This window comes from Triticum urartu, chromosome 5A (assembly GCF_056163025.1).
Source record: "Triticum urartu cultivar PI428250 chromosome 5A, HENAU_Tu73, whole genome shotgun sequence".
NCBI classification, from domain to species: domain Eukaryota; kingdom Viridiplantae; phylum Streptophyta; class Magnoliopsida; order Poales; family Poaceae; genus Triticum; species Triticum urartu.
The window spans coordinates 660900013-660972101 of NC_141877.1; the positions used below are offsets into that span (position 1 = coordinate 660900013).

General features: G+C 43.0%; 1 protein-coding gene across 1 annotated transcript; it reads right to left on the minus strand.

Annotated features, from left to right (window-relative positions):
• Positions 1 to 32950: 32950 nt before the first annotated feature.
• On the minus strand, positions 32951 to 33790 carry LOC147973862 (uncharacterized). Its single transcript, XM_087524812.1, has one exon. It carries the CDS (start codon positions 33788 to 33790, stop codon positions 32951 to 32953), a length of 840 nt encoding a protein of 279 aa, XP_087380938.1.
• Between the last annotated feature and the right edge of the window lie 38299 nt (positions 33791 to 72089).

Here is a 72089-nt window from a genome sequence, read left to right on the forward strand (position 1 = left end):
TGAGCTCAGCATAGCAAACAGCAAAATTTAGACAGAAACATGGTATTCTGCATTTTATGTTCTTTCTATCCCTTATGGAACAACATGTACGGATTTGATCAGTTTCTTCGCCGCTGCGCATGGAAGATAATATGTATCATTCCTTTTGACTTTTTATGACATGGTTTATCCAATTTCCGCTGCTGTAGAATTTTTTCGTCCATGAATCATGCGACTCAAGGTTATTTGAGGTCAGACTTTCTTCTGATTTCAGAAATGTACTGAACTCCGAACAGTGAAATTAGATCTGGCAAGTAGATTTCTCACACTAAGTTGAGTTGTTTGTTCATGTAAAGTGTGGACTCATTTGTTGCTTGTTCACTGTACCGTATAGGACAGTCCACCTTATCAGTTTTGCATCTTTGAGCTTTGTGTCTGTGTATGCCTCATATAATGGGCTGTTGTACTGTGTTACTTATCTGGAAGAGCTATTTAGTGCTTCCATTTTATTTGATGAAAAGGTGACACAACAGAATTATATAGATGATAAACTACTAAGCATTTTTTTAAATCGAGAACCCATGATTAGTAAAGCTCAGGGGTTCTCAAGGGTGCTTCAACGATGGTACTCCCTCCGCTACATATTAATTGTACTAAAGTAGCATCAATTAATATGGATCGGGAGTATCGTCGGTGCAAATTATAATTTTTCAGAGTGATGCAAGCCATCTTTTGATGCCTTCAATTTTTGTGTAGACTTTGCATCATTTCTTTTAAAACTAACTCTTTCCTAGATCACAAGTTTTTGTTTCTGGCCTGGTGTGTTGAATCATGTCTCATTTGTTTTATGCCCCAGCCATACGTATCACTCCTTCAATCTGCCTCCTAGGAAGATTGGTGGACCTTAATGCTCAGTTGTGATTCTATGGTAGAAATGCTTGTGTTTTTAGATTAGAAAAACAAAAGGATTATGTGTCAAGAGATCCTCTATTAAACATTTACTTTCCAGATTAGTTTTGTCCATCCTTTAAGTTATTTTGACGGCCCAGTGCGAATCCCAAAAATTGCTCCCAAATTCAAATAATGCCAGAAGATTTGAAAGTTAGGCCCTTTGAAAACGGATGGAGGAAGTACTCAATCTGGTTCTTCTGCATATTGATTTATTCATGAATGATAGGATCATTACTGACCTATGAAAATCATACAAAAAGGGCATCATGTGTGCAGCATGGTTCTTAATGTATGACTGATATGCATTTCTACTAGACCTTGGTGTGTTCTGACATCGAGTGGAGCGTTTGTATGTTATTGTGCCACACTGGTGGATACTTTGATGAACATGTTTATTTTCTCTCCCGTTGCAACGCACGTGCATTTGTGCTAGTAACACTATATCATCAACGAACGTTAAGCGTGTGGACCCTACGAGTTCGAGAGCTATGTAGACATGACCGAGGCACCTCTCCGGTCAATAACCAATAGCGGAACCTGGATGCCCATATTGGCTCCTACATATTCTAGGAAGATCTTTATGGGTTAAACTGTTATGACAACATACTTAATTCCCTTTGTCTATCGGTATGTTACTTGCCCGAGATTCGATCGTCGGTATCTCCATACCTGGTTCAATCTCGTAACTAGCAAGTCTCTTTACTCGTTCAATAATACATCACCTTGTGACTAACTCCTTTAGTCATTTGATTGCAAGATTATGATGTGTACTACTGAGAGGACCTAGAATACCTCTCCGATACTCGGAGTGACAAATACTAATCTCGATCTAGGCCAACTCAACAAACACCTCCAGAGATACCTGTAGAGCATCTTTATGATCACCCAGTTACGTTATGACATTTGATAGCACACAAGGTATTCCTCCGGTATCCGGGAGTTGCATAATCTCATAGTTGAAGGAATATGTATTTACATTAAGAAAGCAATAGCAATAAAAGTGAATGCTCATTATGTTAAGCTAACGGATTGGTCTTGTCCATCACATCCGAATGATGTGATCCCGTTATCAAATGATAACACATGTCTATGGTTAGGAAATCGTAACCATCTTTGATCAATGAGCTAGTCTAGTAGAGGCTTACACTACAGGAATCAGCTTATTTGCCGTCCGCCATGGCGGACGGCAAAGCCACCAAAAGCGGATGGTAAAGCTCTTTGCCGTCCGCCATAGACGGCAAACCTGCCCGACAAAGAGAGCAACGGTAAACATGTTCTTTGTTGGCTGTTTCCTCAAAGCATATGACAAAGGCCCTTTGCCGTCGGCGGCGGACGACGAAGAACATGGACGACAAAAACATGCGTTATTCATGTTGGGTGGCTAATGGCAGCCTTTGTCGTCCACTAGCAGACGGCAAAACTGCCTAGCCCTAACGTCAGCAGATGCGTCAGCAGACCCAGCTCTTTGTCGGCAGCCACCGACGGCAAATTGACCAAATGGGTCTGCTCCCAGGTTGCACATGTTGCCGCCACGTGGCCTCTTTGCCGTCGGCGGCGGACGGCAAAGTGCCTTTGTTGCTGTTTTTTCTATTTTCTATTATATCCCTACATTTTCAAAAGATATATATGATATATATAGTTTCAACATTAAACTAGCATATGCATCAAACATCTAGCAGTCCATCAATGCAACAGAACACATATGGTATTAAAAGATCCAATACATACATAGTTTCACATTGTTCATCAATACAAATGAAAACAAGAACTAAACACTAGTGGTCCATCAATGCCGCTTCCATGAAGTGAATCAAACATGCAAAAATGGGAGTAAGGAAGTTAGAAGAAGAAGAAGACTAGTTTTTCCTCTTCTTCTTCTTCTTCTTCTTCTTCCTTTCTCTTTTTTCTTCTTCTCTTCTACCTTTTTATCCCTTTCCTCCTCCTTCTCATTCCTCTTCTTTTATTCTTTATTTTTCTTCTCTTTCTTCTTCTATTCTTTCTTTTTCTTTTCATTCTTGTTTTTCTTCTTGTTATTCCTAATTTGTTTCATTTTAGAGCTAACATAGGTAATTATGCCATTTTTGGCCACCTAAGCTTATTATGTCATTTTGTGGAAAAATAAGGTAAGTATAGGTCATTTTTGTGCTAACCTAGGTGATGATGCCATTTTTAGCCAACTTACGTAAGTATAGCTCATTTTTTATCTAACTTAGGTAATTATGCCATTTAGGAGGAAAATAAGCCAAATATGCATTTGTTAAGCAAAACACTAGAGAAAAATTACCCTCATCACAACAAATGCGATGAAGATCGCAACTAATGTAACAATTGATCCAACGGCATAATGATATACCAAGCCTCATTATCAATGGCATATTTTCCAATCTTCTTAATCTTCAAGCACATTGCATCCATCTTCAAGCGCATTGCATTCATCTTCATCTTGTGATCATCGATGACATCGACAAGATACAACTCCAATTTCATCTTCTCTTCTTCAATTCTTTTAATTTTTTCTCTCAAATACTCATTTTATTTTTCAACTAAATTTAACTTCTCGACAAGAGGGTTGGTTGCAATTTTCGATTCACATACCTCCTAGATAAAAATATCTCTATGTCAACTTGATGGCCATAATTGTCATAAATGCAAAATGCAACAAATAGTTATAAAAGGGAATTTACCACATCTGAATCATAAAGTGGGCGAGGGCCGACGGTGATGGATATCAAGACCATGGCACTATGTATAAGAAACAATCATACAAACTAAGAAATTATACAAGTAACTATATAAATCATACAATCATACAAGTAACTATATAAATCAAGTACAAAAAAATGAATACCTAATAATAATCGGGATCTTCAGGTTCAATAAATGTTCCGGGATCAATAAATGCATCATCATCATCAGTATCATGAATGAAATGCTCATCGGGTTCAACGGCATCAACATGTGGAAGGCCACCTTTACGTAATCGGTCAAGCATTGACAAGTCATTCGCAGCCGTAACCTCTTCTTGTTCAAGCTCTTCTTGTTCCGGCTAAGGGTTGAAGTCGGGTTCACTGTCGCTGTCTACTTCAATGTTTTGGTGTGAAGTAGATCATTTCTTGAAGCATTTTTTGGAAAGACGTGTTTCTTGGAAGAATTCACCTTCATATGTGTTTGGGTTAATGTGAGGTTCAGAATCCTCTTCATTGGAGGGAGGTGGTCTAACACGTGGCAGCACTTAATAAACGACATCCCAACCATTCAGATTTGGATTAGTTTGGCAGGCCCACGCCAGATAGAAGACTTGGGTCACCTGTTGAGCCGTAATATAGACATCGGGAACATCTAAATGGGTGCTTTGTTTGATTTCGACTAGCCCTATATGTTCATGAGTCCTTCCAGTCTCCTTCGGCTGGAACTAGTAACATTTGAAGACTACGATGTTCGGTGCATTTTGACCATAGAATAGAAGTTCATAAATTGCTTCAACTCTCCCATAATACTCGATCACCGGACACATGCTCCCATGGAAACTGACGATGGGGGCCGTGCTCAATTCGGCCCCCATATGAGCACGGATCCGGAGACCCATATGGCCCCGGAGTCCGACAACCAGCTTCCTTCGAGAGAAGGAGGCGTGCCCGTCCCGCCGGCGACCTTTGTCTAGCCAGAGGCGCCGGACAATCTACTGGAAGCGCTACGAGGCGCTTCCATTGTGGAAGACAACCGTATCCTTATGGGTACGGTGATTGAGAAGGTTCAGTCCGTTAAAAGCGTACTGACTGAAGCCTGCAACAGCATGCTGACGGGTTTTGAGGTAAGCGGCATTTAACCGAGAAAATCCCCACATAGATAGTAGCCCCTGAGACACTGTCCGGTGTTCGGAAAGAAAAGACGGACAGAGGATTAATTAAATTTAGCAGGAAACTAACCAAACTGTGTCCGATGTGAATATGTAGGCGTCCCTTCTGGCCGCGACTTCTCATACTGCCGAAGTCTCCAGACTAAAGCAGAGACTGGAGCGGGCCGAAGAAGAGCTCGGCCAGGCGAGGAAGCAGCTGGAAGACCAGCAAGGTATGCTATGGCTCGCTATGTATTCGGAAAGAGTAAATGATGTATACTAATGGTAGTGTCAATATATGTGTAGCGGCGACGACCGAGGTCGAGGCCCTAATAAAGGCCGTGGCCGAAGCCGAGGAGAGAGTTGTCAAGGAGCAGGCCGCTAGCAAGAAGCTGAAGGCCCGGCTCAACGAGGTCCCGCAAGACCTCGAGGATGCGGTGAGGAAGTATGAGACCCTGGAGGGTGATGTTTCGGCTCGAGATACCGAACTATCCAAGGCTCGTCAAAGCGCGGAAGCGGCCCGGGTTGAAGCCCAGGCTGCCCTCTAGGAGATCCAAGAGGCCAGGAAAATCGCGCCGGGTAAGGCGTTTAGTATGCAAAGCAAATATATGAAGAAGAAGTATTTCTTACTAACCCAGATTCGGAGTTCTCCAGGAGCCTTCATAGATCTACAGCGCAGTGTGTCCGACGCCGCGGAGTTCTTCTGAGCCGAAGAAGGGAGCTCCATGGAGAAATTGTTCTGTTCACAGTATCTTGCGCCAGAGCATCCCGTGCCCTTCACCGACCAGCTGTAACAGCTGGTGGAGCTGCATAGGGTGGCCAAACTGGCCATGAAGGATTTGATAATCCGGCTATGGCCAGCCGAATCTATGCGCGGCAGCTACTTCAGACTCATGAAGCAGCTAGTGAACGCCTGTCCTCGGCTGGATGTCGTCAAGCGATCGGCTTGTATTGAGGCTGCGCGCATGGCCTTCGCCCGCTGCAAGATGTGGTGGGCGAAGATGGACGCCGTCGAGCTGACCAAGGGGCCGCCAGAGGGCAAGGAGCACCGCACACCCGAGCGCTATTTTGCAGATGTCCTAGAGGGGTCTCGCATTGTAGCAACGGAGTGTGGGCAAGACATTGTTTTCGAATGAATACATTCATGTTGTATGTGCCTTGTATGATGAAACAAAGTCGGTTTGTAATATAATGCTTGTTTTGTTTTAATTTTTTCCTCCTGTGTGGCCGTGTTGTATGAAATCTGAGGGTTGGCCAGTCGTCGGCTTCTGCCCCCACGTAGGTAGTACGAAGGTGTTCGGGGTGGAATCTAAACAATCTTGATCCAATTATATGGTCCTTGAAGGAGTTGTTTAGCGCAACGAACCAGGCAATCAGACTATGCAGCTTTAACGCCCTCACTTAGCCATAGGAGTTTGACAATAAAACATAGGCGCAGCCCCTAGTATCCGAACCAGAGTGCTATGAGCGTCTGATCGGGAAGTACCGATCCTTCGCACAATGCGGTAGAAATCTCCAATGATTTGCAGCCTCCGAACAGCTGACCGGCTCTCGCCGCATCATGACAGTCAGTTTTCGGCTTTCTCTATTGAGGTGCTCCTTTGGATAAACCAAGGCACAATCGCAGTAGTTCTCCCTTTACTACCTTAGCCGATATAGCGGAACGTAAGGTAGCAAGCACAGGAGCCGGGCAACCCAACTATTGACCAAAGACATGATTCGGAGCCAATGCATATAGTGCTAAATTCGGGGTGCCGAACTATATTGTAAAAGTGTTCAGACTTTTGTTGCCGTATTGTGGGGCACTTATGAAGCCCCTGGAAAATTGAAACGCACCCGAATGTACAGGTGTTTATCTGATGGAATTACCAGAAAGGAAAAGAAAAAGGAAGAGCCAGTGGTAAGCTAGAGCCGTGAAAATTTGGGCCGCAAACTGCTTCTATTATAATTTCCTTGGTGCGTTAAAGCGCATTTGTACAAGTAATGCAAGAAGAGGAAAGGCTATTTACTATGCCTTCACCAAGAGATAGTTGTGTGTGATCCTGAAGATAGGTAAAGGGATCGTTAAAGAGGCCACCTAAGAGTTTCCCAGTACGTCCATGCTTCTTGTTGTCTTGATGTTCTTATCCTTCGAAAAGAATCGATGGTCAAGCCGCCAGGAAAGGCCTGTAAAAAGGAAAAACAAAAGAAAAAAGGGGAATAGTGAAAGTATGAGTGTCCGGGGCGGTCGAGCCGTATTGCGGATCACAAGCTGATTATGCCTCCATCTGGGTCCATGGTATTTTTAGTGCGTAATTATGTACGTGCGGTACGATGGCCGCCACTTGGTCAAGACGAGGATGGAGGCCAAATTTCTAGTCGAGCTCCTGACGAGCCGAGTTGTCCTTCTGCGGAATGGTTCGGACTCTCTTACAGTGTCTGGGGGATCGGCCACCGAATTGAGGTTCTGCTTTGCAAGGCTGCCCTGTACCTCTGCCGCTAAGGCAGCAGTGTGCTCCTCGGTGTGGAGGGAGCGTTCCGTATTTCCATTGACTATTATGACGCCGCGCGGTCCGGGCATCTTAAGCTTGAGATAAGCGTAGTGTGGCATCGCATTGAATCGAGCAAATGAGGTTCGTCCGAGCATTGTGTGGTAGCCGCTGCCAAAGGGGACAATATCGAAGATTAACTCTTCACTTCGGAAGTTGTCCGGAGACCCGAAGACAACCTCCAGAGTGATTGAGCCCGTGCAGCGGGCCTCTATGCCCGGTATGACTCCTTTAAAGGTAGTCTTTGTGGGCTTGATCCGTGATGGGTTAATGCCCATAATGCGCATTGTATCCTGATAAAACAAGTTGAGGCTACTGCTGTCGTCCATCAGGACTCGCGTCTGGTGGACCCATCAAGTATTGGGTCCAGGACCAGTGTGGCTGAACCGCCATGACGGATACTGGTCGGATGATCTCGGCGGTCGAAAGTGATCGGGCATGACGACCATGGGTTAAATTTTGAGGCGACTAGCTCTATCGCATAGACGTCCGTGAGCGCGCGCTTGCGCTCCCTCTTGGGGATATGGGTAGCGTATATCATGTTTACCGTTTTAACCTGAGGAGGGAACTTCTTCTGTCCCCCTGTGTTCGGCGACCGGCCCTCGTCGTCGTCGTCTTCGCTGTGTGATCCCTTATCCTTGTTTTCAGCATTTAACTTGGCGGCCTATTTGAAAACCCAACAATCTCTATTGGTATGATTGGGTGGTTTATCTGGGGTGCCATGAATCTGGCACGGACGATCGAGTATGCGGCCCAAGCTAGATGGGCCTGAATTGTTCTTTTTGAACGGCTTCTTCCGCTGACCAGGCTTAGAGCCACTGAATCCGACATTGACCGCCGTACCCTCGATGTTGTCATTGTTATTTCGACGTTTGTACCTGTTGCGTCGAGAATTGTCATTGCTATGTCGTCGCTTGCATTGTTTTTGCTACGGGTCAGCCAACAATCCTCACCCGCGCAAAAGCGGGTCATGAGTGTCGTGAGGGCCGCCATGGACTTTGGCTTCTCTTGGCCGAGGTGGCGGGCGAGCCATTCGTCACGGACGCTGTGTTTAAAGGCCGCTAGGGCTTCGGCTTCCGTATAGTCGACTATCTGGTTCCTTTTAGTTAGGAACCTGGTCCGGAATTTCCTGGCGGACTCTCCGTGCTATTGAACTGTATGGCTTAAGTCATCGGCGTCCGGAGGTCGAACCTATGTACCTTGGAAGTTATCCAGGAAGGCTTCTTCCAAGTCCTCCCAGCTGCCGATGGAGTTTTCAGGCAGGCTGTTCAACCAGTGCCGTGCTGGTCCTTTGAGTTTCAGGGGGAGGTACTTAATGGCATGAAGGTCATCGCCGCGGGCCATATGAATGTGGAGAATGAAGTCTTCGATCCATACCACGGGGTCTGTGGTGCCATCATATGATTCTATATTCACGGGTTTGAACCCTTTTGGGAATTCATGTTCCATGACTTCGTTGGTGAAGCAATGAGGGTGTGCGGCGCCTCTATATCGGGTTGTATCGCGCCGTAGCTCTGATGGGGTCCGTCTGCCGCTTTCAGCCCACGCATGACTAAGTTTTTCACGTCCGAAAAGGTGGCCATCGTCGCGTGTTGGGGCACGTCCTCGCGATCCGTAGATTGATCTAGTATGTCCTACTTTATAGTTCAGGTCATGTCGGAGGTCGTATGTATGACCGTGAGCTGATTTACCTCTGCCTTTGCGATGAGGCGGGGCAGGCTGGTGTTCGGCTTGAGTTGCCGCTTTGTCCTAGCCACATGGTGGTCGGTCAGCCGCATTGCGCGATGGTGGTATGTGTTCCCACGCCTTGTCGTCGAACTGAGGTAGTAATTTGCGCTCCGGGTAGCTTTTGGCCGGGCGCTTGAGGCCGTATTCTTTGGCTACTAGGACGTCGGTCCATTTATCGTTGACCAGATCTTGGTCAGCTTGCAGCTGCTGCTGCTTCTTTTTCAAGATCCTTGCAGTGGCCATTTAGCTGGCGCTTGAAGCGCTCCTGCTCAAGAGGTTCCTCAGGCATGATGAAATCCTCGGTGCCGAGGCTCGCCTCATCCTCGGAGAGCGTAAGATAATTACTGTCCTCCGAGTCCTCGTGTGTGGCCTGTTTACAAGGGCTAACCTGCCCATCTTCCCGTTCATCCTGTTTGGTAGCTACGTCAACGGGGTATTCGTTGTCTTCGGCACCTTCCGGAGTGTTATCTTCTCCTGTGTCGGTGTTGATATCTTTACTGCGGCGTGACTTAGAGTGGCACCGCTGATGCCGGTGTTTCGATTGTATCTCTGGAGGTTTATCCTCAACTGGATCTTCTGTGTCATCGCCATTGTTCTCCTTTGGTGCATCCACCATGTATACATCGTATGATGAAGTGGTCGTCCAGCATCCGGTGAACGGCGGGTCCTGGGCCTCTTCTTCTCCGGCATCCTCGTCCATACCGTCGATGTCATCGGAGCCGTAATCGAGCATGTCAGTTAAGTCTTCGACAGTGGCTATAAAGTGGGTGGCAGGTGGGGAGCGAAATTCCCTGTCATCAGCTTCTAGTTCGAACCGGATATAGTTCGACTGTGAATCCCCCGCTAGGGATAGATTTTTTAATGAATTTAGCTCGTCGCCCCAAGGCGAGTGCTGGAAGATGTCTGCGGCGCTGAATTCAAAGATCGATAAATGATCAAGTTTGGCGTCCGCGAACTCACCCGGTTCGGAACTTATTGCCGGAGACGAGTCCGGAGTTTCGGTAACACAGATACCGTGCGAGGTTAAGTCCATGTGCGGCTCCAACGCTGGGGAATCTTTGGCCTCCATGGTGGGGTTGAGCGTCCGGTCCTTGGATGACGCAGTATGCTCCGGATCTAAGTCCGGAGCGGTTACGGGAGCTATCTCCTGCATGCGGTCCGATGACAGATATAGGTCATGTCCATTGGGGTGATTAGGAGTGGTTGCCACGGTCTCGAATCCGGTAAAGATCAAGTCTCCACGGATGTCCGCAACGTAGTTCAAGCTCCCAAATCAGACCTGGTGGCCAGGGGCGTAGCTATCGATCTGCTCCAGATGGCCAAACGAGTTGGCCCGTAGTGCGAAGCCGCCGAACACAAAGATCTGTCTAGGGAGGAAGGTCTCGCCTTGGACAGCATCATTGTTGACGATTGAAGGAGCCATCAAACCTTTTGAGGACAGAACAGTGGAACTCTTAATGAAAGCAACAATGTCGGTGTCAAAATCGGTGGATCTCGGGTAGGGGGTCCCGAACTGTGCGTCTAGGATCGATGGTAACAGGAGACAGGGGACACAATGTTTTACCCAGGTTTGGGCCCTCTCTATGGAGGTAATACCCTATGTCCTGCTTGATTGATCTTGATGAATATGAGTGTTACAAGAGTTGATCTACCACGAGATCGTAATGACTAAACCCTAAAAGTCTAGTCAGGCTATGATTATGAGGATTCGGTCTATCTACAGACCTAGCCTTCTGGTTCATAAAGACACGGGAGGGATCTAGGGTTACACAAGGTCAGTTACAGAGAAAGGAATCTTCATAGTTGCTCGCCAAGCTTGCCTTCCACACCGAGAGTCATATCCGGACACGGGTAGAGTCTTCGGTCTTTTTATCCTTACGACCCATCAGTCCGGCCCAAATCCAATAGATCGGACGCCCGAGGACCCCTTATTCTAGGACTCCCTCAGTCCCCTCCTCAGGACTCCCCCAGGTGATACCAGGGCCCAATATCTTCCTTCTGGTCCATAAAAAATCTCTGTAAAGTTTCGTGGCATTTGGACTCCGTTTGATATTGATTTACTACGATGTAAAAAACATGGAAAAACAGCAACTGGCACTTGGCACTATGTCAATAGGTTAGTGCCAAAAATGATATAAAATGACTATACAATGATTATAAAACATCCAAGATTGATAATAAAACAACATGGAACAATCAAAAATTGTAGATACGTTGGAGACGTATCAGCATCCCCAAGCTTAACTCCTACTCATCCTCGAGTAGGTAAGTGATAAAAATAGAATTTTTGATGTGGAGTGTTGTTCATCATGTCATGTCATATTCTTTTCTTTATAGCATGGACATTTGGAATTTTATGTGATTCAAAGCAATAGTCTACTTTTGACATAATAATTTAGATACTCAAGCATATCAACAAGCAACCATGTCTTTCAAAATATCAACGTTAAAATAAGCTATCCCTAGCCCACCATGCTCAAACATTGATCCATTCATGAAACACACTCGAATATTAACTACACCCAATACTTAAGCATGATCATATTGCCTCCTAGTTGGTGCTTTTATAAGAGAAGATGGAGACTCAAAATAAAGATTGCATAAAGTAAAATATATGCCCTTTGTAGAGGGAGGTAGGGATTTTGTAGAGGTGCCAGAGCTCAAAGAGAAAAATTTGAGATAAAAACATTTTGGGAGGTGTATCCATCCCACCAACGAAAATTACTTAGAGTGCCCAATACTTTCCATGCATAGATATATCATAGGCGGTTCCCAAACAGAAAATAAAGTTTATTCCTTTTTCCACCATAATTTTCACTTTCCATAGCTAGCTGTATCCACGGTTGCCCTCCATACCAACACTTTCCAAGGAATTTATTATTTGACAACATAAAGTAAATTCATTTGTTTTTGCATTTCGGTACTGGGCATCCCTAATACCTTTGCCTTATTCTCGTGCAATGACAAGTTAATAAGCACTCATCTTGAGAATAACACATCCAGCATGGATATTATTAGCCACCACTCACCGCTCTGCGAGCGAAACAAACACACAAAAGAGATGTTTATTTTGAAAATTAGAGATGGCACATGAAAATTTGCTTAGAACGGCAAAAGAATACCGCATATAGGTAGATATAGTGGACTTGTGTGGCAAAACTGGGTTAAAGGTTTTTGGATACACAAGTAGAGGTCATACTTAGTGCAAAATGAAGGCTAGCAAAAAGATTGGGAAGCGACCAACCAAGAAACGAATAATCTCATAAGCAAGCATTAAGCATAATTAACACCGAATAATTCACCACAAGTAGGATATAATTTCATTGCATGATTATTGAATTTCGTGCATGCATAGGGAATCACAAACCTTAACACCAATATTCTTACTAAAGCATAATTACTCATGAAGATGACTCACATATCACATCATCATATCTCAAAACTATTACTAAGAATCAAGCTTATTTTGTCCAATGATCTTCATGACATTTTTTCTTTATCCTTCTTCGATATCTATCACTTTGGGACTAATTTTCATGTGTTTCTTTTCATAAGCTCAAACAAATATAAGTGAAGATCATGAGCATAACAAATTTTCTTTCTCTCAAAATAATTTAAGTGAAGCAAGAGAGAATTTCTTCAAATATTTACTAACTCTCAAATAAATCTAAGTGAAGCAAGAGAGCACTTCTTCAAAAATAACAAAGCACGCCACGCTCAAAAAGATATAAGTGAAGCACTAGAGCAAGTCCATAGCTCATAAAAATTTAAGTGAAGCATAGAGAGCAATTCTAACAAGTCAAGATATAATTTTGGCTCTCTTAAATAGGTGTGTCCAGCAAGGATTGATGACTTTAAACACAAAGTAAAACAAGCAAATACACATATCATACAAGACGCTCCAAGCAAAACACATATCATGTGACGAATAAAAATATAGTCTTGTGTGAAATACCTATAGTTGTTGGAAGAAAGAGGGGATGCCACTTGGGGGCATCCCCAAGCATAGTTGGTTGCTCATTCTTGGATAATAGCTTGGGGTGTTGGGGCATCCCTGTAACACCCACAATGCGGCTATAACTCCCACGTGTCGGGGAACGACTTAGAGGCATAGCTGCATGGTAGGCATGTCGCAAGAGGGGTAATCTTTACACATCCCATGTATTGAATAAGAAAGGGATAAAGAGTCGGCTTACAATCACCACTTCACATAATAGATAAATAATCCATACATCATCCAAAGTACAATCAAAGGGTCCGACTACAGAACCAAAATAAAGAAAGACAACCCCAAATGCTAGATCACCGATCGTCCCAACTGGGCTCCTCTACTGATCATCCGGAAAAGAAACATAATAACGGCACGAATCCTTGTCGAACACCCACTTGAGTTCGGTAGCGTCCCCTGCACTGGCATCATCGGCACCTGCATCTGTTTGGAAGTATATGTTAGTCACGGGGACTCAGCAATCTCACACCCGCGAGATCAAGTCTATTTAAGCTTAAGGGTAGGAAAGGGTAGTGAGGTGGAGCTGCAGCAAGCACTACCTTATATGGTGGCTAACATACGCAAAAGAGAGCGAGAAGAGAAGCAACGCACGGTCGAGAAGCTATAAATGATCAAGAAGTGATCCTGAAACGACTTACGTTCAAGCATAACACAAGACCGTGTTCTCTTCCCGGACTCCGCCGAAAAGAGACCATCATGGCTACACACGCGGTTGATTCGTTTTAGTTAAGTTAAGTGTCAAGTTCTCTACAACCGGATATTAACAAATTCCCATCTGCCCATAACTGCAGGCACGGCTTTCGAAAGTTCAAACCCTGCAGGGGTGTCCCAACTTAGCCCATCACAAGCTCTCACAGTCAACGAAGAATATTCCTTCTCCCAGGAAGACCCGACCAGTCTCGGAATCCCGGTTACAAGACATTTCGACGATGGTAAAACAAGACCAGCAAAGCTTCCCGATGTGCTGACAAATCCCGATAGGAGTCACACGTACCTCGTTCTCAGGGCACACCGGATGAGACATACTACGAGTAAAACCAACCCTCAAGTTGGCCCGAGCTAGCCCCGCAGTCTACTCGATTCGGACCAACACTCAGAGGAGCATTGGCCCGTGGGGTTTTAAAATAAAGATGACCCTTGAGTCTGCAGAACCCAAGGTAAGGTATATGGTGGTAGGTAGGCAAATGGTAAAACCAAGGTTGGGCCTTGCTGGAGGAGTCTTATTCAAGGCGAACTGTCAAGGGGTTCCCATAACACCCAACCGCGTAAGGAACGCAAAATCAAGGAACGTAACACCGGTATGACGGAAACTAGGGCGGAAAGAGTGGAACAAAACACCAGGCATAAGGCCGGGCCTTCCACCCTTTACCAAGTATATAGATGCATTAAAGTAAACAAGATATAATAATGATATCCCAACAATATCCATGTTCCAACATGGAATAAACTTCATCTTCACCTACAACTAGCAATGCTATAAGAGGGGCTGAGAAAAAGCGATAACATAGCCGAACAACGGTTTGCTAGGAAAGGTGGGTTAGAGGCTTGACATGGCAATATGTGAGGCATGATATAGCAAGTGGTAGGTAGCGTAGCATAGCAATAGAGCGAACAACTAGCAAAGAAAAGATAGAAGTGATTTCGAGGGTATGGTCATCCTGCCTGCAAAGTTCTCAGAGTTGATGAAAGCTTAATCCTCGCTAGCATACTCAATAGGTTCCTCGATCACATAGTCATCTCCCGGCTCTACCCAAGGCAAGAACACAAGAAAAGTACCACCAATCAAATCACGGTGCAATGCACAAGCAATATGTTGCAATACATGGCATGATATGCAAGACATGATATTCAATGCATATGCATGCTCCAGAAGGGAAAGAATGATCAATGGATCAACTTGGAAAACCAAGCGTGCCACTGGAAAGATAAGATTATTTCGGGTGAAATCGATATAAAGATCACCAGAAACGGATGCACAGTTTGCAAATGGCAAGCAAAACAAGAATGGCACAATTCTGCGATTAACAGTACGATGCCATCTAGAATGCAACAAGGAACTAAGCTACTGCACTCCAACATAGAAACAAAGCATATGTTAGTGATGTACTCAAGATGCTTGACAAAACATGAACACTGATCTACGGCTAAATCACACAAGAGCAGGTTCAAACAAGTATAGAAAAAGTGCAAAAGATATCAGCTTCACAGACTTGGCATAATAGCAAACATGCTACAGGAACACATAATAGCAAACAAAGGCATGGCATGATTCTACTAAATGCATAGATCAAAAGTCCCTTACTGATCATGAGCCAAAAAGGCATAGAAGATATGATGGCACTCATGTATACATAGCAAGTTTTATTAACAGTATCAGACTTAGCAGAAAACAGAGCATGGCATAAACAGAATTATGAAGGCAACTTTGCGAGCTCAAATCACTCAACACAAAGCCTTGCATGACAAAACAAGCATGGAAACAGCAAGAAGACATGTTCATGAAGCTAACCATGGCAAGAGAAAGTTCATAGCATGCATGGATCACTAACAACAACCATGGCAAAATTGATTAACATGTAAACAATCTGCCAGGAACATTTTATAGCAAAAGTAGAGCAAGATTAAGACATGCTAGGTCACTCCATAAATTAAAACAGGGGCATCGACAGAGAGAGCATAACCATATGTTAAAAACATCCTTACTGAAGCAACTCAAAACAAGCATGGATCACACTGTAGCATCATGTTTACATGGCATCAAAATAACAGCAGGCACAAGACTTAGCAAAATCCTAAGTCCCTGAAAACAGCAATATCAAGAAGGCTACTTTGCATGCTTGTGCTAGTCACCATATATATCACAAAAATACATGGCAAGCACCCCTGTAAAGATGGCATGGCATAGTTTAAACACATGTAGATCTCATGCCCATATGAAGCACACATCAAATGTGACAAAATGACAAATCATCATAATCTGATAAGTAGCAGTAGTAAACATTTTATAGAACTCTTGCATCAGTGATTTGGGCATCACGATGAACTCAAACAAGCATGCCATAATGGAATGAAATGAAGAGCATCTCACAGTGGACATTTTGATATCTTATATGCATGAAACGGAGCTACGATCATGGAGATATGGGGTAATGGAGAGGACATAAAAATATTGGGGAAAAAGGACTTGGAGAAAATATACCCTCTGAAAAACTGGATGGGGTTGAACCGGGACGGAGGGGATCCGGGACGGAGGGACGTCATTTGGTTGGAGGGACCGGCGGATCTGGTCCCAGAGCGGGTCAACGGGAGCTGCCGGTGAGGTCGACGGCAGCGCGGCTCGGCCGGTCGCCGGCGAGCACTGAGGAGGCCGGGGAGGGCCGAAGGACGACGACGCGGGGCGGATCTGGCCCTGCCTGGCCGGATCCGGACGCGGCTGCGGACGGGGAGGCGGGGTGATGGCGGTCGATGGCGGGGCGAGCTCCGGCCGGCGAGGGGGGAGCTGGGCGGCGGGTGGCGGCGCCAGCGGAGGAGCGCAGCGGCGCGGGACGAGCTGGGCGGCAGAGGAGATCCTCGGGCGGCGGCGCGCGGATGGGCTGCGGGGGCCCAAACCGGGCCGAGCGGTCCAGCGGCGGCGGGCGGTGGCGGAGGCCACGTGTCACGCTGCGAGTGGTGCGGGTGCGGTGGCGGCTTCGTCGGGCGATGGCCGGACGTGTCCGGCGGCGCGGAGGGACTTTTGTTAGGGTTTCATCCGTGAAAAATCAGGGAGGGGCACATATTTATAGCTAGGAGGAGGTAGGAGTGTCCAAATGAGGTGTAGTTTTCACCCACACGATCGTGATCCGACGACGGAGGACATGGGAGTGGTTTGGAAGGGTTATTGGGATGGTTTGGAGGGGTGTTGGGCTGCAACACACAAGAGGCCTTTGCAGTTACCCGGTTAACCGTTGGAGTATGAAACGGACTCCAAATGGAACGAAATTTGACAGGCGGTCTACCGGTGGTGTACCAAGGCCACTTGGCAAATCTCGGTCCATTCCGAGAACATTCTACACCCGCTCATGAAAAGAGACAAGAGAGGCACGTCGGTGCACGTAGTAGTGTCGGATTGCGAAACAGACAACAGGGAAAATGCTCGGATGCATGAGATGAACATGTATGCAAATGCGATGCACATGATGACATGATATGAAATGCAAGACATGAACAAAAAGCAAAACGAAGACAAAACCCAACCACGAAGGGAATCTCATAACTTAAAGCCGAAAATGGCAAGAGTTGGAGTTACAAATATGGAAAGTTACATCCGGGGTGTTACAATCCCCAAGCTTAGGATCTTACATCCTTCCTTCATCCATCATAAGATAACCCAAAACTTGAAAACTTTAATCACACAAACCTCAACAAAGCCTTCGTGAGATCCGTTAGTATAAGAATAATAAATCACTACAATAAGTGTTGTATCAAGCCAATTAATATTTTGTTTTTGTATTATATCTACTGTATTCTAACTTTTCTGTGGCAAAAACGCATTAAAGAAAACTGTAGAGCCATCAAAATAAGCACACAACACAAAGAAAACAGAATCTGTCAAAACAGAACAGTCTGTAGAAATCTGACTATTTCGAATACTTATGTAACTCAAAAAACTCTGAGAAACTAGGACGACCTGAGAAATTTGTATATTGAGCTACTGCAATTTGAGTGGGTATTTTATATCTCTCTGGTAAAAAAATGAAAATTAATTTCATGACCGCAAAACTTTCTGTTTTTTCAGCAAGATCAAACAACTATTGCCCAAGAAGATCCTAAAGGCTTTACTTGGCACAAACACTAATTAAAACACAAAAAACACAATCATAATAGTAGCATAATTGTGCTAACACTCAAAAACAGGAAGCAAGAAGCAAAAATAAATTTTATTCATTGGGTTGCCTCCCAACAAGCGCTATAGTTTTACACCCTTAGCTAGGCATAAAGCAAGGATCTTAGTTTTGTTATCTTTCTTCTTAACTTTCTTAGAGGTATTTTCATAATGAGGCCTTGTAAACACAACATAAAACATGTTATCCACAGAGTCCTTAGCAATCCTAAGTTGGTTTTCATCATACCCCTTTTGATTTCCCGCAACAATCCAAGAGTAATGTTGATTAACATTATTGAAAACTTGTTGGATTGTATCTAGAACTGGAACTTCCTTTTTAAGATTCTCATCAAAGATTATATTGTCCCCAAGCAAATGCCTTAAAGCATAGTCACTATTGTAAAGAATTTCATCTATCACAGGTTTTTCACGATTCATACCATGGAAGTCAAATATTTCCCTAGCTTCCCATATTATGTAGTCAAACTCGTTCATAAGAATAAGAGTGGCCAACTTTTTATCTCTAGGATTCTTTATAACGGGGAGCTCAAAAAACAATCTTTGCAAGGTAGGATGGGTATGAATAAGTTTACTTTCAAGTTTTATAACTAGTGCTGAAATAGGATCGACATAAGATCTAGTAGTTTTAAGTATAGGAGCATCATCAATACTAAGCTTCCCAACACAATTGAAAAATTCTTGGATACGTTCTTTTCCCATAACATTCCCTTGCCCCAAGATAAAAGTTTTAGCGTCTAGATTGCCTGTACGTCCAATCTTAGGAGTCAGGCCATCATCTGTTGGTGCCACACAAAAATCACTCATGATTGCAGGCAAAGAATAGATCTGACGAGAAAACGGCGAAGGAAAAAGAGAGGCGAATAAAATGGCAATTTTTTGTGAAGTGGGAGAGAGGAAAACGAGAGGCAAATGGCAAATAATGTAAATTGCAAGGAGATGAGATTTGTAATTAGGAACCTGGTTATGATGAAGATCCTCCCCTAGCAAGGGTGCCAAAAATTCCTTTTGATGTCGCTTGAAGCTACGTCGGTATTTCCCCAAAGAGGAAGCGATGATACAGCACAGCGGCAGTAGGTATTTCCCTCAGATATGAAACCAAGGCTATCAAAATAGTGTGAGAACCAAGGAACACAACGTAAAAAACCCCTGCACACAAATAACAACTACTCGCAACCCGACGTGTTAAAGGGGTTGTCAATCCCTTTCGGGTAACGGCGCCAGAAATGGGATGTGGACGGGAGAAAGTTGTAAATATTGATAGATCGAACGCCAAATAAAATAAATTGCAGCAAGGTATTTTTGGGGTTTTGGTTTAATAGATCTGAAAATAAAATAAAATAAAAGGTAGATCGCAAAGGCAAATATATGAGAAAGAAGACCCGGGGGCATAGGTTTCACTAGTGGCTTCTCTCGAGAAAAATAGCAAACGGTGGGTAAACAAATTACTGTTGGGCAATTGATAGAACCTCAAATAATTATGATGATATCCAGGCAATGATCATTACATAGTCATCACCTCCAAGATTAGTAGACCAACTCCTGCCTGCATCTACTACTATTACTCCACACATCGACCAATATCCAGCATGCATCTAGTGTATTAAGTTCATGGAAAAACGGAGTAATGCAATAAGAACGACGACATGATGTACACGAGATCCATTTACCTATGGCGGTAGATATAGATCCCATCTTTTTATCCTTAGTAGCAACGATACATACATGTCTGTTCCCTTTATGTCACTGGGATCAAGCACCGTAAGATCGAACCCACTACCGGGCACCTCTTCCCATTGCAAGATAAATAGATCAAGTTGGCCAAACAAAACCCAAATATCGGAGAATAAATACGAGGCTATAAGAGATCATGCATAAAAGAGATCAAAGAAACTCAAATACTTTCATGGATATAAAAAGATAGATCTGATCATAAACTCAAAGTTCATCGATCCCAACAAACACACCGCAAAAGAGTTACATCATATGGATCTCCAAGAGACCATTGTATTGAGAATCAAGAAAGAGATATGAAGCCATCTAGCTAATAACTACGGACCCGAAGGTCTACAAAGAACTACTCATGCATCATCGGAGATGCGCCAATGGAAGTGGTGAACCCCTCCGTGATGGTGTCTAGATTGGATTTGGTGGTTCTGGACTCTGTGCCGGCTGGATGAATATTTCTTCGACTCCCCAAGGGTTTTGGGAATATTTGGGTATTTATAGAGAAAAGAGGCGGTCCGGGGGGCACAACTCACCAGGGCGCGCTTGGGCCTCCTGGCGCGCCCTGGTGGGTTGTCCCCTCCTCGAGACTCCCCCCAGGTGATACCAGGGGCCAATATCTTCCTTCTGGTCCATAAAGAATCTCCGTAAAGTTTCGTGGCATTTGGACTCCGTTTGATATTGATTTTCTGCAATGTAAAAAACATGGAAAAAACAGCAACTAGCACTTAGCACTATGTCAATAGGTTAGTACCAAGAAATGATATAAAATGATTATAAAGCATCCAAGATTGATAATAAAATAGCATGTAACAGTCAAAAATTATAGATACGTTGGATACGTATCACATACCCCCCGATACTAGCCACATATTCATCAAAATAAGCAAACAACACATAGGAAACAGAATCTATCAAAAATAGAACAATATGTAGTAATCTGGATATTTTGAATACTTATGTAACTCCAAAAATTCTGAAAAATTGGGACAACCTAAGAAATTTGTTTATTAATCTTCTTCAAAAAGAATGAGTATTTTATCACGCTTCTGCTAAAAATTATAATTAATCTCCTAAGCGCAAAAGTTTCTGTTTTTCAGCAAGATCAAATCAACTATCACCGTAAGCTATCCCAAAGGTCTTACTTGGCACAAACACTATTTAAAACACAAAACCACATCTAACCAGAGGCTAGATGAATTATTTAATGCAAGACAGGACCTAAAAAGCAAAAACAAAAATAAAATTGGGTTGCCTCCCAACAAGCGCTATTATTTAATGCCCCTAGCTAGGCATAAAACACGAATGATGTAGGTATTATCGTCCCCCCCCTTTGGGAAACAAAGAGAGAATTTCTTATCCATGTCATTTATCCTTCTATTTTGTGAAAGCACATGGACATTAATAGTAGAATAAAGATTAAGCACATGACGAAAAATTTCATCTAAACTAGCCTTCATCTCTTTGATTATTTCATTTTGATAAAAGAACATAAGGGCAGCTGATTCAACATTTTCTCCTTTGGGATGCCCAAATATGGTCTTCATCTTCTCATAAGTGTCGATGCATCCCCTCCAAGAATATCATTTTCAAATATAGAATCCAAAACTTGCTTAAAAGAAGGAGGTAAGCCAATATAAAAGCTTTTCAAATATATCTCAAACTGATATTGGGGCACATAGCTAGCTCGTATCCTCAGCAGCCTATCCCAAACATCTTTCAAAGTTTCATGAAGCAAATAACGAAAAATCCCGGGACCATCTTCATCAAAATTATTGCAATCTTCCTTAACAACCCCGGTAAGTCTTTCCATAGCGTCATTATTTATGAGCTTAGAAAGGACAGTGGGGCTATCCAAAACATTAAAACCTGGGAGAAAACCCTTAGCCCTTCTAGAGTCGGCCATAGCGATAGAAAGACGAACGGAAGAGGGACGAAGAAAAGGAAAATCTTTTTGAAAATCGTTTTAGAAGTGGGGGAGAGGAAAACGAGAGATGAATTACGAATAATGTAATGCAAGAGAAGAGAGTTTATGATGGGTACTTGGTATGGCTTGACTTGGTGTAGATCTCTCGGGCAACGGCGCCAGAAATTGCAAGTTGACGGGAGGCAAATCTTGACTTGACCTGGCGTAAATCTCCCCAGCAAGGGCGCCAGAAATTCTTCCTACTACTTCTTGAGCTTGCGTTGGTTTTTCCTTTGAAGATGAAAGGGTGATGCAGCAAACAGAGTAAGTATTTCCCTCAGTCTTGAGAACCAAGGTATCATGAATATAGGCATCACGTCCATGTCAAGTAGACCGAAACGATTCTAGATCTACTACTATTACTCTTGACCGCTACCCAGCATGCATCTAGAGTATTAAGTTCATAAAGAACGGAGTAATGCATTATGCAAGATGACACGATGTAGAGGAATTAACTCAAGCAATATGATGAAAACTCCATCTTTTTATCCTCGATGGCAACAATACAGTACGTGCCCTACTGTCCCTATTGTCACTGGGAAAGGACACCACAAGATTGAACCCAAAGCTAAGCACTTCTCCCGTTGCAAGAAAAACCAATCTAGTTGGCCGAACCAAATCGATAGTTTGAAGAGACTTGCAAAGATATCAAATCATGCATATAAGAATTCAGAGAAGATTCAAATAATATTCAGAGATAAGCTGATCATAAATCCACAATTCATTGGATCTCGACAAACACATCGCAAAAAAGTATTATATCGAATAGATCTCCAAGAACATCAAGGAGAACATGGTATTGAGAATCAAAGAGAGAGAAGAAGCCATCTAGCTACTAGCTATGGACCCGTAGTTCTGAGGTAAACTACGCATGCTTCATCGGAAGGGCAATGGTGTTGACGTAGAAGCCCTCTGTGATCAGATCCCCCTCCGGTAGGATGCGAAAAAGGCCCCTAGATGGGATCTCACAGGTACAGAAGGTTATGGCGGTGGGAAAGTGTTTTTGTGGCTCCCCTGGTTGTTTTTGGGATATATGAGAATATATAGGCAGAAGAAATAGGTCGGTGGAGTCACGAGGGGCCCACAAGGGTGGGGGCACTCCCTACCCCCTGGGTGCGCCCTCCGTCCTTGTGGCTGCCTCGTGGCTTCCCTGACGTGCACTCCAAGTCCTCTGGATGTCTTCTGGTCCAAGAAAAATCATCGTGAAAATTTTATTCCGTTTGGACTCCGTTTGGTATTCCTTTTCCACGAAACTCTAAAACAAGGAAAAAACAAGAACTGGCACTGGGCTCTAGGTTAATAGGTTAGTCCCAAAAATCATATAAAATAGCATATAAATACATATAAAACATCCAAAATAGATAATATAATAGCATGGAACAATAAAAAATTATAGATATGTTGGAGACATATGTTGGGCTTTTGTTATTGATCTGTAATCCAGTGGTGTGGTCAAACTACCAACTCCAAGACAATGTCATATCCTGCTATGTCTTAACTATGAACAATGCATATTATGTTCATGTTTTTAAAATCGTGTCTCTTTATTTACCAATCTGAAATTTGATAAATTGACAGTACACTCACCATCGATGCTTATACATTCTTCGGCATTGCATGTATGATTGTGTTCTTCATCTGTAATCCAGTGGTGTGGTGAAGCTAGTCACTTATGCACAATGCCATTTCCTGCCATGTCTTAACTGTGAACAATTTTTATTCTATTTTAATCCAAGTCTCTTTATTTGCCACTAAGAAATGGGATGCATCGACAGCACTGTTGCTTATATGTGCGAAGCATGTTATCTGTGTACTTTTTCCTCTTTCAGGGTGATATCACTGATGCCAAGAACTGCCATTGATGCTATGCATCTAAAGTTGGATATAACCGTCAAACAAGTGTAGTCATCAGCTTGCTCAGCTTCTTGCGCTGCAGCTCCCAGGCAGGGCTAACCTTTTTTGAACTGTGTTGAAGTGTTGTTGGTTCTGTATATTATTTTAGGCGGCGTGTTTATTTGCACTGGTGGCGACCTTTGATGCCCAGTGTATGTAATCTGCTGTCTGGTTGCGCTTTATTATCACTCGCGGCGAACTTTTATGTCCAGTGCATGTAATATGCAATAATTTCTTTGTTGTATAGTCTAGGTATATTCTTTGTCATGATGATGTAATTTAATTTGTGTATATGATGTCGTCGCTTCTTGAAAAGGCTGCAAGCTTTGACGGAGCGCAAGCATAAATGTTTAGTTTATTATATAAAAAAATATTGTACTAAAACTGGTCGGTCCACCAATCATTGTAAATGGGCTGAAACGTGGGCCTACAATCATGTCCGGCCAATAGCAGGCCTAAACGTAAACTCACCAACTATTAGTTTCGGCCTTTAACGACCAAGTAATCCAGTTTCCTAAGTTGGGCTAGAAAATAGAATGGGCTTTTAACAGTCTAAAAATTAGATTGGACCTTAACAGTGTCTGAGGCCCATAATTGGCCCAACCGCAGAACGGGCCGTTAACAGGCCAAAATATATGTCGGGCCAAAGTTCGCCTTGTAAGCAGGCCGGTTGCAAAGCGGGCCATCATTAGGCCCAATTATCTCATAGGCCTTTAACGGGCCAATAGTCAGGATGGGATAAAATGTATCCACGAAGACTACGGGCCTTTAAGAGGCCAAAAGTCACTTCGGCCCAGAAATAGGCCCACATGCAAGACAGGCCGTTAAATGGCCGAAAGTGAAAGTGGGCCAACAACGGCCCATATCTACCAATGGCCACTAACAGGCCGAAAGTAATATCGGGTCGAACTATTACTGAAGGAAATATGCCCTAGAGGCAATAATAAAGTTATTATTTATATTTCCTTATATCATGATAAATGTTTATTATTCATGCTAGAATTGTATTAACCGGAAACTTAGTACATGTGTGAATACATAGACAAACAGAATGTCCCTAGTATGCCTCTACTTGACAAGCTTGTTAATCAAAAGATGGTTAGGTTTCCTGACCAAAGACATGTGTTGTCATTTGATGAACGGGATCACATCATTAGAGAATGATGTGATGGACGAGACCCATCCGTTAGCTTAGCATTATGATCGTTTAGTTTTATTGCTATTGCTTTCTTCGTGACTTATACATATTCCTCTTACTATGAGATTATCCAACTCCTAAATACCGGAGGAACACCTTGTGTGCTATCAAACGTCACAACGTAACTGGGTGATTATAAAGATGCTCTACAGGTGTCTCCGAAGGTGTTTGTTGAGTTGGCATAGATCGAGATTATGATTTGTCACTCCGTGTATCGAAGAGGTATCTCTAGGCCCTCTCGGTAATGCACATCACTATAAGCCTTGCAAGCAATGTAACTAATGAGTTAGTTGCAGGATGATGCATTACGGAACGAGTAAAGAGACTTGTCGGCAACAAGATTGAACTAGGTATGATGACACCGACTATCGAATCTCGGGCAAGTAACATACCGATGACAAAGGGAACAAAGTGTGTTGTTATGCGGTTTGACCGATAAAGATCTTCCTAGAATATGTAGGAGCCAATATGAGCATCCAGGTTCCGCTATTGGTTATTGACCGGAGATGTGTCTCGGTCATGTCTACATAGTTCTCGAACCCATAGGGTCCGCACGTTTAACATTCGATGACGATTTGTATTATGAGTTATGTGTACTAGTCGTCAACCCGTGCATTCGCACGGGCTGGGATATTAAGAATGGCCGGTAACTCTTTCGTTTTTCGTGTGGCTTCATTTTTGGCTGCTCTAATGATGTAGCAACCCATTCCTATCTGCCCTCGTGTATTTGCCAATTTGGATTTTTTTTTATCGCCTCCTTTTTTATGCATTATATTTTTGTTATCTTTAAATAATACAGGTGGATTGACGGGGCATTTTAGTGTTCAAAATAGATGACCTTTTTCTTTCTACCTTGTGTCAGTACTCCTTTCGTTGTTCTTTGAATACTTCTTAGTTCCTTCATTTTCTGAATGTCCAACATAAATATTGTATTCTGGAATTTTATCAATGCAGACACATCTATGAGTAAATTTATGTTTTCTCCTAATTAGATGGTTCTCTGAATATGAATTCATCTTTGTCTTCACTACTCTAAGTTTCTAATTCTTCAATTGTACAATACAACATATATTCCTGGCCCTAGTCATTTTGGCGTCCTTCCCAATTAATATATCATCGGCAACATTTGGAATATGTGTTAGTCACCACAAAATTATATATTACTGACAGATTTTTTCACAATCTATGAAAAAGATTATATGCATAGTGTAATCGTAACCAAACTTGAGGTTATAGCATCCAGTTGATACTGAAATGCCAATCTCAATCCACATATATTTTGGATTTCTTTTGCATTCTCATTGGTGCCACAATCCATATATATCAAGAATCTTGGAAATTTCTTAATTTTTTGCTTCTGTCTCAAACATGGTGCAAGTTGTTGCACTCAGCATATCTTTAAATTAAGTTTGTACGTACAAATAATGTGGCATATAATATGTGGGCCAGTACAGTATAAGTTACTTCCTATTTAATAATATATTACCAAATTACCCTTGGATCTGCTCAGATTACTTTTCACACTTGGCACCATAGAAGTGATTGCCTTGTTTTTGTTTTTGTTTTTTTGCTGCTTTTGTCGTTATGTAGTACCACTGCCCTGATGTGTTAATTGATTTAATTGATGCGTCATAGTATAGTTCTTTCCATATCCATTATAGATTAAATTAGCACACAATAAAATAAACAATAGGAAAAATCGTGAAGTTGTTAACCATATGCTTCATTGCCTTGCCATGTATCACATTGCCCTGAAAGAATCACAGTGTATTATGGAGAAGACTAAAAATGTTGGATTAACTTATATAATCATAGTAGCCCTACATATATTAAATCGTCTTGCAAACAATACGTATTTTGCATGTACGAATTAGTACTGATGGGTATGATAGTAAAATTCCTGAACACCATACGTCATTACCTTCACATGTATCATAGCACCCTGAAACAGTTTAATGATTTATGAAGAAGCCTCAAAATTTGGAGTAACTTTTATATACCATAGTAGCCTATTTATGATGACTATGCCTATATTTTAACCAAAAAGTTGACCTCTTTTTCAAGTAGTATCATGTCAAGAATAATATAACTTAGTTGTTGTTGACGCTAATGGAATCTCCTAGCCTAATTACGCAGACCTTCACTTTCCAGGAACCATTCTAACTGGTAATTGCATTAAGCACATATTAGACGCCATTTCTTTAGAGCCTAAATTGTAGGAATAAATAAAACAGAACTTAATACAAATTTAAGGAACACAAAAGGGTTAATATTATTAAATGCATAACTTGGAAAAATGGTATTAAACTTTGATAAGCTCTTTTTCGCATCTAGTATGTAAGCAATATGAACTACATACGTGACAAATAAATGAGAAAATCATGAAATTACTTGCTTCTTTTGTCCTTTGTGTTAGTTATTTTTTCCAATGTTTCCATGGTTGCATCGTAACCCCAAAACAATGACAATCAACAACAACCAAATGGGAGGTGATCTGCATGTTGAGGATTCTTTCCCCTTAGCTAGCAAGGAAAATGTGTATTGAGGCAGGGAGGAGATATATGACTGGAAACGATCTTGAACGAATTTGTTGCAGTTAAGGCAAATACTTAAATCACTCCGCCAAAAAAAGGCAAATACTTCAATCAGTTTGAAGGAAGGAAAGATTGTCGTGTTGAAGACTTGCATAGTGCTAATGGTGCAGAAGATCTAGCTAGGTCTGTATAGGGTGAGAAATCTCTGAAAGATAATAAATTACGAACTGCCCTTGTAGTTACCAATCCTAAATAATAGCCTGCTGCATTTGTACTTATCAGTTGTTCTTACAAACAAACAGGTACGGAGTTCTCTTTAGTTTGCAAACCATTGGACCCTTATTTCAGAGGATGCAGCAAATGAAAGTGTTAGTACCTTAGAATAGGGCAATTCAAGTGCATAAAATACTGAAAAATGGAAGTGTTAGTACCATAGAATAAGGTCGATCTGGTCCTCGTGCCGTTTATGGGGCACGCAGACTGGCAGAGAGATCTTTCTTCAATTAACTTGTTATCTTAGCAATTAATAGCTAATGGTTTCTTGGGCAGACAGTTGATCTTGTGTGATTCCAAATATATAAATGCAAGGACTGTATGATCAAATGATGAAATAGCCTGTCATATGAAGGACTCAGCCAGAATAGTGTTTGATTTGTATATTTGGGCGATAACAAAACTGTACCTGATGCACATGTACATGCTTCAAAATAAGATGAAGAACGTGAACCAAATTTAATCAAACCAACAATATCCACTACCGGACTCGCGGACTATGCTACGGCCCAGGGCCGTCGGCATAGGTCCTATGCCGTCGGCATAGGTCCTATGCCTACGGCTGCCGTCGGCATAGACTCGTCGGCGTAGTATAGCCGTCGGCATAGGGGCCTATGCCGACGGCCTGGCGTCAGCCGTCGGCACTGTTTTTCGTCTAAAGGCAACGAACGGCGCCGTCAAAAGCGCGGACAAATCGTGGAATGCCACGTGGCAGAGGTACACCGACGGCCTAGACGTCGGCATATCTGTGCCACGTGGCATTCCGTGGTGCCTCCTGGTGGCATGTCTATGCCTACGGCAAAGCCGTAGGCATAGACGGAATCTATGCCGTAGGCATAGTTCTGCCACGTGTCGGCCCCTTGTTTCTCCTGGCGGCACAGATATGCCTACGGCAAAGCTGTCGGCATAGACCGAAAACTATGCCAACGGATTGTCGGCATATCTGTGCCACGTGGAGCGTTAGCCGCTAGTCACGGGCGGGGTCGTCGGGCCCACAGCTATACCGACGGCTGATGTATGCCGACGGCTGCTGTCGGCATGTCTGCACCTAGGTCGACGGCCGTCCTGTGCCGACGGCGGCCGTCGGCATAGATCCGTGTAACCCGACGGCCAGGACAGGGCTGTCGGCATATCTCAAACTAGGCCGACGGCAGCCGTAGGCATAGGTTTGGCCGTCGGGGTAGGGCCGTTTTCCGGTAGTGATCCAAATTAGAAAAACTGAGGTCATCAAGGATGATAAAATTACTAATCAATCCATTGGATCTTATGCCACAGTTACGACACTCAAATAAACACCTGATTGATTGAAGGACTCTTAGTCTATAGTTTCAACACAACTCCATCAGAAGCCGCAGACCGCCTGAAAAACATGCGAAAATATGCATGCATGTTACACAGAAATCTAGCAAATTTATTTTTTGTATAAGTACAGTACGTTTCCTACTAAAAACCTAAAACAGATCCATGGAGCTTCCCACCAATTCAAAATCATTAATACTTGTTTTTTTAAGAACACAATAATTGTAAGTACTAACTAATGGATAACCATTCTCAAGTACTAATGGATTGACACCAGCTCTCAGCTGCTCGTCATCCATAACCTATACTATATGCAAAAGTAAATATTTCCAATTATGATTCCTGGTAAATCATATGGTTCTATTCCAACAAACTGACACCAGACTTTTGGAAAAAGAGGATGGTTTGTTGCCAGCGAACTGCTGGTTGATTGTTGTAGTTCTTGCCATTGAACAGAGGGGCGGCCAAGAACCCTGCAGAAGTGCCCAAGTATGTTAATAAGACAATCCTAAATAGATTGAGTCGAATAAAATTCTGATTAATTTAGATTCTCAATAAACTTTGTGGATAGCAGAAGGGACGCACCAACCTTGATTACAGGGATACACCAATTAGGACTTGTGGGTCCTGATGTTGTGTTTCCAGCCTTCCACTAGAGCCCATCTAGCCCTCGAATTGCTGCTCCTGAGGCGAATTTTTCTTTTGGCGACGTGAGAGCGGGAGGAGGGTTTGAGAGGTGGAACCGTCTACGTGAACACTGCAGATGATCGATCCCTGTCCTCCCCGCTATCGCCCATCGGAGGCATCATGGAATCCGAGACAGATCTGAAGGAGATTATGATTTGATAAACTTTTTGTTTGACGTAAAGGGGAGATAGAGGACAGATGAGTCCCGTGCTGCAAGAAAGGAATAGAGAGTCCCATGCTCGTAAGATAGTACTAATAGAATAGAAACGTTTATAGGACTTTTTGACTATTTTTTTAGGTAGAATTAAGGGAAATTTTGGGGGAGAAAAAAGAATCTTACATGTGTTGATCTCTACCGTAATAACTTGGTCCCACTAGATTAACGGCTCGTAAAATCTAATTAACGTGGGATTTTCTTGGAAGTCCAGAATTAGTATAGGTATAGATTGGTGACCGAAGTTTGTTCGGAGTCCTGGATGAGATCACGGACATGACGAGGAGTCTTGGAATGGTCGAGAGGTAAAGATTCATATATTGGAAGGTTGTATTCGGACATCGGAATGGTTTCGAGTGATTCGGGTATTTTTCGGAGTACCGAGGGGTTAGCGGAACCCCCCGGGGAATATTGGGCCTACATGGGCCATAGGGGAGAGGGGATGCAGCCCACAAGGGGTAGCCGCCCCCCTCCCTATAGGGAGTCCGAATTGGACTATGGAGGGGGCGCCCCCCCCCCTTTCCTTCTCCTCTTCCTCACCCTTCCCTCTTTCCCCCTCCGGAAAAGGAAAGGGAGTCCAACTAGGATTGGGAGTCCTAGTTGGAGTCCCCCCTTTGGCGCGCCCCTACGCCAGCCGCCTCCTCCCCTCCTCCTTAATATACGGGGGCAAGGGGGCACCCCAAAGGCACATCAATTGTTCTTTAGCCGTGTGCAGTGCCCCCCCTCCATAGTTTACCACCTTGGTCATATTGTTGTAGTGCTTAGGTGAAGCCCTGCGTGAATCACATCACCAACACCGTCGCCACGCTGTCATGCTGACAGAACTCTCCCTTGACCCTCTACTGGATCAAGAGCTCGAGGGACGTCATCGTGCTGAACATATGCTAAACACGGAGGTGTCGTACGTTCAGTACTTGGATCGGTTGGATCGTGAAGACGTTCGACTACATCAACCGCGTTACATAACACTTCCACTTTCGGTCTACGAGGATACGTGGACACACTCTCCCGTCTCGTTGCTATGCTTCTCCTAGATAGATCTTGCGTGATCGAAGGAAATTTTTGAATTACTACGTTCCCCAACAATTACATGGGCCTTTAAGAGGTCCTAGTTCAAATGGGCCCCCAATGGGACCGAAAGCATCATACCTGTTAATAGGCCAGACCATATATGGGTCGTAATTTGGCCCAAAATATGTCAGGCAGTTAATGGGTCGGATCTGATATGGGCCGTCATTTGGCCCAAAACATGGCAGACTGTTAACCTGTCGGATCAGATGTGGGTTGTCATTTGGCCCAAAACGTGACAGCCATCTAACGGGACGGATCTTATGTGGGTCATAATTCGGCCCAAACCGTCTCAGACTGTAACGGGCCGGCCCAGTAGAGTATGACAAAATCATGTAGGCCCTTGGCTAGGCCTGCCTTTTTATGTTAAATGGGCTACTGTTGGGTCATGCCACGTGTCGAGGTATCATAGGCGCATTCCCTCCATTCTACGGATGACATCTATCCCAATGTTGAGCCGACACGTGGATCCTCCCGTGAATGAGAATTTTGCATGTGGAAAATCCCCATTGGTCTGGGCTGTTAACGGGTTATCGGATCCAAACCCGAACCCGATAGCTTAATGGCGACTTGTTACGGTGAATGCCAGGTGTTGGTTACCCTTGACGAAAACACTTTCATGACGCGCCATTTATCGTCATGGAAGTGGACACTTCCGTGATGATAATTTCGGTATTGTCATGGAACACTTCTACGACGGGACAAGTATGACTATCTTGATTATGTCATAAAATCATCATGGATGTACATGCATGATAGAAAATGTAACCTACTGTGACAAATACATATCATCATGGAAGTGATTTTTTAGTGTTGTATCGCTATTTAGAGATGATGACAAGATACATCATTTTGTATTAGATGATGATTATGTTGATGACCATTATAATCCCACGCCCTCCATTGGCAAAGGATTTTTTTCATTTTAACTTAGGCATGAGATAACCCTGCAATTCTACAAAGACTACACACCTCATTGACCATCAAGAGATGGTGTTTGGGATGGACAATTCCATCACCTACATAGTGGTTAGTTTTCACATATTCTAAGTGCCAAATGGTATTGAATAAACTCATTTTATGGCTTTCCATATAATTATGTATCAATACTAAGCTAATTATCTAGCATCATGGATGTGACATCCTGGCTTAACTGGAATGATAGACTACTCATATCAACAAGATAATTTTTCCCTAGAAGTCCATTCACAAGGAACCTTGAAGTTAAGCGTGATTGGCCTGAAGCAATTTGAGGATGGGTGATCAATTAGGAAGTTGATCCCGCGTGCGCATGAATGACGACAAATTGCACATGCAAAAAAGACTAATGTTGATATGTGGGGTTAGCCTAGATCCTGCAAGATGTAACAACAGGGAACCGGTGACTATAGCCAAGGCATTTAGAGTCGAGTGTTAGGCCAACTCCACCGCGCGACCCCAAATGGACATCTGGTTTGGCTGGATTTTGTCCTTTTGGGTAGGGCGATGGGGTCGTGTCCGGGCCTGTCCTAGGATGCGGTGGCCATGCGCCCAGCGCGCGGCCGCATCCGTTTGCCCCATCCTGTCCGCCAGGGCCAAAAATGCCCATATTTTCATATCAAAACTAGTTTGCACGTCCAAATATTTGTCTGAAAATAAAAATAGTTTCACAACCCAATTGAAATTGTCTCTAATAAAATAGTTTTACAACCAAACCGAAATTGTCTTGCCTGAACATAAAATGAACCAATACATCTATTGGTTGCCAATGTGATCCCACACGTGCTCAACCAAGTCATTTTGAAGATCCAAATGAGTGTGCCAATCACGCAGCTCACGATGGAATTAGACAAACTGTTCAAATGTGGCCGGTTTTTGGTGCAGGGGCTCAATATTTTCACCTTGATAATCAAATCCTTGGTCGAAGATACTCTCATCACGCTTGTCCTCGATGATCATGTTGTGCATGATCACACAAGTAGTCATCACCTCCCAAATCTTCGTTTCATCCCATGAAAGTGTAGGGTTTCGAACGATACCCCACCGGGATTGAAGCACACCAAAAGCACATTCCACATCCTTTCTAGCACTCTCTTGCATTTGGGAAAATCTCTTTCTCTTCTCACCTTGGGGTTTCGAGATTGTCTTCACAAACGTTGACCACTGAGGATATATACCATCAGCTAGATAGTATCCCTTGTTGTACTAGTGGCCGTTGATCTCAAAGTTGACAGGTGAGGAATGGCCTTCTGCAAGCCTTGCGGAGACTGGAGAACGCTGCAGCACGTTGATATCATTGTGATAACCTGCCATGCCAAAGAAAGAATGCCATATCCAAAGATCTTGTGAAGCCACCGCTTCTAATATGACAGTGCACGCCTTGACATGCCCCTTGTACTGGCCCTGCCAAGCAAATGGACAGTTCTTCCACTCCCAGTGCATACAATCTATGCTGCCAAGCATGCCTAGAAAGCCTCTAGCTGCGTTGGTCGCCAACAATCTATCTGTATCAGCGGCAGTTGACTGCCTCAAGTACTCAGGGCCAAACACCTCGATCACAGCCTGGCAAAACTTGTACATTGACATCAGACATGTTGTCTCACTCATATGCACATACTCATCCACCAGATCGTCTGGAATTCCATATGCAAGCATGCGGATGGCCGCGGTGCATTTCTGGTAATAGGAGAATCCAAGCTTGCCAAGGGCATCCATCTTGCACTCGATGTATGGGTCATGAGGAACCACTCCCTCTTGGATACGATTGAACACATGCCTTGCCATTTGAAAACGGTGACGGAATTTATCCGGCTTGAAGAGCGGGGTGTTGGAAAAGTAATCGGCATAGAGCAGGGTGTGGCCTCTCTCCCTGTTGCGGTTCAGGTTGGGAGCACGGCCAGGGACTGACCCTCTGTACCGACGTAGCTGCTGTTGAATGTGGTCGTTAACGACCAGTGCAGCCACCACAAGATCTTCATCATCCGATGACGAATCGTTCGATGAACAAATGAAATGGTGGAAGAAAAACTTATCTCCGCTGTCCATACCTTTGTGGGAAAAGTGTCGAACACCTTGCGGTCGTGGTGGCAAAGAGGCCGCGATGATCACCTCGATGCAGCAGGGGTGGTTGCCGGCCGGCTACTGGCCGCTCTGGAGCTCTCGTCGGAAGCTGTCGCGGCCGCCGTGGTACTGAAGGAAATATGCCCTAGAAGCAATAATAAAGTTATTATTTATTTCCTTATATCATGATAAATGTTTATTATTCATGCTAGAATTGTATTAACTGGAAACTTGATACATGTGTGAATACATAGACAAACAGAGTGTCACTAGTATGCCTCTACTTGACTAGCTCGTTGAATCAAAGATGGTTAAGTTTCCTAGCCATAGACATGAGTTTTCATTTGATCAACGGGATCACATCAGTTGAGAATGATGTGATTGACTAGACCCATTCTGTTAGCTTAGCATTCGATCGTTTAGTATATTGCTATTGCTTTCTTCATGACTTATACATGTTCCTATGACTATGAGATTGCGCAACTCCCGAATACTGGAGGACACTTTGTGTGCTACCAAATGTCACAACATAACTAGGTGATTATAAAGGTGCTCTACAGGTGTCTCCGATGGTGCTTGTTGAGTTGGCGTAAATCGAGATTAGGATTTTTCACGATTGTCGGAGAGGTATCTCTGGGCCCTCTCGGTAATGCACATCACTATAAGCCTTGCAAGCAATGCAACTAATGAGTTAGTTGCGGGATGATGTATTACAAAACGAGTAAAGAGACTTGCCAGTAACAAGATTGAACTAGGTGTTGAGATACCGACGATCGAATCTCGGGTAAGTAACATACCGATGACAAAGGGAACAATGTATGTTGTTATGTGGTTTGAACGATAAAGATCTTCATAGAATATGTAGGAGCCAATATGAGAATCCAGGTTCCGATATTGGTTATTGACCGGAGACGAGTCTCGGTCATGTATACATAGTTCTCGAACCCGTAGGGTCCGCACGCTTAACGTTCAGTGACGATCGGTAATATGAGTTTATGTGTTTTGATGTACCGAAGGTAGTTCGGAGTCCCGGATGAGATCGGGGACTTGACGACGAGTCTCGAAATGGTTCAGATGTAAAGATCGATATATTGGAAGGCTATATTCGGACATCGGAAAGGTTCCGAGTGATTCGGGTATTTTTCGGAGTACCGGAGAGTTACGGGAATTCGCCGGGAGAAGTATTGGGCCTTATTGGGCCATACGGGAATAGAGGAGGCAGGACAAAGGGAAGGAGGCGCCCCCCATGGGTCCGAATTGGACTAGGGGAAAGGGGGCGCCCCCCTTGTCCTTTCCTACTCCCTCTCTCTTTCCTTCTTTCTTCTCTCCTACTCCGGAAAGGAAAAGGGGAATCCTACTAGGACTTGGGAGTCCTAGTAGGAATCCCCACACTTGACGCACCCCCTCTAGGGCCGGCCTCCTCCTCCTCCCTCCTTTATATACGGGGACAGGGGCACCCCCAAGACACAGAAGTTGACCAGTTGATCTTTTAGCCGTGTGAAGTGCCCCCCTCCACCATAATCCACCTCGGTCATATTGTAGCGGTGCTTAGGTGAAGCCAAGCGTCGGTAGCATCATCATCACCGGCATCACGCCGTCATGCTAACGGAACTCTCCCTCGAAGCTCTACTGGATCGGAGTTCGTGGGACATCACCGAGCTGAACGTGTGCTGAACTCGGAGGTGTCGTGCGTTCGGTACTTGGATCAGTCGGATCGTGAAGACGTACGACTACATCAACCACGTTCTCATAACGCTTCCGCTTACGGTCTAAGAGGGTATGTGGACGACACTCTCCCCTCTCGTTGCTATGCATCACCATGATCTTGCGTTTGTGTAGGAAAATTATTGAAATTGCTACGTTCTCCAACAGTGGCATCCGAGCCAAGTTTATGCGTAGATGTTGTATGCACAAGTAGAACACAAAGGAGTTGTGGGCGTGGGTATATACATATTGCTTGCGTTCACTAGTTGATTCTTGATTCAGCGGCATTGTTGGATGAAGCGGCCCAGACCGACATTACGAGTACGCTTACGTGAGACTTGTTCTACCGACGTGCTTCGCACACAGGTGGCTAGTGGGTGTCTGTTTCTCTAGCTTTAGTTGAATCGGATTCAATGAACAGGGTTCTTTCTGAAGATCAAAAAGCAATCACTATACCGCATTGTGGTTTTTGATCCGTAGGTAAGAACGGTTCTTGCTTAGGCCGTAGGAGCCACGTAAAACTTGCAACAACAAAGTAGAGGACGTCTAACTTGTTTTTGCAGGGCATGTTGTGATGTGATATGGTCAAGACATGATGAGATATAAATTGTTGTATGGGATCACTACTAGGAAAAGGCTTATACTGATAATTAGCAGTAGCGTGTGTTACAAACCGCGCTACTGGTACAACTTAGCAGCAGCGTTGGTTTCCAGAGGGCACGCTACTGGTAAGTTAGGCCCACCACACCCCCCGGCCAAAAAATAGTAGCAGCGTTGGTACCCAAACAAGCGCTGCTGTTAAGAAAATATCAGTAGCGTGGGGCCACTAAGAAGCGCTACTGCTACTTCTTCTATGTGTAATCTTTTACTAGTAGCGTGTTTTCTGGGCAAGCGCTATAGCTAGTTTTATGTACCAGTAGATATTTTGGCTGGCACACATAGCAGTAGCGCGCTTTGGTGCCCAGCGCTACTGCTATGGTCGCCAGCCGAAATATTTGCCACCTTTCACACCCCCCCTTCTTCTTCCTCCCCCTTTCTTTCTCCCCCCTCCCTCTTGCACTTGCTTGTCCTTCAATGCTTCCCCCTCTTCTTTGCCCCTCCTCCCCCCTCCATTAATGCCCTCCCTCCTTTCTCTACCTTGTTTTTGCCCCTCCTCCTCTTCTCTTCTTTGCCCCTCCACCAACCCCTCCATTAATGCCCTCCCTCCTTCCTCTTCCTTTCTTTTTCCCCTTCTCCCCTTCTCTTCTTTGCCCCTCCACCACCCCCTCCATTAATACCCTCCCTCCTCCCTCTCATAGCTCTATCTAGAGCTACTAGCTAGTTATAAGAAGGTGCTCGATATTCCTCTCGACAAATAGGTTAGCTAAAAAAGAGTTGTGCAAGAATGGAAATATGTGTGTTTGCAATTAGGACCGAAACTATGTGCGATATGAATATACTGAATTGTGTGTGCCATGTGAGTGACATGAGTTGCCTATGTTTTGCCGAAATGTCGATTCATTTCCGTTTCGGCGAATTTCGGGCAAACTCAATATGTCCTATGTTTAGGGAAGGTCATGCCGAATTTTTGTATGAATTTGATACATGCATGCATATATACGTGGTTATAATATTTGCTCCGCACGTAGGTGATCATGAAGGTCAATGGAAGGATGGTGGAAAGATACTGGCAATCCGCTGTGAATGACATTTATGAAAAAAGACTGAGGGATGTTTTATGTCCATGTCGAAAATGCAAAGGAAGAGTTAGGATCGACCCCTTTCAGGGTGGTAAATTCAAGGCGCACCTGCTCATGCATGGTTTCATGCATGGCGATACTCGGTGGATAAGTGAAGATGATGATGATGATGATGATGATGATGATACGTCTATGGGACAGGAAATAACGACATGGGGCCACTAGACGAAGAGATGACCGATTATGTGCCCGAAGAGGAAGACGGCCTCGGAAATGTCGATGGCGAAGAGGCAGTTCAAGGCGGAGAAGACGCGGACAAACCACCATCTTCGTCGCTACTAAGTTCAGCCATGCGGGACCCGCATGTTCGAGACCTGCTTCACAAGAAGACGACTAGCGACAAAGCTGCTTCTAGAGAGGAGGCCAAACTGGCGCAACTGGAGGTAGACTCGATGACTCCTTTGTATGATGGTTGCAATCCCGAGGTGACCCGCTTGAGTTTCACACTAGAACTTCTAAAGATGAAAACAAATGGACAGATACAAGCCTGGATGAGCTTCTGAAGTACCTAAAGAAGGTTCTTCCCGCGGGAAGCCTGTGTCCAACTAGTGTCGAGGAGGCAAAGAAAATCGTGTGCACTCTTGATCTGCCACATATTAGATATCACACATGCATCAATGATTGCATCATATATCGGAACGAGCATGCGGAAAAACCATCTGTCCAAAGTGCAATGCTTCACAATATAAAAAGGTCGGAAAGAAAGCTCCACAGAAAGTTGTATGGTACTTTCCGATCACTCCCCGTCTACAGCGGTATTTCGTAGATGCTAAGGAAGCAAAGCTTATGCGCTGGCACGCGGAGAGGGTGAAGCCAGATGACGGAGATGAGCCGAAGCTGAGACACCTCGCAGATGCTAGCCAGTGGAGAGCATTAAATGCTGAATTTGAATTTTTTGCAAATGATCCAAGGAACATCGTGCTTGGCGCTAGTAGTGATGGCATGAATCCATTTGCCAACCAGAACACCAATCATAGCACACGGCCCGTGTTTGTATGGATGTACAACCTCCCCCCTAGTTGTGCATGAAGGAAAAATACATACACATGGCTATGCTTATTCAAGGGCCGAAACAACTGGGAAATGATATAAACCTATATCTCGGGTTACTGAAAGAGGAGTTACAAACCTTATGGACAACACCGGCCAAGACATGGGATGCAAGCAAAGGAGAGTATTTCTACATGAGAGTCGTGTTGATCACGACGGTGCAGGACTATCTCGGTTACGGCTATCTCTCCGGCGAGGTGTGCCACGGATATTCCGGATGCACGAGGTGCATGGATGATACAACTTCTCTGCAGCTATCGAAAGATGGCGGGTCTTTGAAAATCATGTACATCGGGCATTGAAGATGGCTCGAGAAGGATGACCCATGGAGAAAGCATGGAGATCTATTCAATGGTAAGGCTGAGCATCGAGGTCCTCCACGTAAGCGTAGCGGTGCAGAAATATATGAGTTATTGAAAAACTGGGAAGAGTGCCCCTCGCCGGGAAAGACGAAGAAAAAGGCGCCGGAGCCCCTACTGAAGATATGGAAGATGAGATCTGTTTTCTGGGACTTGGAATACTGGCCCATACTCGACACGCCTCATAGCCTTGATCAAATGCATATCACAAAAAATATCCTTGACAGTTAGCTTGGAACATTGATGAACATGCCGGAGACGACCAAGGATGGGCCGAAGGCAAGAAAAGACTTGGAATTTTTGAAAATCGGGAAAGATCTCCAAATGCCCGGTAAAAGGTCGTTAGAGGAGACCGAGACGGAGACGGAGACAGAAGATAGGGGGAAAGTTAACAAGAAGGAAGAACAATATTGCCCCCCCCCCTATTGCTTCACCTTAGATCCGAAGGAGGTCGATCAATTGTTCAAGTGCCTTGCCGGGATCAAATTTAGTTCCGGATACTGTGGGAAGATAAGTAGATATCTGGACACTAAGAAAAAAAGTTTCTGTGGGATGAAGTCTCACGACTGTCATGTGATGATGACGTAGTTACTCCCGGTTGCACTTAGAGGGATTATGGACACACATGTGCGTGAGACGCTTACTGACCTATGCCACTTTTTTGATGCTGTCTCTCGAAAGTCGATCAGTGTGAAGCAACTCCATAGGCTACAAGAAGAGATCGTTGTCATACTGAATGAGCTAGAGATGTACTTCCCACCCGCATTATTTGATGTCATTGTGCATCTATGTGTCCACATCGTGGACGACATCATCGACCTAGGGTCGACATTCCTGCATAGCATGATGTCGTTCGAGAGGATGAATGGGGTCATCAAAGGATTCATTCGTAACATGTCCCGTCCAGATGGAAGCATAGCCCAGGGATATCTGACCAAAGAGTGCATCTCTTTCTGTGAGAGTTATCTGACCAAAGACCCTGTTGTTGGTTTGCCCGTAAACAAGCACTGTGGAAGGCTCGAAGGCGAAGGTCACACCAACGGTCATAGGGATGTGAATGTGTTATGCTCGGGCCGACAAAACGACCTTGATAGGGCAAACTTAGTAGTGCTACAACACCTAGATGTGCTAGAAGATTTTGTGACACTGCACAAAGAGACCTTCGTAAAGAAGTACCGTGACAGTGGGGTGCACAGGACGGATGCTGAAGTTATTAGAGAGCACAACTCTACTTTCGTGTGTTGGTTGAAAGAGCGAGTTCTGGCTAATCCCCCGGAAGAGGGTTGTCCAAACGAAACACTCATATACGCCTTAGCACATGGCCCCTCAACCAACCTCACAACTTATCAAGCATACGATATCAACGGATACATGTTCTACACGGAGGAGAAAGATATAAACAGTGATGACCAAAACTCAGGGGTGACGATGGAAGCCATGACCGGGAATGTAATTGAAAGATATTACGGAAGGGTCGAAGAGATATGGGAGCTTAACTACTCTGGATTGCATAGCGCGACGATGTTCCGTGTCAGATGAGCTAAGAATGTACAAAGAGGAAACCGACATTTCACTATCATGTGTATACCTGACTCCGATAACTGTACCGTCAACGCCATGGCCAAAAATGAGCCATGGGTACACGCTAAACACGTGACACAATGTTTCTTCATAACTGATCTGATCAATCCCAGCCGTGTTGTCATGAGGAGAAGCAAAAGGAGCATCGTTGGAATGGATGGAGTCGCCAACGAGGAAGACTACGACCAGTACGGTGATCCGATGAGGGAAGATGATGTTGATGACGATGAAACATACGTCAAAAGAAGAATGAAGACTACATTAACTACGAAAGATCGTAATCCCTGGAGAAGGAAAAATCACGACCATGGGCTCAATTATTCGACAATGAACAAAAGAGGGAAGAAGATCAGTCTAAAGCGTCGTCGTCGCCCAAGCTGACAAACTAATCCACAAATTTTGTGTGTGTCTAGCTATTTTGTATACCGCCGATAGCGGTCAAATGATGTAATATATATTATACAAATTAAAAAGAAAAAGAAAGGAAGTTTTGCAAAATGAAATGAAAGAAAAATAAAATAAAAATAAAATAAAAAGGAAGGAAGTTTGTGGAATATGAAAAAGAAAAAGAAAAGAAGTTTGTGGAATATGAAAAAGAAAAAGAAAAAATTTAACTGTAGCGCGTTTTGGCCTGGGAAGCGCTATAGATAACTTAGCTATAGCGCGTTTTGCCAACACGCGCTGTAGCTAAAAAGAAAAAAAGAAAAAAGATAAAGATAAAGAAATTTTAGCAGTAGCGCGTTTTGTCTAGGGCAGCGCTATAGCTAACTTAGCTATAGCGCGTTTTGCCAACACGTGCTGTAGCTACAAAAAGAAAAAAAAAAAAAATTAGCAGTAGCACGTTTTGTCTAGGGCAGCGCTATAGCTAACTTAGTTATAGCGCGTTTTGCCAACACACGCTATAGCTAAGTTGCCTACAACACCGTCGCCATAGCTTCTATCTCTTTCCTCTCTCCCACTCACTGCTCGTCGATCCCCTTTGCTCTGACAGAGAACCCACCCACGCACCGACGCCGAGGCTACACCGCCCACTCGCCATAGCCACCGCCGACGCTGCACCACCGACGCCCCACCGCCCACGCCGCCGCCACCGCACCAGCCCTGACCCCAACCCCGGCCGGACTCGACCTCATCGCCGACCCCGACGCCGGCCACCGACCCCCTCCCGCTTCGGTACGGCCCCCGCCCCCTCTTCCTTCCTCTCCTCGGGCTCCAATCATGCCCTGTGCGGGTATGAAATATCTCTCTCTCTGCAGATCAATGAGGCTCAGCGGCCCGACCCCTCAGCCCCGGCGACCCCGACCATGACACCGACGTCCTCAACCCCGACAACGCCACCCCCTCAGCCGCGGCGACCCTGACCCCGACGCGCAATGAGCCACCCCCTTCCTTTCCTCTTCTTTTCTTAAATTAGGGCTAATTTTTTCTATGTAGGGGTCCAAATTGAGTTCATGAGTAGTGAGCCATTTTGGCATTGGAGAAAATTGCAAGAACAATGCTTCATTCATTGATATTGGCAGTGATACGTCTCCAACGTATCTATAATTTTTTATTGCTCCATGCTATGTTATCTACTGTTTTGGGCAATATTGGGCTTTATTATCCACGAAATCTTCAAAACCCTAAAACAGGCAAAAAATAGCAATTCTGGGCTGGGCCTCCGGTTAATAGGTTAGTCCCAAAAATAATATAACAGTGGATAATAAAGCCCAATAATGTCCAAAACAGTAGATAACGTAGCATGGAGCAATAAAAAATTATAGATACGTTGGAGACGTATCAGGGTTTTGCTTGATTTGTGTCTTAAGGTGTTATTCTAGTACGAACTCTAGTGCTGTTTGTGACACTTATAGGAATAGCCCAATGGATTGATTGGAAAGAATAACTTTGAGGTGGTTTCGTACCCTACCATAATCTCTTTGTTTGTTCTCCACTATTAGTGACTTTGGAGTGACTCTTTGTTGCATGTTGAGGGATAGTTATGCGATCCAATTATGCTATTATTGTTGAGAGGACTTGCACTAGTGAAAGTATGAACCCTAGGCCTTATTTCCTATCATTGCAATACCGTTTACGCTCTCTTTTATCATTAGTTACCTTGCCGTTTTTATGATTTCAGATTACAAATAACTTTATCTACTATCCATATACCACTTGTATCACCATCTCATCGCCGAACTAGTGCACCTATACAATTTACCATTGTATTGGGTGTGTTGGGGACACAAGAGACTCTTTGTTATTTGGTTGCAGGGTTGCTTGAGAGAGACCATCTTCATCCTACGCCTCCTACGGATTGATAAACCTTAGGTCATCCACTTGAGGGAAATTTGCTACTGTCCTACAAACCTCTGCACTTTGAGGCCCAACAACGTCTACAAGAAGAAGGTTGTGTAGTAGACATCAAGCTCTTTTCTGGCGCCGTTGCCGGGGAGTTTAGCGCTTGAAGGTATATCTTTTGATCTTGCAATCGAGTCTTTTAGTTTCTTGTTTTATCACTAGTTTAGTTTATAAAAGAAAATTACAAAAAAATGGAATTAAGGTTACCTCATATGCTTCATCTTTTTAATATCTATCATGAAAATAAGGATTCTGATAATTATGCTCAAGTGCTAGAAGAAGAATGCATTAGAATGTTTGGCACTAAATATTTGAATGATGAGCATGATTGCAATGTTGTTATTATGAATTCCTTGAATATCCATGATGCTAATGATATGCAAAGCCACAAGCTTGGGGAAGCTATGTTTGATGAAGATGATATTTTTTGTCCCCCAAGCTTTGATGAGCAAATTTACTATGATGAAAGCATGCCTCCTATCTATGATGATTATTGTGACGACACGTATGCTTTAAAGAATAATGATAGTCATGAAACTTGTCATCTTGATCTTAATTTTCAATCACATGATAGTTATTTTGTTGAGTTTGCTCCTACTATTATTCATGAGAAGAAATTTGCTTATGTGGAGAGTAATACAAATTCTATGCTTGTAGATCATGAAAATAATGCTTTAGATGCTGGTTATATTGTTGAATTCATTCATGATGCTACTGAAAATTATTATGAGGGAGGAATATATACTTGTAGGAATTGCAATAATATCAAGTTTCCTCTCTATGTGCTTAAAGTTTTGAAGTTATACTTGTTTTACCTTCCTATCCAAGTTGATTCTTGTTCCCACAAGTTGTTCGCTCACAAAATACCTATGCATAGGAAGTCAGTTAGGCGTAAATGTGCTAGTCATATTCTTCATGATGCTCTCTTTATGTTACAATTCTTATCCTTTATGTGAGCATCATTGAAATCATCATGCCTAGCTAGGGGCGTTAAACGATAGCGCTTGTTGGGAGGCAACCCAATTTTATTTTTATTCCTTGCTTGTTGTTCCTGTTTAGTAATAAATAATTAATCTAGCCTCTGTTTAGATGTGGTTTTATGCTTTTAATTAGTGTTTGTGCCAAGTAGAACCTTTGGGAAGACTAGGGGAAAGTCTTGTTGATCTTGCTGTAAAAAACAGAAACTTTAGCGCTCACGAGAATTGCTGCCATTTTTATTTGGAGAGCGCTATTTAGTTAATTATTTTTGCATATGATTAATAGACAAATTCCTCAGGTCCAGCAATTTATTTTAGCCATATATTCATCAAAATAAGAAAACAACACACAAAAAACAGTCTAACAGAGCTCACGAGTTTTCTGTTAAGTTTTGTGTTGTGAAGTTTTCAACTTTTGGGTAAAGATTCGATGGACTATGGGCCAAGGAGTGGAAAGAGCCTAAGCTTGGGGATGCCCAAGGCACCCCAAGGTAATATTCAAGGACAACCAAGAGCCTAAGCTTGGGGATGCCCCGGAAGGCATCCCCTCTTTCGTCTTCGTTCATTGGTAACTTTACTTGGAGCTATATTTTTATTCGCCACATGATATGTGTTTTGCTTGGAGCGTCAATTTATTTTGTTAGGATTTTCTTGCTGTTATTTATAACAATGTTTTGCATCTTTTATTTCAATAAAAGTGGCAATGATAGCCTTTACTATGCCTATGTTACAAGTATACATGTTGCTGTTTGAAAACAGAAAGTTTACCGCTGTTGCAATAATTCCCTAGAAAAGTCAGAATGTGATAAAATGTTGAAACCTTTTGCATATTAAGCTCTGATAAATTTAATACAGTGGTAATTTTCTTTCATAATTTTTGAAGCTAGGGAAGTATGGATGTTACAGCATTCTTTACAGACTATCCTGTTTAGGCAGATTGCTGTTATGTTTGCATTGTTTGCATATGTTTGCTTCTTTAATGATTCTATTTGAGGATATGACTATTAAATATGAATAGGCATTTAGTATGAAATGTTGAATAATAATTTTAGTGATTTTCTACAGTAGATTATGATAAGGTTTTTTTCAATGGTCTATACTAACTTATCTCACGAGTCCTTGTTGAGGTTTGTGTGGATGAAGCTTTTGAGATTTAGGGAGACCGTGATATGAGAGGAATTAAGGAGACACAAAAGCTCAAGCTTGGGGATGCCCAAGGCACCCCAAGATAATATTTCAAGAAGTCTCAAGCGTCTAAGCTTGGGGATGCCCCGGTTGGCATCCCACCTTTCTTCTTCAACAACTATCTGTTAGTTTCGGTTGATCCTAAGTTTTTGCTTCTTCACATGATGTTTGCCATTCTTAGAATATCATTTTATTTTGCTTTGCTTGCTGTTTGAATAAAATACCAAGATCTGAAATTCTTAAATGTTAGAGAGTCTTCACATAGTTGCATAATAATTGGACTACTCATTGATCTTCACTTATATTTTTCGGAGTAGTTTGTCATTTGCTCTAGTGCTTCACTTATATCTTTTAGAGCATGGTGTGTTATTATTATATTTCCTTGTTCATGATAATCGTTTATTATCCATGCTAGAATTGTATTGATAGGAAACTCAGATACATGTGTGGATACATAGACAACACCATGTCCCTAGTAAGCCTCTAGTTGACTAGCTCGTTGATCAATAGATGGTTACAGTTTCTTGACCATGGACATTGGATGTCATTGATAACGGGATCACATCATTAGGAGAATGATGTAATGGACAAGACCCAATCCTAAGCCTAGCACAAAGATCGTGTAGTTCGTATGCTAAAGCTTTTCTAATGTCAAGTATCATTTCCTTAGACCATGAGATTGTGCAACTCCCCGATACCGTAGGAGTGCTTTGGGTGTGCCAAACGTCACAACGTAACTGGGTGGCTATAAAGGTTCACTACAGGTATCTCCGAAAGTGTCTGTTGGGTTCGCACGAATCGAGACTGGGATTTTTCACTCCGTGTAAACGGAGAGGTATCTCTGGGCCCACTTGGTAGGACATCATCATAATGTGCACAATGTGACCAAGGAGTTGATCACGGGATGATGTGTTACGGAACGAGTAAAGAGACTTGCCGGTAACGAGATTGAACAAGGTATCGTGATACCGACTATCGAATCTCGGGCAAGTACAATACCGCTGGGCAAAGGGAATTGAATACGGGATTGATTGAATCCTCGACATCGTGGTTCATCTGATGAGATCATCGTGGAACATGTGGGAGCCAACATGGGTATCCAGATCCCGCTGTTGTTTATTGGCCGGAGAGTTGTCTCGGTCATGTCTGCATGGTTCCCGAACCCGTAGGGTCTACACACTTAAGTTTCGATGACGCTAGGGTTATTAGGAAGACTTGTATGTGATTACCGAATGTTTTTCGGAGTCCCGGATGAGATCCCGGACGTCACGAGGAGTTCCGGAATGGTCCGGAGGTAAAGATTTATATATGGAAAGTTGTTGTTCGGGTTTCGGGAAAAGTTCGGTTTTTTCCGGTATTGTACCGGGAAGCTTCTGGAAGGTTCCGGAGGATTCCGGAGTGGTCCGAAGGTCCGGAAAATGCTCCACCACGTCCAATATAGAAGCATGGGCTGTAGGGGGGCGCCCTAACCTTAATGGGCCAAGGGCACCAGCCCCCCCAAGGCCCATGCGCATGGGAGAGGGGAAACCCTAAGGGGGAGGGCCTCCACTTGACTTGGGAGGCACTCCTCCCCCCCTTGGCCGCCGCCCCCAACCCTAGATGGGATCTTAAGGGGGGCGGCCCCCTCTCTCCCCACCTATAAATAGTGGAGGGGTGGGAGGGCGGCCACACCCCTTGAACCTGGCGCAGCCCCTCCCCTCCAATACCTCTCCTCCTCCGCGTGAGGTTGGCGAAGCCCTGCCGGAGAACTGCCACTCCATCACCACCACGCCGTCGTGCTGCTGTTGGACTCTCTTACTCAACCTCTCCCTCCTCCTTGCTGGATCAAGGCGTGGGAGACGTCTCCGTTCCATACGTGTGTTGAACGCGGAGGTGCCGTCCATTCGGTGCTAGGATCATCGGTGATTTGGATCACGAGGAGTACGACTCCATCAACCCCGTTCACTTGAACGCTTCCGCTTAGCGATCTACAAGGGTATGTAGATGCACTCTCCTTCCCCTCGTTGCTAGATTACTCCATAGATTGATCTTGGTGATGCGTAGAAAATTTTAAATTTCTGCTACGATCCCCAACAGTGGCATCATGAGCTAGGTCTATGCATAGTTTCTATGCACGAGTAGAACACAAAGCAGTTGTGGGCGTCGATTTTGTCAATTTACTTGCCGTTACTAGTCTTATCTTGATTCGGCGACATCGTGGGATGAAGCGGCCCGGACCGACCTTACACGTACTCTTACGTGAGACTGGTTCCACCGACTGACATGCACTAGTTGCATAAGGTGGCTAGCGGGTGTCTGTCTCTCCCACTTTAGTCGGATCGGATTCGATGAAAAGGGTCCTTATGAAGGGTAAATAGAAATTGGCATATCACGTTGTGGTTTTCCCGTAGGTAAGAAACGTTCTTGCTAGAAACATATAGCAGCCACGTAAAAACTTGCAACAACAATTAGAGGATGTCTAACTTGTTTTTGCAGCATATGCCTTGTGATGTGATATGGCCAAAAGGATGTGATTAATGATATATGTGATGTATGAGATTGATCATGTTCTTGTAATAGGAATCACGACTTGCATGTCGATGAGTATGACAACCGGCAGGATCCATAGGAGTTGTCTTAATTTATCTATGACCTGCGTGTCAACATAAACGTCATGTAATTACTTTACTTTATTGCTAAAGCGTTAGCCATAGTAGTAGAAGTAATAGATGACGAGACAACTTCAAGAAGACACGATGATGGAGATCATGATGATGGAGATCATGGTGTCATGCCGGTGACAACGATGATCATGGAGCCCCGAAGATGGAGATCAAAAGGAGCAAAATGATATTGGCCATATCATGTCACTATTTGATTGCATGTGATGTTTATCATGTTTTACATCTTATTTGCTTAGAACGACGGTAGCTTAAATAAGATGATCCCTCACTAAAATTTCAAGAAAAGTGTTCCCTCTAACTGTGCACCGCTGCGAAGGTTCGTTGTTTCGAAGCACCACGTGATGATCAGGTGTGATAGATTCTAACGTTCGAATACAACGGGTGTTGACGAGCCTAGCATGTACAGACATGGCCTCGGGACACATGCGAAACACTTAGGTTGACTTGACGAGCCTAACATGTACAGACATGGCCTCGGAACACGGAAGACCGAAAGGTCGAACATGAGTCGTATAGAAGATACGATCAACATGAGATGTTCACCGTTGATGACTAGTCCGTCTCACGTGACGATCGGACACGGCCTAGTCGATTCGGATCATGTTTCACTTAGATGACTAGAGGGATGTCTATCTGAGTGGGAGTTCATTAAATAATTTGATTAGATGAACTCAATTATCATGAACATAGTCTAAATTGTCTTTGCAAATATGTTGTAGATGAATAGCTCACGTTGTAGCTCCCTGTTTCAATACGTTCCTAAAGAAAGACCAAGTTGAAAGATATTGTAAGCAATGATGCGGACTAGGTCCGTAGTCCAAGGAGTGTCCTCACTGCTACACAGAAGGCTTACATCCTTGATGCACCGCTCGATGTGCAAACCCCTACAACATCGTCTGTGGATGTTGTGAACACCTGACAGACACATCCTGATGACTACTTGATAGTTTAGTGCACCATACTTTACGGCTTAGAATCGGGATTCCAATGACGTTATGAACGCCATAGAACATATGAGATGTTCCAAGAGCTGAAATTGGGATTTCAGGCTCATGCCCGTGTTGAGAGGTGTGAGACCTCTGACAAGTTCTTTTGCCAAAAAGATGGAGGAGAATAGCTCAGCTAGTGAGCATGTGCTCAGAATGTCTGGGTGCTACAATCACTTAAATCAAGTGGGAGTTAAACTTCCAGATAAGATAGTGATTAATAGAGTTCTCTAGACACTATCACTAAGCTACTAGATCTTCGTGATGAATTATGACATGCAAGGGATGGAGTTGATCCCGGAGCTGTTTGCGGTGCTTAAGACCGCAAAAGGTAGAAATCAAGAAGGAGCATCAAGTGTTGATGGTTTAACAAGACCACTGGTTGCAAGAAGGGCAAGGGCTAGAAGGAAAACTTCATGGATGGCAAACCAGTTGCCGCTCCAGTGAAGGAACCCAAGGTTGAACCCAAACCCGAGACTAAGTGCTTCTATTGTAAGGGGAACGGTCACTGGTAGCGGAATTACCCCAAATGCATGGTAGATAAGAAGGCTGGAAACTTCAGCAAAGTATATACGTATTATTAATGTGTACCTCACTAGTACTTCTGGTAGCACCTGGGTATTGGATACCGGTTCAGTTGCTATCATTGGTGACTTGAAGCAAAAGCTACGGACTAAACGGAGACTGGCTGAGGGCAAGGTGACGATGTGTGTTGGAAGTGTTTCCAAAGTTGATGAGATCACCATCGCACGCTCCATCTACCTTCGGGATTAGTATTGAACCTAGATAAATGTTATCAGGTGTCTACGTTGAGCATGAATATGATTAGATCATGTTCATTGCAATATGGTTATTCATTTAAATTAGAGAATAATGGTTATTATGTTTACATGAATAATACCTTTCATGGTCATGCACCCTATGTGAATGGTTCATTGAATCTCGGTCGTGGTGATTCACATGTTCACGCCAAAAGATGTAGAGTTAATAATGATAGTACCACTTTCTTGTGGCACTGCCGCTTAGGTCATATTGGCGTAAGATGCATGAAGAAACTCCATGTCGATGGATGTTTGGGGTCACTTGATTTTGAATCACTTGACACATGCGAGCCATGCCTCATGGGCAGGATGACTAAGACCCCGTTTTCAGGTACAATGAAACGGGCAAGTGACTTGTTGGAAATCATGCATGCTGATGTGTGTGATCCAATGAGAATTGAAGCGTGCGGTGGATATCGCTATTTTCTCATTTTAACTAACGATTTGGGTAGATATAGGTATATCTACTTAATGAAGCACAAGTCTGAAACATTTGAAAAGTTCAAGCGATTTCAGAGTGAAGTTAAGAATCATCATAACAATAAGATCATGTTCCTACGATCTGATCAAAAAAAGGGGATTTTCTGAGTTATGAGTTTGGCAATCACTTAAGACATTGTGGAATTGTTTCACAGTTGAAGCCACTTGGAACACCACAAGGTAATGGTGTGTCCGGACGTCGTAATCGAACCCTATGAGATATGGTGCGATCTATGATGTCTCTTACCAATCTACCGTTTTCATTTAGAGGTTATGCGTTAGAGACAGCTGCATTCACTTTAGATAGGACACCATCTAAGTCTGTTGAGACGACGTCATATGAACATTGGTTTGGCAAGAAACCAAAGTTGTCGTTTCTTAATGTTTGGGGATGCGATGCTTAGGGCTTCAGCCGGAGAAGCTCGAACCCAAAGCGGACAAACACATCTTCATAGGATACCCAAGGGTGACAGTTGGGTATACCTTCTATCTCAGATCCGAGGGCAAATTGTTTGTCTCTAAGAACGGGTCCTTTCTCGAGAAGGAGTTTCTCTCAAAAGAATTGAGTGGGAGGAAGATAGAACTTGATGAGGTTGTCGAACCTTTACTTCAACCAGAGAGTGATGCAACACAAAAAGATGTTTTCTGTGGCGCCTACATCTGTTGAAGAGGAAGTTAATGATAGTGATCATGAAGCTTCAGAACAAGTTGCTATCGAACATCGTAGGTCGACAAGGATATGTACTACTCCTGAGTGGTATGGTAATCCTATCTTAGATATCATGTTGTTAGACAACAATGAACCTACGAGCTATGGAGAAGCGATGGTGGGCCCGTATTCCGACAAATGGTTAGAAGCCATGAAATCCGAGATAGGATCCATATATCAGAACAAAGTATGGACTTGCCCGATGATCGGCAAGCCATTGAGATAAATGGATCTTTAAGAAGAAAACGGACGTGGGCGGTAATGTTACCATCTATGAAGCTCGACTTGTGGGAAAGAGTCTTTTCACAAGTTCAAGGAGTTGACTACGATAAGAGTTTCTCACCCGTAGCGATGCTTAAGTCCGTCAGAATCATGTTAGTATTAGCTGTATTTTTCGATTATGAAATCTTACAGATGGATGTCAAAACAAGTTTTCTTACCAGTTTTCGTAAGAAAAGTTGTATGTGATACAATAAAAGGTTTTGTCGATCCTAAGGATGCTAAAAGGTATGCTGGCTCCAGCAATCCTTCTATGGACTAGAGCAAGCATCTCGGAATCGGAATATATGTTTTGATGGAGTGATCAAGGCTTTTAGGTTTATATAATGTTTGCTAAAAACTTGTATTTACAAGAAAGTGAGTGGGAGCACTACAAAATTTCTAATAAGTATATGTGGATGACATATTGTTGATTCGAAATGATGTAGAATTTCTGGAAAGCATAAACGGTTGTTTGAAGAGTGATTTTCAAAGGAAGACCTGGATAAAGCTGCTTACATATTGGGCATCAAGATCTATAGAAATAGATCAAGACGCCTGATGATACTTTCAAAGAACGCACACCTTGACATGTTTTTGAAAGAGTTCAAAATAGACCAGTCAAAGAAGGGGTTCTTACCTGAGTTGTAAGGTGTGAAGTTGAGTAAGACTCAAATATTGACCACGGCAGAAGAAAGAGGAAGGACGAAGGTCGTCCCCTATGCTTTTGTCATAGGCTCTATACGGTATGCCATGCTGAGTACCTCACCTGATGTGTGCCTTGCCACATGTCTGGCAAGAGGGTACAAAGGTGATCTAGGAGTAGATCACCAGATAGTGGTCAAAATTATCCTTGGAGGAATAAGGAAATGTTTCTTGGTTATGGAGGTGATAAAGAGTTCGACATAAAGAGTTACTTCGATGCAAGCTTAACACCTATCCGGATAGCTCTGAGTAGAGATACCGGATACGTATAATGGAGCAATAATTTGGAATAGCTCCAAGTGGAACGTGGTAGCAGCATCTACGATATAAAGTTTTGCGAAATACATAGGGATATGAATATGGCAAGACTCGTTGACTACAACCTCTCTCACAAGCATAACATGATCAAACCCAGAACTCTTTGAGTGTTAATCACATAGGGATGTGAACTAGATCATTGAGTCGGTGACGTGACCTGTGAGTGTTAATCACATGGCGATGTGAACTAGATTATTGACTCTAGTGCAAGTGGGAGACTGTTGGAAATATGCCCTAGAGGCAATAATAAATTGGTTATTATTATATTTCCTTGTTCATGATAATCGTTTATTATCCATGCTAGAATTGTATTGATAGGAAACTCAGATACATGTGTGGATACATAGACAACACCATGTCCCTAGTAAGCCTCTAGTTGACTAGCTCGTTGATCAATAGATGGTTACAGTTTCCTGACCATGGACATTGGATGTCGTTGATAACGGGATCACATCATTAGGAGAATGATGTAATGGACAAGACCCAATCCTAAGCCTTGCACAAAGATCGTGTAGTTCGTATGCTAAAGCTTTTCTAATGTCAAGTATCATTTCCTTAGACCATGAGATTGTGCAACTCCCGGATACCGTAGGAGTGCTTTGGGTGTGCCAAACGTCACAACGTAACTAGGTGGCTATAAAGGTTCACTACAGGTATCTCCAAAAGTGTCTGTTGGGTTGGCACGAATCGAGACTGGGATTTGTCACTCCGTGTAAATGGAGAGGTATCTCTGGGCCCACTCGGTAGGACATCATCATAATGTGCACAATGTGACCAAGGAGTTGATCACGGGATGATGTGTTACGGAACGAGTAAAGAGACTTGCCGGTAACGAGATTGAACAAGGTATCGGGATACCGACGATCGAATCTCGGGCAAGTACAATACCGCTGGACAAAGGGAATTGAATACGGGATTGATTGAATCCTCGACATCGTGGTTCATCATGGAACATGTGGGAGCCAACATGGGTATCCAGATCCCGCTGTTGGTTATTGGCCAGAGAGTTGTCTCGGTCATGTCTGCATGGTTCCCGAACCCGTAGGGTCTACACACTTAAGGTTCGATGACGCTAGGGTTATTAGGAAGACTTGTATGTGATTTCCGAATGTTGTTCGGAGTCCCGGATGAGATCCCGGACATCACGAGGAGTTCCGGAATGGTCCGGAGGTAAAGATTTATATATGGAAAGTTATTGTTCGGGTTCTGGAAAAAGTTCGGTTTTTTCCGGTATTGTACCGGGAAGCTTCCGGAAGGTTCCGGAGGATTCCGGAGGGGTCCGGAGGTCCGGAAAATGTTCCACCACGTCCAATATAGAAGCATGGGCTGTAGGGGGGCGCCCTAACCTTAATGGGCCAAGGGCACCAGCCCCCCCAAGGCCCATGTGCATGGGAGAGGGGAAACCCTAAGGGGGAGGGCCTCCACTTGACTTGGGAGGCACTCCTCCCCCCCTTGGCCGCCGCCCCCAACCCTAGATGGGATCTAAAGGGGCCGGCCCGCTCTCTCCCCACCTATAAATAGTGGAGGGGTGGGAGGGTGGCCACACCCCTTGAACCAGGCGCAAGCCCTCCCCTCCAATACCTCTCCTCCTCCGCGTGAGCTTGGCGAAGCCCTGCCAGAGAACTGCCACTCCATCACCACCATGCCGTCGTGCTGCTGTTGGACTCTCTTACTCAACCTCTCCCTCCTCCTTGATGGATCAAGGCGTGGGAGACGTCTCCGTTCCGTACGTGTGTTGAACGCGGAGGTGCCGTCCATTCGGTGCTAGGATCATCGGTGATTTGGATCACGACGAGTATGACTCCATCAACCCCGTTCACTTGAACGCTTCCGCTTAGCGATCTACAAGGGTATGTAGATGCACTCTCCTTCCCCTCGTTGCTAGATTACTCCATAGATTGATCTTGGTGATGCGTAGAAAATTTTAAATTTCTGCTACGATCCCCAACATGGTGGTAGTTTTATTTTGAAGAAATAGATGAACTCTCATGCTTCACTTAGATTATTTTGAGAGTCTTAATAGCATGGTAATTTGCTTAAAATCGTAATATGCTAGGTATTCAAGAATAATAAAACTTTCTTATGAGTGTGTTGAATACTAAGAGAAGTTTGATGCTTGATGATTGTTTTGAGATATGGGGGTAATAATATCAATGTCGTGCTAGTTGAGTAGTTGTGAAATAGAGAAATGCTTGTGTTGAAGTTTGCAAGTCCCGTAGCATGCACGTATGGTAAACGTTGTGTAACAACTTTGAAACATGAGGTGTTATTTGATTGTCCTCCTTATGAGTGGCGTCGGGGACGAGCGATGGTCTTTTCCTACCAATCTATCCCCCTAGGAGCATGCGCGTAGTGCCGAGGTTTTTGATGACTTGTAGATTTTTGCAATAAGTATGTGAGTTCTTTATGACTAATGTTGAGTCCATGGATTATACGCATCTCACCCTTCCATCCTTGCTAGCCTCTTCGGTACCGTGCATTGCCCTTTCTCACATTGAGAGTTGGCGCAAACTTCGCCGGTGCATCCAAACCCCGTAATATGATACGCTCTTTCACACATAAATCTCCTTATATCTTCCTCAAAACAGCCACCATACCTACCTATTACGGCATTTCCATAGCCATTCCGAGATATATTGCCATGCAACTTTCCATCATTCCGTTCATCATGACACATTCATCATTGTCATATTGCTTATCATGATCATGTAGTTGACATAGTATTTGTGGCAAAGCCACCGTTCATAATTCTTTGATACATGTCACTCTTGGTTCCTTGCATATCCCGGTACACCGCCGGAGGCATTCATATAGAGTCATCCTTGTTCTAGTATCGAGTTGTAATCATTGAGTTGTAAATAAATAGAAGTGTGATGATCATCATTATTAGAGCATTCTCCCAAGTGAGGAATAAATAAAATAAAAAAGAGAAAGGCCATAAAAAAGAGAAGGCCCAAAAAAATGAAAATGAGAGAAAAAGAGAGAAGGGACAATGCTACTATCCTTTGCCACACTTGTGCTTCAAAGTAGCACCATGATCTTCATGATAGAGAGTCTCTTGTTTTGTCATTTTCATATACTAGTGGGAAATTTTCATTATAGAACTTGGCTTGTATATTCCAACAATGGGCCTCCTCAAGTGCCCTAGGTCTTCGTGAGCAAGCAAGTTGGATGCACACCCACTTAGTTTCTTTTGTTGAGCTTTGATACATTTATAGCTCTAGTGCATCCGTTGCATGGCAATCCCTACTCCTTGCATTAACATCAATCGATGGGCATCTCCATAGCCCATTGATTAGCCTCGTTGATGTGAGACTTTCTCCTTTTTTGTCTTCTCCACATAACCCCCTCATTATTCTATTCCACCCATAGTGCTATATCCATGGCTCGCGCTCATGTATTGAGTGAAAGTTTATATGTTTGAGATTACTAAAGTATGAAACAATTGTTTGGCTTTTCATCGGGGTTGTGCATGATGAGAGCATTCTTGTGTGACAAAAATGAAACATGACTAAACTATATGATTTTGTAGGGATGAACTTTCTTTGGCCATGTTATTTTGAGAAGACATAATTGCTTAGTTAGTATGCTTTAAGTATTAACATTTTTATGTCAATATGAACTTTTGTCTTGAATCTTTCGGATCTGAATATTCATGCCACAATTAAGAAGAATTATATTGAAATTATGCCAAGTAGCACTCCGCATCAAAAATTCTGTTTTTATCATTTAGCTACTCGAGGACGAGCAGGAATTAAGCTTGGGGATGCTTGATACGTCTCCAACGTATCTATAATTTTTTTATTGCTCCATGTTATGGTATCTACTGTTTTGGGCAATATTGGGCTTTATTATCCACTTTTATATTATTTTTGGGACTAACCTATTAACCAGAGGCCCAGCCTAGAATTGCTGTTTTTTTGCCTATTTCAGTGTTTCGAAGAAAAGGAATATCAAATGGAGTCGAAACGGAATGAAACCTTCAGAAACGTGATTTTCTCATCAGATAAGATCTAGGAGACTTGGACCCTCCGTCAAGAAAGCCACGAGGCGGTCACGAGGGTGGAGGGCACCCCCCCTAGGGCGCGCCCCCTACCTCGTGGGCCCCTCGAAGCTCCACCGACGTACTTCTTCCTCCTATATATCCACGTACCCCCAAACGATCAGATCCGGAGCCAAAAACCTAATTCCACCGCCACAACTTTCTGTATCCACGAGATCCCATCTTGGGGCCTGTTCCGGAGCTCCGCCGGAGGGGGCATCGCTCACGGAGGGCTTCTACATCATCATCCAAGCCCCTCCGATGAAGTGTGAGTAGTTTATTTCAGACCTACGGATCCATAGTTAGTAGCTAGATGGCTTCTTCTCTCTTTTTGGATCTCAATACAATGTTCTCCCCCTCTCTCATGGAGATCTTTCGATGTAATCTTCTTTTTGCAGTGTGTTTGTTGAGACCGATGAATTGTGGGTTTATGATCAAGTCTATCTATGAATAATATTTGAATCTTCTCTGAATTCTTTTATGTATGATTGGTTATCTTTGCAAGTCTCTTTGAATTATCAGTTCAGTTTGGCCTACTAGATTGGTTGTTATTGCCATGGGAGAAGTGCTTAGCTTTGGGTTTGATCTTGCGGTGTCCTTTCCCAGTGACAGAAGGGGCAGCAAGGCACGTATTGTATCATTGCCATCGAGGATAACAAGATGAGGGTTTTATCATATTGCATGAAACTATCCCTCTACATCATGTCATCTTTCTTAAGGCGTTACTCTATTTTTAACTTAATACTGTAGATGCATGCTGGATAGCGGTCGATGAGTGGAGTAATAGTAGTAGATGCAGGAAAGAGTCGGTCTACTTGTCTCGGACGTGATGCCTATATACATGATCATACCTAGATATTCTCATAACTATGCTCAATTCTGTCAATTGCTCAACAGTAATTTGTTCACCCACCGTAGAATATTTATGCTCTTGAGAGAAGCCACTAGTGAAACTTATGGCCCCTGGGTCTCTTTCTCATCATATCAATCTCGATCACTTTATTATTGCTTTGCTTTTTACTTTGCCTTTTACTTTTTACTTTGCATCTCTATACCAAAAATATTATTTATCATCTCTATCAGATCTCACTTTCGTAAGTGACCGTGAAGGGATTGACAACCCCTAAGCGCGTTGGTTGCGTTGAGCTATTGTTTTTGTGTAGGTATGAGGGACTCGCGCGTAGCCTCCTACTGGATTGATACCTTGGTTCTCAAAAAACTGAGGGAAATACTTACGCTACTTTGCTACATCAACCTCTCCTCTTCGGGGAAATCCAACGCAGTGCTCAAGAGGTAGCAAGAAGAATTTCTGGCGCCGTTGCCGGGGAGTCTGCGCAAAAGTCAATGTACCAAGTACCCATCACAATCCCTATCTCCCGCATTACATTATTTGCCATTCGCCTCTCGTTTTCCTCTCCCCCACTTCACCCTTGCTGTTTTATTCGCCCTCTCTCTCTCTATCCTCTCTTTCCCAATTTGCCTCTTTTGCCCGTTTCTTGTTTGCTCGTATAGTTGGAATAGTTGTTTATTTATTACTAAACAGAGAACCTAAGATCTATGGATCCTCATACACTTGCTAATCTTTTTAAGAGATCCAATTATGATTAACCAATTGCTAGTGAGTTTTGTGCACTAGATTATCTTTATGAGGTTTTGCTTGAAATTCGTGAATCTGAAAAGTGTGATGAATTACTTTATGAAGCGATTCACGATAGATCTTTGAATAGAAATCATGATTGCAATGATGATAGTATAAATTCTATGAATGTCAATTGTGCTAATAATATGAAAAACCCTAAGCTTGGGGATGCTAGTTTTACTATGTCCTCTACTTGTTGCAATGATCATGATTGGGGTGATTCTTCTTTTGATCTTGAAAATTTATTTAAACCCCATGATAAATATGAGATTTATTATAATGTTTGTAATAATATTAAAAGTGGGTTCGGAAAGGTCATGACTTTAGTTAATGTTAATCCCACTATTTTGGAAGAGTGTCAACTTTGCATACATGTGGATCCTGTTAAGAATATGCTTTGTGATACCTATATTGTTGAATTTGCTTATGATCCTACATGTAATTACTATGAGAGAGGAAAATATGTTTTTAGAAATTTTCATGTTACTAAATTACCTCTCGTTATGTTGAGATTGCTATTGTTTCTTTCCGCTTCCTTGCATATGCTAGTTTTTGCTTGCTATGATAATGCGTTTGCCTTTAAGATGCCTATGCATAGGAAGTATGTTAGACTTAGATGTGTTTGTCACATGCTTTATGATGCTCCTTTTGTGCTTCAATTCTTATCTTTCCTGTGAGCATCATTAAAATTACCAATGCCTAGCTATAAGGCTTTAAAGAAAAGTGCTTGTTGGGACACAACCCAATATTTTTCCTTGCTGTTATTCAATAAATAAATTATTTAGCCTCTGTTTTGGTCGTGTTTTTTGTGTTTAATTAGTGTTTGTGCCAAGTAGAACCATTGGGAAGACTTGGGGAAAGTCTTGTTGAACTTGCTGTAAAAAACAGAAACTTTAGCGCTCACGAGAACTGCTGTAATTTTTATTTGGAGAGCGATATTTAGTTAATTCTTTTTGCATATGATTAATAGATACATTACTCACGTCCATAAATTTATTTTAGAATTTTGGGGGTTCCATATCTTGCGCTAGCTACAGATTACAACAAACTGTTCTGTTTTTGACAGATTCTGTTTCTCGTGTGTTGTTTGCTTATTTTGATGAATCTATGGCTAATAAAATAGTTCATAAACCTTAGAGAAGTTGGAATACAGTAGGTATAACACCAATATAAATAAAGAATGAGTTCATCACAGTACCTTGAAGTGGTGTTTTGTTTTCTTTCGCTAACGGAGCTCACGAGATTTTCTAGTTTAAGTTTTGTGTTGTGAAGTTTTCAAGTTTTGGGTAAAGATTTGATGTATTATGGAACAAGGAGTGGCAATAGCCTAAGCTTGGGGATGCCCATGGCACCACCAAGATAATCTAAGGACACCTAAAAGCCAAAGCTTGGGGATGCCCCGGAAGGCATCCCCTCTTTCGTCTACTTCTATCGGTAACTTTACTTGGAGCTATATTTTTATTCACCACATGATATGTGTTTTGCTTGGAGCGTCTTTTATGATTTGAGTCTTTGCTTGTTAGTCTACCACAGTCATCCTTGCTGTACACACCTTTTGAGAAAGCCATACATAATTTGGAATTTGATAGAATACTCTATGTGCTTCACTTATATCTTTTGAGTTATATAATTTTGCTCTAGTGCTTCACTTATATCTTTTAGAGCACGGTGGTGGATTTGTTTTATAGAAACTATTGATCTCTCATGCTTCACTTAGATTATTTTGAGAGTCTTAATAGCATGGTAATTTTCTTAATAATAATATGCTTGGTATTCAAGATTTGTAAAACTTTCTTTTGAGTGTGTTGAATACTAAGAAAAAAATTGATTCTTGATAATTGTTTTGAGATATGAGGATGGTGATATTAGAGTCATGCTAGTTGAGTAGTTGTGAATTTGAGAAATGCTTGTGTTAAAGTTTGTGATTCCCGTAGCATGCACGTATGGTGAACCGTTATGTCATGAAGTCGGAGTATGATTTATTTATTTATTGTCTTCCTTATGAGTGGCGGTCGGGGACGAGCGATGGTCTTTTCCTACCAATCTATCCCCCTAGGAGCATGCGTGTAATACTTTGCTTTGATAAATTCTAGATTTTTGCAATAAGTATATGAGTTCTTTATGACTAATGTTGAGTCCATGGATTATACGCACTTTCCTTCCTTCCACCATTGCTAGCCTCTCTAATACCGCGCACTTTTCGCCGGTATCATACACCCACCAAATACCTTCCTCAAAACAGCCACCATACCTACCTATCATGGCATTTCCATAGCCATTCCGAGATATATTTCCATGCAACTTTCCACCGTTCCGTTCATTATGACACGCTCCATCATTGTCACATTGCTAGCATGATCATGTAGTTGACATCGTATTTGTGGCAAAGCCACCATTCATAATTCTTTCGTACATGTCACTCTTGATTCATTGCATATCCCGGTACACCGCCGGAGGCATTCATATAGAGTCATATTTTGTTCTAAGTATTGAGTTGTAATTGTTGAGTTGTAAGAAAAATCAAAAGTGTGATGATCATCATTTTTAGAGCATTGTCCCGAGTGAGGAAAGGATGATGGAGACTATGATTCCCCCACAAGTCAGGATGAGACTCCGGATGAAAAAAAAAGAGAAAAGGAGGCCATAAAAAAGAGAATGCCCAAAAAAATGAGAGAAAAAGAGAGACGGGACAATGTTACTATCCTTTTACCACACTTGTGCTTCAAAGTAGCAACATGATCTTCATGATAGAGAGTCTCTCATTCTCTCACTTTCATATACTAGTGGGAATTTTTCATTATAGAACTTGGCTGGTATATTCCAATGATGGGCTTCCTCAAAATGCCCTAGGTCTTCGTGAGCAAGCGAGTTGGATGCACACCCACTTAGTTTCTTTTGTTGAGCTTTCATATACTTATAGTTCTAGTGCATCCGTTGCATGGCAATCCCTACTCACTCACCTTGATATCTATTGATGGGCATCTCCATAGCTCGTTGATACGCCTAGTTGATGTGAGACTATCTTCCCCTCTTTTTGTCTTCTCCACAACCACCATTCTATTCCACATATAGTGCTATATCCATGGCTCACGCTCATGTATTGCATGAAGATCGAAAAAGTTTTGAAAATGTCAAAAGTATGAAACAATTGCTTGGCTTGTCATCGAGGTTGTGCATGATTTAAATACATTGTGTGGTGAAGATAGAGCATAGCCAGACTATATGATTTTTTAGGGATAGCTTTCTTTGGCCATGTTATTTTGAGAAGACATAATTGCTTTGTTAGTATGCTTGAATTATTATTATTTTTATGTCAATGTGAACTTTTGTCTTGAATCTTTTGAATCTGAATATTCATACCACAATTAAGAAGACCTACATTGAAATTATGCCAAGTAGCACTCCGCATCAAAAATTCTATTTTTATCATTTACCTACTCGAGGACGAGCAGGAATTAAGCTTGGGGACGCTTGATACGTCTCCAACGTATTTATAATTTTTGATTGCTCCATGCTATATTATCTATTGTTTTGGACATTATTGGGCTTTATTATCCACTTTTATATTATTTTTGGGACTAACCTATTAACCGGAGGCCCAGACCAGAATTGCTGTTTTTTGCCTGTTTTAGGGCTTCGAAGAAAAGGAATATCAAACGGAGTCCAAACGGAATGAAACCTTCGGAAACGTGATTTTCTCATCATATAAGATCCAGGAGACTTGGACCCTCCGTCAAGAAAGCCACGAGGAGGTCACGAGGGTGGAGGGCGCCCCCCCTAGGGCGCGCCCCTCTGCCTCGTGGGCCCCTCGAAGCTCCACCGACGTACTTCTTCCTCCTATATATATCCACGTACCCCCGAACGATTAGATACGGAGCCAAAAACCTAATTCCACCGCCGCAACTTTCTGTATCCACGAGATCCCATCTTGGGGCCTGTTCCGGAGCTCCGTCGGAGGGGGCATCGATCACGGAGGGCTTCTACATCATCATCCAAGCCCCTCCGATGAAGTGTGAGTAGTTTATTTCAGACCTACGGGTCCATAGTTAGTAGCTAGATGGCTTCTTCTCTCTTTTTGGATGTCAATACAATGTTCTCCCCCTCTCTCGTGGAGATCTTTCGATGTAATCTTCTTTTTGCGGTGTGTTTGTTGAGACCAATGAATTGTGGGTTTATGATCAAGTCTATTTATGAATAATATTTGAATCTTCTCTGAATTATTTTATGTATGATTGGTTATCTTTGCAAGTCTCTTCGAATTATCAGTTTGGTTTGGCCTACTAGATTGGTTGTTCTTGCCATGGGAGAAGTGCTTAGCTTTGGGTTCGATCTTGCGGTGTCCTTTCCCAGTGACAGAAGGGGCAGCAAGGTGAAGGAAATATGCCCTAGAGGCAATAATAAAGTTATTATTTATTTCCTTATACCATGATAAATGTTTATTATTCATGCTAGAATTGTATTAACCGGAAACATAATACATGTGTGAATACATAGACAAACAGAGTGTCACTAGTATGCCTGTACTTGACTAGCTCGTTAATCAAAGATGGTTATGTTTCCTAACCCTCGACAAAGAGTTGTTATTTGATTAACGGGATCACATCATTAGGTGAATGATCTGATTGACATGACCCATTCCATTATCTTAGGACCCGATCGTTTAGTATGTTGCTATTGCTTTCTTCATGACTTATACATGTTCCTATGACTATGAGATTATGCAACTCCCGTTTGCCGGAGGAACACTTTGTGTGCTACCAAACGTCACAACGTAACTGGGTGATTATAAAGGAGCTCTATAGGTGTCTCCAAAGGTACATGTTGGGTTGGCGTATTTCGAGATTAGGATTTGTCACTCCGATTGTCGGAGAGGTATCTTTGGGCCCTCTCGGTAATGCACATCACTTAAGCCTTGCAAGCATTGCAACTAATGAGTTAGTTGCGGGATGATGTATTACAGAACGAGTAAAGAGACTTGCCGGTAACGAGATTGAACTAGGTATGGGATACCGACGATCGAATCTCAGGCAAGTAACATACCGATGACAAAGGGAACAATGTAGACGTGTAGAATATGTAGGAGCCAATATGAGCATCCAGGTTCCGCTATTGGTTATTGACCGGAGACGTGTCTCGGTCATGTCTACATTGTTCTCGAACCCGTAGGGTCCACACGCTTAAGGTTACGATGACAGTTATATTATGAGTTTATACATTTTGATGTACTGAAGGTTGTTCGGAGTCCCGGATGTGATCACGGACATTACGAGGAGTCTCGAAATGGTCGAGACATAAAGATTGATATATTGGAAGCCTATGTTTGGATATCGAAAGTGTTCCGGGTGAAATCGGGATTTTACCGGAGTACCGGGAGGTTACCGGAACCCCCCGGGAGCTATATGGACCTAAGTGGGCCTTAGTGGAAAAGAGAAGGGGCAGCCCAAGATGGGCCGCGCGCCCCTCCCCTCCCTTGGTTCGAATAGGACAAGGAGAGGGGGCCGGCCCCCCTCTCTCTTTCCCCCCCTCCGCGAATCCTATTCCAACTAGGATTGGGGGGGGATCCTACTCCCAGAGGGAGTAGGACTCCTCCTGGCGCGCCTCTCCTAGGCCGGCCGCACCCCCCCCCCTTGAGCCTTTATATACGGAGGCAGGGACACCCCAGAGAAAACACAAGTTGATCCACGTGATCATATTCTTAGCCGTGTGCGGTGCCCCCTTCCACCATAGTCCTCGATAATATTTTAGCGGTGTTTAGGCGAAGCCCTGCTACAGTAGAGCATCAAGATCGTCACCACGCCGTCGTGCTGACAGAACTCTTCCCCGACACTTTGCTGGATTGGAGTCCGGGGATCGTCATCGAGCTGAACGTGTGCTAGAACTCGGAGGTGCCGTAGTTTCGGTGCTTGATCGGTCGGGCCGTGGAGACGTATGACTACATCAACCAAACGCTTCCATTGTCGATCTACAAGGGTACGTAGATCATACTCTCCCCTCTCGTTGCTATGCATCATCATGATCTTGTGTGAGCGTAGGAAATTTTTTGAAATTACTACGAAACCCAAACAGTGGCATCCGAGCTAGGTTTTATATGTTGATGTTATATGCACGAGTAGAACACAAGTGAGTTGTGGGCGATATAAGTCATACTGCTTACCAGCATGTCATACTTTGGTTCCGTGGTATTGTTGGACGAAGCGGCCCGGACCGACATTACGCGTACGCTTAGGCGAGACAGGTTCTCCCGACGTGCTTTGCACATAGGTGGCTTGCGGGTGACAGTTTCTCCAACTTTAGTTGAACTGAGTGTGGCTACGCCCGGTCCTTGCGAAGGTTAAAACAGCACCAACTTGACAAACTATCGTTGTGGTTTTTGATGCGTAGGTAAGATTGGTTCTTGCTTAAGCCCGTAGCAGCCACGTAAAACATGCAACAACAAAGTAGAGGACGTCTAACTTGTTTTTGCAGGGCATGTTGTGATGTGATATGGTCAAGACATGATGCTAAATTTTATTGTATGAGATGATCATGTTTTGTAACCGAGTTATCGGTAACTGGAAGGAGCCATATGGTTGTCGCTTTATTGTATGCAATGCAATCGCGCTGTAATGCTTTACTTTATCACTAAGCGGTAGCGATAGTTGTGGAAGCATAAGATTGGCGAGACAACAATGATGCTACGATGGAGATCAAGGTGTCGCGCCGGTGACGATGGTGATCATGACAGTGCTTCGGAGATGGAGATCACAAGCACAAGATGATGATGGCCATATCATATCACATATTGATTACATGTGATGTTTATCTTTTATGCATCTTATCTTGCTTAGATTGACGGTAGCATTATAAGATGATCTCTCACTAATTATCAAGAAGTGTTCTCCCTGAGTATGCATCGTTGCGAAAGTTCTTCGTGCTGAGACACCACGTGATGATCGGGTGTGATAGGCTCTACGTTCAAATACAACGGGTGCAAAACAGTTGCACACGCGGAATACTCAGGTTATACTTGACGAGCCAAGCATATACAGATATGGCCTCGGAACACGGAGGCCAAAAGGTCGAGCGTGAATCATATAGTAGATATGATCAACATAGTGATGTTCACCAATGAAACTACTCCATCTCACGTGATGATCGGACATGGTTTAGTTGATTTGGATCACGTAATCACTTAGAGGATTAGAGGGATGTCTATCTAAATGGGAGTTCTTAAGTAATATGATTAATTGAACTTAAATTTATCATGAACTTAGTCCTGGTAGTATTTTGCAAATTATGTTGTAGATCAATAGCTCGCGTTGTTGCTTCCCTGTGTTTATTTTGATATGTTCCTAGAGAAAATTGTGTTGAAAGATGTTAGTAGCAATGATGCGGATTGGATCCATGATCTGAGGTTTATCCTCATTGCTGCACAGAAGAATTATGTCCTTGATGCACCGCTAGGTGACGGACCTATTGCAGGAGCAGATGCAGACATTATGAACGTTTGGCTAGCTCAATATGATGACTACTTGATAGTTTAGTGCACCATGCTTAATGGCTTAGAATCGGGACTTCAAAGACGTTTCGAACATCATGGAGCATCTGAGATGTTCCAGGAGTTGAGGTTAATATTTCAAGCAAATACCCGAGTTGAGAGATATGAAGTCTCCAACAAGTTCTATAGCTAAAAGATGGAGGAGAATCGCTCAACTAGTGAGCATGTGCCCAGATTATCTGAGTACTACAATCGCTTGAATCAAGTGGGAGTTAATCTTCCAGATAAGATAGTGATTGACAGAATTCTCTAGTCACCATCACCAAGTTAGTAGAACTTCGTGATGAACTATGATATGCAAGGGATAACGGAAACGATTCCCAAGCTCTTCGTAATGCGGAAATTGACGAAGGTAGAAATCGAGAAAAACATCAAGTGTTGATGGTAGACAAGACCACTAGTTTCAAGAAAAGGGCAGAGGGAAGAAGGGGAACTTCAAGAAGAACAGCAAGCAAGTTGCTACTCAAGAGAAGAAACCCAAGTCTAGACCTAAGCCTAAAACTGAGTGCTTCTACTGCAAGCAGACTGGTCACTGGAAGCGGAACTGCCCCAAGTATTTGGCGGATAAGAAGGATGGCAAGGTGAACATAAGTATATTTGATATACATGTTATTGATGTGTACTTTACTAGTGTTTATAGCAACCCCTCAGTATTTGATACTAGTTCAGTTGCTAAGATTAGTAACTCGAAAGGGGAGTTGCAGAATAAAAAGAGACTAGTTAAGGGTGAAGTGACGATGTGTGTTGGAAGTGGTTCCAAGATTGATATGATCATCACCGCACACTCCCTATACTTTCGGGATTAGTGTTGAACCTGAATAAGTGTTATTTGGTGTTTGCGTTAAGCATGAATATGATTTGATCATGTTTATTGTAATATGGTTATTCATTTAAGTAAGAGAATAAATTGTTGTTCTGTTTACATGAATAAAACCTTATATGGTTACACACCCAATGAAAATAGTTCGTTGGATCTCGATCGTAGTGATACACATAATCATAATATTGAAACCAAAAAGATGCAAAGTTAATAATGATAGTGCTACTTATTTGTAGCACTGCCGTTTAGGTCATATCGGTGTAAAGCGCATGAAGAAACTCCATACTGATGGACTTTTGGAACCACTTGATTATGAATCACTTGGTACTTGCGAACCGTGCCTCATGGGCAAGATGACTAAAACACCGTTCTCCGGTACTATGGAGAGAGCAATAGATTTGTTGGAAATCATACATACAGATGTATGTGGTCCGATGAGTGCTAAGGCTCACGGCAAGTATCGTTATTTTCTGAACTTCACAGATGACTTGAGCAAATATGGGTATATCTACTTGATGAAACATAAGTCTGAAACATTTGAAAAGTTCAAAGAATTTCAGAGTGAAGTGGAAAATCATTGTGACAAGAAAATAAAGTTTCTACGATCTGATCGCGGAGACAAATATTTGAGTTACGAGTTTGGTCTTCAATTAAAACAATGTGGAATAGTTTCACAAACTCATGCCATATGGAACACCACAGCATAATGGTGTGTCCGAACGTCATAACCGTACTTTATTGGATATAGTGCAATCTATGATGTCTCTTATCGATCTACCACTATCGTTTTGGGGTTATGCATTAGAGACAGATGCATTCACATTAAAAGGGCACCATCTAAATCTGTTGAGACGACACCGTATGAACTGTGGTTTGGCAAGAAACCAAAGTTGTCGTTTCTTAAAGTTTGGGGTTGCAATGCTTATGTGAAAAAGTTTCATCCTGATAAGCTCAAACCCAAATCAGAAAAGTGTGTCTTCATAGGATACCCAAAGAGGTTACTGTTGGGTACACCTTCTATCACAGATCCAAAGGCAGGACATTCGTTGCTAAGAATGGATCCCTTCTAGAGAAGGAGGTTCTCTCGAAAGAAGTGAGTGGGAGGAAAGTAGAACTTGATAAGGTAATTGTACCTTCTCCCTTATTGGAAAGTAGTACATCACAGAAACCAGTTTCTGTGACACCTACACCAATTAGTGAGGAAGCTAATGATATTGATCATGAAACTTCAGATCAAGTTACTACCGAATCTCGTAGGTAAACCAGAGTGAGATCCGCACCAGAGTGGTACGGTAATCCTGTTCTGGAAGTCATGTTACTAGACCATGACGAACTTGCGAACTATGAGGAAGCGATGATGAGCCCAGATTCCGCGATATGGTTTGAGGCCATGAAATCTGAGATGGGATCCATGTATGAGAACAAAGTATGGACTTTGGTTGACTTGCCCAATGATCGGCAAGCAATTGAGAATAAATGGATCTTCAAGAAGAAGACTGACGCTGACGGTAATATTACTGTCTACAAAGCTCGACTTGTCGCAAAAGGTTTTCGACAAGTTCAAGGGGTTCACTACGATGAGACCTTCTCACCCGTAGCGATGCTTAAGTCTGTCCGAATCATGTTAGCAATTGCCGCATTTTATGATTATGAAATTTGGCAAATGGATGTCAAAACTGCATTCCTGAATGGATTTCTGGAAGAAGAGTTGTATATGATGCAGCCGGAAGGTTTTGTCGATCTAAAGGGAGCTAACAAAGTGTGCAAGCTCCAGCGATCCATTTATGGACTGGTGCAAGCCTCTCGGAATTGGAATAAACGCTTTGATAGTATGATCAAAGCATATAGTTTTATACAGACTTGCGGTAAAGCATGTATTTACAAGAAAGTGAGTGGGAGCACTACAGCATTTCTGATAAGTATATGTGAATGACATATTGTTGATCGAAAATAATGTAGAATTATTCTGCAAAGCATAAAGGAGTGTTTGAAAGGAGTTTTTTCAAAGAAAGACCTCGGTGAAGCTACTTACATATTGAGCATCAAGATCTATAGAGATAGATCAAGACGCTTGATAAGTTTTTTCAATGAGTACATACCTTGACAAGATTTTGAAGTAGTTCAAAATGGAACAGTCAAAGAAAGAGTTCTTGCCTGTGTTACAAGGTGTGAAATTGAGTAAGACTCAAAGCCCGACCATGGAAGAAGATAGAAAGAGAATGAAAGTCATTCCCTATGCCTCAGCCATAGGTTCTATAAAGTATGCCATGCTGTGTACCAGATCTATTGTATACCCTACACTGTGTTTAGCAAGGGAGTACAATAGTGATCTAGGAGTAGATCACTGGACATCGGTCAAAATTATCCTTAGTGGAATAAGGATATGTTTCTCGATTATGGAGGTGACAAAAAGGTTAGTTGTAAAGAGTTACATCGATGCAAGTTTTGACACTAATCCAGATGACTCTAAGTCTCAATCTGGATACATATTGAAAGTGGGAGCAATTAGCTAGAGTAGCTCTGTGCAGAGCATTGTTGACATAGAAATTTGCAAAATACATATGGATCTGAATGTGGCAGACCCATTGACTAAACTTCTCTCACAAGCAAAACATGATCACATCTTAGTACTCTTTGGGTGTTAATCACATAGAGATGTGAACTAGATTATTGACTCTAGTAAACCCTTTGAGTGTTGGTCACATGATGATGTGAACTATGGGTGTTAATCACATGATGATGTGAACTATTGATGTTAAATCACATGGCGATGTGATCTAGATTATTGACTCTAGTGCAAGTGGGAGACTGAAGGAAATATGCCCTAGAGGCAATAATAAAGTTATTATTTATTTCCTTATACCATGATAAATGTTTATTATTCATGCTAGAATTGTATTAACCGGAAACATAATACATGTGTGAATACATAGACAAACAGAGTGTCACTAGTATGCCTCTACTTGACTAGCTCGTTAATCAAAGATGGTTATGTTTCCTAACCATCGACAGAGAGTTGTTATTTGATTAACGGGATCACATCATTAGGTGAATGATCTGATTGACATGACCCATTCCATTAGCTTAGCACCCGATTGTTTAGTATGTTGCTATTGCTTTCTTCATGACTTATACATGTTCCTATGACTATGAGATTATGCAACTCCCGTTTGCCGGAGGAACACTTTGTGTGCTACCAAACGTCACAACGTAACTGGGTGATTATAAAGGAGCTCTACAGGTGTCTCCAAAGGTACATGTTGGGTTGGCGTATTTCGAGATTAGGATTTGTCACTCCGATTGTCGGAGAGGTATCTCTAGGCCCTCTCGATAATGCACATCACTTAAGCCTTGCAAGCATTGCAACTAATGAGTTAGTTGCAGGATGATGTATTACAGAATGAGTAAAGAGACTTGCCGGTAACGACATTGAACTAGGTATGGGATACCGACGATCGAATCTCAGGCAAGTAACATACCGATGACAAAGGGAACAACATATGTTGTTATGCGGTCTGACCGATAAAAGATCTTCGTAGAATATGTAGGAGCCAATATGAGCATCCAGGTTCCGCTATTGGTTATTGACTGGAGACGTGTCTCCGTCATGTCTACATTGTTCTTGAACCCGTAGGGTCCGCACGCTTAAGGTTACGATGACAGTTATATTATGAGTTTATACATTTTGATGTATCGAAGGTTGTTCGGAGTCCTGGATGTGATCACGGACATGACGAGGAGTCTCGAAATGGTCGAGACATAAAGATTGATATATTGGAAGCCTATGTTTGGATATCGGAAGTGTTTCGGGTGAAATCGGGATTTTACCGGAGTACCGGGAGGTTACCGGAACCCCCCGGGAGCTATATGGGCCTAAGTGGGCCTTAGTGGAAAAGAGAAGGGGCAGCCCAAGATGGGCCGCGCGCCCCTCCCCTCCCTTGGTCCGAATAGGAAAAGGAGAGGGGGCCGGCCCCCCTCTCTCTTTTCCCCCCTCCGCGAATCCTATTCCAACTAGGATTGGGGGGGGGGGGAATCCTACTCCCAGAGGGAGTAGGACTCCTCCTGGCGCGCCTCTCCTAGGCCGACCGCACCCCCCCCCCCCTTGAGACTTTATATACGGAGGCAGGAACACCCCAGAGAAAACACAAGTTGATCCACGTGATCATATTCTTAGCCGTGTGCGGTGCCCCCTTCCACCATAGTCCTCGATAATATTGTAGCGGTGTTTAGGCGAAGCCCTGCTGCAGTAGAGCATCAAGATCGTCACCACGCCGTCGTGCTGACGGAACTCTTCCCCGACACTTTGCTGGATCGGAGTCTGGGGATCGTCATCGAGCTGAACGTGTGCTAGAACTCGGAGGTGCCATAGTTTCGGTGCTTGATCGGTCGGGCCGTGGAGACGTACGACTACATCAACCAAACGCTTCCGTTGTCGATCTACAAGGGTACGTAGATCATACTCTCCCCTCTCGTTGCTATGCATCATCATGATCTTGCGTGAGCGTAGGAAATTTTTTGAAATTACTACGAAACCCAAACACAAGGCACGTATTGTATCGTTGCCATCGAGGATAACAAGATGAGGGTTTTATCATATTGCATGAAACTATCCCTCTACATGATGTCATATTGCTTAAGGCGTTACTCTGTTTTTAACTTAATACTCTAGATGCATGCTGGATAGCGGTCGATGAGTGGAGTAATAGTAGTAGATGTAGGAAAGAGTCGGTCTACTTGTCTCGGACGTGATGCCTATATACATGATCATACCTAGATATTCTCATAACTATGCTCAATTTTGCCAATTTCTCAACAGTAATTTGTTCATCCACCGTAGAATATTTATGCTCTTGAGAGAAGCCACTAGTGAAACCTATGGCCCCCGGGTCTCTTTCTCATCGTATCAATCTCCATCACATTATTATTGCTTTGCTTTTTAGTTTGCCTTTTACTCTTTACTTTGCATCTCCATACCAAAAATACCAAAAATATTATTTATCATCTCTATCAGATCTCACTTTCGTAAGTGACCGTGAAGGGATTGACAACCCCTAAGCGTGTTGGTTGCGTTGATCTATTGTTTTTGTGTAGGTACGAGGGACTCGCACATAGCCTCCTACTGGATTGATACCTTGGTTCTCAAAAAACTGAGGGAAATACTTACGCTACTTTGCTGCATCATCCTCTCCTCTTCGGGGAAATCCAACGCAGTGCTCAAGAGGTAGCATAGCTCTCCATTTATTTTGATATGTTCCTAGAGAAAAATTATGTTGAAAGATGTTAGTAGGAATGATGCGGACTAGCTCCGTGATCCGAGGATTATCCTCATTGCTGCATAGAAGAATTATGTCCTTGATGCACCACTAGGTGACGGACCTTTTGCAGGAGTAGATGGAGACGTTATGAACGTTTGACAAAGCTCGGTATGATGACTACTAAATAGTTTAGTGCACCATGCTTTACGGCTTAGAAACGGGACTTCAAAATGTTTTTGAATGCCACAGAGCATATAAGATGTTCTAAGAGTTGAAATTGGTATTTCATACTCATGCCCATGTTGGGAGGTAGGAGACCTCTGACAGTACTTTGCCTACAAGATGGAGGAGAATAGCTCAACGAGTGAGCATGTGCTCAGAATGCCTGAGTACTGCAATCACTTGAATCAAGTGAGAGTTAATCTTCCCGATAAGATAGTGATTGACAGAGTTCTCTAGTCACTATCACCAAGTTACTAGAACTTCGTGATGAACTATAATATGCAAGGGATAATGGAAACGGTTCCTAAGCTCTTCGTGATGCTGAAATAGACTAAGGTAGAAATCAAGAAAAGCATCAAGCGTTGATGGTTGACAAGACCACTAGTTTCAAGAAAAGGGCAAAGGGAAGAAGGGGAACTTCAAGATGAACGGCAAGAAAGTTGTTGCTCAAGTGAAGAAGCCCAAGTCTAGACCTAATCCTGAGACTAAGTGCTTCTACTGCAAAGGGACTGGTCACTCGAAGCAGAACCGCCCCAAGTATTTGACGGATAAGAAGGATGGCAAAGTGAACAAAGGTATATTTGATATACATGTTATTGATGTGTACTTTACTAGTGTTTATAGCAACCCCTTTGTATTTGATACTAGTTCAGTTGCTATAGATTAGTAACTCGAAACACGAGTTGAAGAATGAACAGAGACTAGTTAAGGGTGAAGTGATGATGTGTGTTGGAAGTGGTTCCAAAATTGATATGATCATCATCGCACACTCCCTATACTTTCGGGATTAGTGTAGAACCTAAATAAATGTTATTTGGTGTTTGCGTTAAGCATGAATATGATTTAATCATATTTATTGCAATACGGTTATTCATTTAAATTCAAAGAATAATT

Bases quoted from the DNA above. Each gene is read 5' to 3' on its own strand.
- LOC147973862 (XM_087524812.1), bottom strand. From the start codon at position 33,790: ATGGACAGCGGAGATAAGTTTTTCTTCCACCATTTCATTTGTTCATCG.